This window comes from Giraffa tippelskirchi, chromosome X (genome assembly GCF_054371585.1).
Source record: "Giraffa tippelskirchi isolate mGirTip1 chromosome X, T2T-mGirTip1v1.2.pri, whole genome shotgun sequence".
Lineage (NCBI taxonomy): Eukaryota > Metazoa > Chordata > Mammalia > Artiodactyla > Giraffidae > Giraffa > Giraffa tippelskirchi.
The window spans coordinates 114173408-114225721 of record NC_137289.1 but is presented as its reverse complement, the minus strand read 5'-3'; the positions used below and the strand labels follow the sequence as shown (position 1 = coordinate 114225721).

The following is a 52314-nucleotide window of genomic DNA, read 5'->3' as shown; positions in this document are numbered from 1 at the left end:
GATACCTGTTTTAAAACTTGAAAGGTTAAGGGTTTGCACGCATGCATCAACACGAGACCTTTATTTCCTTAGGAAACAATTACTTTATTGGAAGAACTGGCAACGCTGAAAGCAGGAAAACTTAAGTGAACTTTTTCTGCAAGGGCAATCCTGCGGTCTGCATGGCGGGCAGGGTGACCTTGGGCAGTCACCCAGGACTCGGGGGAAAAGGCCAGTCCAGGCTCAGTCCTTCTGGTCGCCGTCACCCAGGGTGAGCTTGTCAAAGAAGTACTCTGCCAGGGCACCTTCCGGGGACCCCATGTTGCTCAGGATGCTGACATAGTCCACCAGCTCCTTGATGAACCTGACCTGCTGGTCCAGGTAGCCGGTCCCCAGGAAGTGGCACAGGTGGGCGTCGCTGCTGTCGGTGGCCAGCTGGTGCAGGTCGAGCAGGCTCTGGTTGACGCACTTCTCCAGGTGCAGGACGTCCTGTATGGCCTGGAGGCCGCTCTCCCACTGTCGGGTCTTGGGCTTTGTGCAGTCGAGGAAGCAGATGCGGCCCCCACGCTGGTTCTGCAGGAACATCAGGCTCTCGGTTGTCTTGCCGTGCTCGTGGCAACGGAGCAGAAAGAAGTGGGAGAAATACTTCAAGACCCCCTCATCACGGTCGAGGTAGGAGGCCACGGCCAGGCACTGAAAGGAGGCGTGGAACTCCAGGGCGGCGTGGCTGTTGACCGCGGCCTCACACTCCGGGCGCACCCGCGAGGGCGGTGTGGGCAGCATGGCGGGCGACTGCATGGCCGAGATAATGGCGGCTTGGATGATACGTGTGTGGGGCTGGCATCGGCGGGGGCGCGGGCGCCGGCGCCGACACCCGCAGCCTCCTCGGAACCTCCCCATGGTGGACGATACGGGCGACCGGAGGTCCGGGGCAGACGGCAGCTGGCTGGGTGCGGGCTCTGGAATGACCGGGTAGTGGCGTCTGGTGGGCGGGGTCAGTGCCTGGGCTTGAGATTGGTTAAGGAAGAGGTCAGGTGGGTGGGCAGGGCGAGACCACTGTCTATGAAAGCCAGGGTGAGGCACAGCCGCTTTGAGCTGAGGACTTCGCACCTACTAAGTTTTTAGTTTTGCCCTAATGCTTTTATTCCAAGGACTTTGTCTTATTCTCTAATTTGTTCCCTTTTATAGCACCCTGTTGCCATTTTATAAACCCACTGTCGTCTTCACAATTCTGATAATATGAATTTGGGTATTTTGGTAATGTTCTCTTCTGCTTCCTGCAGCATATTTGTTTTTTTCTCCAGAAACAGTTACGTTCATTCATCATGATCTCCTTCACCTCCGTCAAATATCTGGTAAACAATTGTCCATTCATATTTGGGAGTTAAGCACCCAGGTTCGATCCCTGCGTCTGGAAGTTCCTCTGAAGAAGGGAGTGGCTATCTACTCCAGTCTTCTGGCCTGGAGAATCCCACGGACAGAGGACCCCGGAGGGCTACAGTCAGTGTTGTCGCACAGAGTCCGACACGACCGAACGACTAACACTTCCACGTTTTTCATTGTGATTTCACCGCCCCCCTCCCCTGCCTTGTGGTTCTTACTGTGATTGTAAGCGGTGCCTCAGTAACAACTCTTAGGGAACTTTGAAAAGAAAACACGGCTTATTACTTACTCACAGGTCCTGGAGGATGCCCGGCATGCATCGGGCTGCACAGCCAGGTCTTGGGTAGAGCATGAGTATAGGTGCAGCCTGGGTCGCTTTTATTGGGGTCTAGGATGGGATGCCTGGCGTGTCACAGATTTAGTCTTTCTTGGTGAACTTAAAACATGAGCGTGCCTTAAAGCGTCAGAAGGGGAAAACAAGTGGTCAGATGGTCAGTTATCCTAGTCAACCGGTGGTCTCTAAAACAAAGGAAACTTCTGGGATGGAGAAGCCTGGCTTTGGTCTAGTGTGTTAGCTGGCACGATGTTTATTTAAGACAGCTGTCTGTGACGTGGATGCCTAAGCCGTCCACAGCTTAAGATCAGGCACTTACGTTACGATAAAAAAAAAAAAAAATTAAAAAACCAACTCAGGGGACTTCCTGGTAGTCCAGTGGCTACACCTCCAAGCTCCCAGTGCAGGGGGCCTGGGTTCAATCCCTGGTTGGGGAACTAGATCCCACACACTGCAGCTAAGACCCAGTGCAGGCAAACAAAACAAAACAACTATGGTGCTTAGAGTACAGTCCAGCCTGTGATGCTGAGACAGCAGAGTTAGGAGATGAGGATATGAACGGCCTTCAGGATTTGCAGGCAGGAGAGCTGTCTGTTTTTGGGTGCACCTTCTGGCCTGAGAACTGAGTGACAGTCGGACGGGCCTCTTGGTCCAGGGTTGGCTCAGCCAGCAAGCACCCAGCAAGTTCCGCCAGATAACATCGTAGCGGCTCGTCCTCTGGTGCCATCAGGCGGTGCACTTGGTCCATTGTTTCTGGAACGTCTCAGTCCCCATTGCAGTGTTCCACCGTGTGAACTGGGGAGCAAGCCATCTGGGTGAGCAGCTACATCTCCAACACGGTACCATGGCCCTGGGGTGTCATGTCCCGGGTATGAGGCATAGGCGTCTCCGGTGGTGCACTCCTGGCCTAGGACGGTGTCGCCTGGGATGGTATCGTCTCCAGCGATGAGTCTGTCTCAGTCACGAGTGACGTCCTCTGGAGTGGAGGCCACCCAGGTGTGGGAACCCATGTGGATATACGGTATGGGTCATTGGCTGGGCATAGGCTAGCCTGACATAGAGGGCTGCAGGGCATCGCTGATGCCTGCTGCTTGTGGAACAAATTGTTGAGAGCTCTCTGGGGTCGTCAAGGGCATCTTTAGCAGTACAGTGAGTGGCTTTCCTTTGCTTCCCAGGTGAGCTCATCCAAAGCACGTGAATATTCTGGGCACATGTATATCCCAGGCTACAGGCGATCTATGGATGCTACTTAGGCACAACCATGAGGGCAGTCCCTGCATAGATCCTGGGAGCACATTGCCCATATCCAGATGGTTTTATGTAGGAGCAATCACTGGGCCAGTTGGCTGGTAGCACTATTTGATGTTGATACTGGAGGGCAAGTATCGTTGGGATGTTGCTTCCAGAGAGCCCATTGCCTTTAAAGGGCTTCCCTGGTGATTCAGAGGGTAAAGAACCCGCCTGCAATGTGGGCGACATACGTTTGATCCCTGGGTCGGGAGGATTCGCTGGAGAAGGGAATGGCCGCCCAATCCGGTATTCTTGTCTGGAGAATCCCGTGGACAGAGGAGCCTGGTGGGCTACGGTCCTTAATGTCGCAAAAGAGTCAGACACGACTGAGTGACTAACAGTACACTACTAAGTTTGGATTACTTGGCATTTAATACATTTGGTTGTCAGAGGCTTTATACTTCACGTGCCTCTTTAAAGGCTATTGCTTTTTCATTTTCGATACCTGGCACCGGGTTGGAGTTCTCCTGCTACTGCGTCAGGGGCCTTGGCTGTTCATGGCCTCCCCTTCAACTCAAGCATCCACTCTGACCTTCTGTAGTATTTCTTCAGGGACTTCTGGTTGAAGTTTGACTCTCCATTGTCATAGCACAGCTTGGAGGGTGCGGGCGTGACCTAGGAGTACTTGAGCATCTACTTTTTCTGGTGAGAAAGTCACCTGGGCATTTAACTTTGTTAGATCTTCCCCCGGTAAGGGAATAGGGCATTCAGGCCGATTCAGAAAGCTGTGCCCTACATATGCTCCTTGCCCCCATCTGAGATAGAAAATGGAGAGTGTACATGTATGAATGCGCTGGGTTGACCTTGGTCATCTAGCGCTTTGGGAACTTGTTTCATTTGATACTGCCCTGCCTGAGGGCAATTTAAAAGATGCTAATTTTAAATATGTTTAAATTTAAATTAAACATTTACCGTATAATAAACCATCTACTCTTTTAAGCAATAGTTTTTTGATCCCTGTTTTACATATGAGAAACCAGAGGCACAGAGGTCATTAACATTCCCCAACGCCCTCAACTTAGTAAGTGGCTAGAATGGGATTTGAACCCAGGCCATCTGTGTGGAAGAATCCACGACACCAAACTTTTTCTCCAAAACAGGAGAGTAAGAGGGATCTTCGGGCTTCCCCGGTGGCTCAGGGGTAAAGAATCCGCCTGCCGAAGCAGGAAACCTGGGTTTGATCCCTGATCCTGGAAGATTCCACATTTCACAGAGCACCTCAGCCTGCATTTTACAACTACTGAACCCGTGCTCTAGAGCCGGGGAACCGCAGCTGCTGAGCCCACGTGCCCCATCTCCTGAAGTCCAAGCGCCTCGAGTCCATGGTGTGCAATAGGCGAAGCCACCACAATAAGAAACCCACATCCCGCAACGAGAGCAAAGCCTGTGCAGTAACGAAGCCCTCCAGGGACAGTGGAGCCTGGCGGGCCACCGTCTATGGGGTCGCACAGAGTCGGACACGACTGAGGTGACTTAGCAGCAGCAGCAGCACAACCCAAAAGTCAATTTCTAGTTATGAAGATGAACAGCTACTCACCTGGTGCTTGCTTCTTCTATCTAGAGGAGAACAGTTAATTGACATATGTAGGATCTGAGACATTGGCAGAGAGAGGAAAATGAAAGTGTTAGTCGCTCAGTCGTGTCCGACCCTTTGCGACCCCATGGACCGTAGCCCACTAGGCTACTCTGTTCATGGAATTTTCCAGGCAAGAACACTGGAGTGGGTGGACATTCCCTTCTGCCAGGGATCTCCCCGACCCAGGGATTAAACCCGGGTCTCCTGCATTGCAGGCAGATTCTTTACCGTCTGAGCCACCAGGGAATGCCCGTCAGAGAGGAGAGATCCTCAATGTGAGCAGAGAAAGAAACAGAGCGAAAAGACCCCGGTTGTCAAAGAGCAATGGAACGAGCACATCTTCTGGAAGTTTAACTGAAGAGACTTAATCCTCATTTAAAAAAAAATATTCCAGTGCAGTCATGGCGAAATGGGAAAGTTAATTCCTTTGTAGCCAAGCTTGTTTCTTTATTTGTTAATATTCAACGTAGGTAGTCTGCGAAACCCTAGACTGTAGCCCGCCGGAGTCCTCTGTCCATGGAACTCTCCAGACAAGAACACTGGAGTGGGTTGCCATTCCCGTCTCCAGGGAATCTTCCCAACCCAGGGATCGAACCCAGCTCTTCCACACTGCGGGCAGATTCTATACCGTCTGAGCTACAGGGAGGAGCCCTGTACAAATATTCAAATATTACAAATATTTGAATATTATTTGTAAATATTCAGAGCAGTTTGCAAACCTTAGGGAGACTCAGATTGACCGTGTGTCCATCTGAGGACCATGTCTTAGACAAGCAAGATCGGTAAAATTTTACCTTTTGCCTTGTTCACAACACCTAGGCACAGAAGAAACATATTTTGAGTGTTTTTCTTAGGCAAAGGCCATATTAGGGTTTACGGGTGTCGCGATTTCATTTGGTCAACTACAGTTGACCGAGAGGCCGAAGTTTTAAAGGGGAAGAGGAAAAAAAGTAAGATTTTCTTTTTTTGGCCGTGCTGGGTCTTTGTTGCTGCACGTGGCCTTAGTTCTCCTGAGACATAAGGGATCATAATTCCCGGATCAGAGATCAAACCCATATCCCCTGTGTTGGAAGGCAGCTTCCTAACCAGTGGACCACCCTATCATTTTCTTGAAACGTCTTTTTTTAAACTGGAAAATTTCTTTCTACATAGTCACAAAAAATAAAAGAGTTCAGTCTTCTCCCCATTTTGAACGCAGAAACCAGGAGGCCACACTGAGGTCACGAACAGGCTGATTTGAGGCCAGGGGGTGTGGGCACAGGTGGGCGCAGTCTGTAGTGAGCTTAATGGTCAAGGTGAGGTCAGCACCCCTCTGGCTGTTTCTACATGTTAGTTACCCTGGGCTTGGGCTCTACCATACTCCTAGTCCACTCTCCAGTGAGGTTTTCCACTCCCATGACCACAGCACAATCTATATAGGCTGATGTCTCCCATAGGTCTGTTTCTCAAGCTGATATCCACTCTGAACTCAAGATTCATTTTTCTGGCTACCTGCATGACAGTTCCACTTGGATATCTAGTATGCATCTCAGATTTGACATGACATGCCTTCTCCAACCTTCCATCAAAGCTGTGCCCCTGGCAAAAGGCCCCATATTGATCAAATGGAACCACCATCAACCCAGGATAATTTATTTTCTCCATATCTCACTCATCCTCTCTGATCCATGAAGATACCTTGCTGATGTATCTAAATCCATCTGCAGTGTGTCTACATCTCTTCATTTCTTCATCCTCCACTCCACTCCAACAACCATTGTCTTTCCCCTGTACCAGCTGTGACACCTACTAACTGGCCTCCCGGCTTCAAACCCCCCCCCCCACCTACATTCCTCAGTGCAGCCAGTACCATTGATTTCATATTCAGGGGGATTCATTTTACTTTATATTCAATATCACAAATTGACCTTCATTCATGAGCTTATATTTTTCAACCTAGTAGGGTTATATACAATCGCCCTCAATACGATTGAGGTAAATTTTGAGTGGTACCAATGTTACATTATTGCAGGGTGGCACAGTTCAAGTAAAAAAATCACAGGTGGATGTTTTGAAAGGGCAGCATCCATGCTCAACAGTGGTGACCACAGGAAGTGTGTCTCTAGGAAAGCCAGCCCTGCTACACTAGATTGTCACTGCAATCCAGGGGGAGATTCTCAGAAAGGAACTCTGCTGTCAGCATCCAGGGCCCGCATCTTGCTACCCAGAAGTCCGCTTCAAAAAAATAGACCTCCTTTTTCAGTCCCTTCCCAATCCCATTCCCTTCACTATTTCTGGAGATCAACCCCAATCATGATTTTCAGGCCATATTTTTATAGCTCCTCTATTCACAGGCACCCACATTCACCAGGGCTTGGGCTCACCCACGGCCACCCCATATCCACATTGTTTATTAGGGGAAGGTACCTTTTGTCTTGTTCAGGGTCCCGTGGATCCCCTTCTTCCTTCCCTCTGTGGAGATCTGAGCTGCCTGTGGACAGGGCATTGGTAGCTGGAGAGCCTCCTGGATACCTGTTTTAAAACTTGAAAGGTTAAGGGTTTGCACGCATGCATCAACACGAGACCTTTATTTCCTTAGGAAACAATTACTTTATTGGAAGAACTGGCAACGCTGAAAGCAGGAAAACTTAAGTGAACTTTTTCTGCAAGGGCAATCCTGCGGTCTGCATGGCGGGCAGGGTGACCTTGGGCAGTCACCCAGGACTCGGGGGAAAAGGCCAGTCCAGGCTCAGTCCTTCTGGTCGCCGTCACCCAGGGTGAGCTTGTCAAAGAAGTACTCTGCCAGGGCACCTTCCGGGGACCCCATGTTGCTCAGGATGCTGACATAGTCCACCAGCTCCTTGATGAACCTGACCTGCTGGTCCAGGTAGCCGGTCCCCAGGAAGTGGCACAGGTGGGCGTCGCTGCTGTCGGTGGCCAGCTGGTGCAGGTCGAGCAGGCTCTGGTTGACGCACTTCTCCAGGTGCAGGACGTCCTGTATGGCCTGGAGGCCGCTCTCCCACTGTCGGGTCTTGGGCTTTGTGCAGTCGAGGAAGCAGATGCGGCCCCCACGCTGGTTCTGCAGGAACATCAGGCTCTCGGTTGTCTTGCCGTGCTCGTGGCAACGGAGCAGAAAGAAGTGGGAGAAATACTTCAAGACCCCCTCATCACGGTCGAGGTAGGAGGCCACGGCCAGGCACTGAAAGGAGGCGTGGAACTCCAGGGCGGCGTGGCTGTTGACCGCGGCCTCACACTCCGGGCGCACCCGCGAGGGCGGTGTGGGCAGCATGGCGGGCGACTGCATGGCCGAGATAATGGCGGCTTGGATGATACGTGTGTGGGGCTGGCATCGGCGGGGGCGCGGGCGCCGGCGCCGACACCCGCAGCCTCCTCGGAACCTCCCCATGGTGGACGATACGGGCGACCGGAGGTCCGGGGCAGACGGCAGCTGGCTGGGTGCGGGCTCTGGAATGACCGGGTAGTGGCGTCTGGTGGGCGGGGTCAGTGCCTGGGCTTGAGATTGGTTAAGGAAGAGGTCAGGTGGGTGGGCAGGGCGAGACCACTGTCTATGAAAGCCAGGGTGAGGCACAGCCGCTTTGAGCTGAGGACTTCGCACCTACTAAGTTTTTAGTTTTGCCCTAATGCTTTTATTCCAAGGACTTTGTCTTATTCTCTAATTTGTTCCCTTTTATAGCACCCTGTTGCCATTTTATAAACCCACTGTCGTCTTCACAATTCTGATAATATGAATTTGGGTATTTTGGTAATGTTCTCTTCTGCTTCCTGCAGCATATTTGTTTTTTTCTCCAGAAACAGTTACGTTCATTCATCATGATCTCCTTCACCTCCGTCAAATATCTGGTAAACAATTGTCCATTCATATTTGGGAGTTAAGCACCCAGGTTCGATCCCTGCGTCTGGAAGTTCCTCTGAAGAAGGGAGTGGCTATCTACTCCAGTCTTCTGGCCTGGAGAATCCCACGGACAGAGGACCCCGGAGGGCTACAGTCAGTGTTGTCGCACAGAGTCCGACACGACCGAACGACTAACACTTCCACGTTTTTCATTGTGATTTCACCGCCCCCCTCCCCTGCCTTGTGGTTCTTACTGTGATTGTAAGCGGTGCCTCAGTAACAACTCTTAGGGAACTTTGAAAAGAAAACACGGCTTATTACTTACTCACAGGTCCTGGAGGATGCCCGGCATGCATCGGGCTGCACAGCCAGGTCTTGGGTAGAGCGTGAGTATAGGTGCAGCCTGGGTCGCTTTTATTGGGGTCTAGGATGGGATGCCTGGCGTGTCACAGATTTAGTCTTTCTTGGTGAACTTAAAACATGAGCGTGCCTTAAAGCGTCAGAAGGGGAAAACAAGTGGTCAGATGGTCAGTTATCCTAGTCAACCGGTGGTCTCTAAAACAAAGGAAACTTCTGGGATGGAGAAGCCTGGCTTTGGTCTAGTGTGTTAGCTGGCACGATGTTTATTTAAGACAGCTGTCTGTGACGTGGATGCCTAAGCCGTCCACAGCTTAAGATCAGGCACTTACGTTACGATAAAAAAAAAAAAAAATTAAAAAACCAACTCAGGGGACTTCCTGGTAGTCCAGTGGCTACACCTCCAAGCTCCCAGTGCAGGGGGCCTGGGTTCAATCCCTGGTTGGGGAACTAGATCCCACACACTGCAGCTAAGACCCAGTGCAGGCAAACAAAACAAAACAACTATGGTGCTTAGAGTACAGTCCAGCCTGTGATGCTGAGACAGCAGAGTTAGGAGATGAGGATATGAACGGCCTTCAGGATTTGCAGGCAGGAGAGCTGTCTGTTTTTGGGTGCACCTTCTGGCCTGAGAACTGAGTGACAGTCGGACGGGCCTCTTGGTCCAGGGTTGGCTCAGCCAGCAAGCACCCAGCAAGTTCCGCCAGATAACATCGTAGCGGCTCGTCCTCTGGTGCCATCAGGCGGTGCACTTGGTCCATTGTTTCTGGAACGTCTCAGTCCCCATTGCAGTGTTCCACCGTGTGAACTGGGGAGCAAGCCATCTGGGTGAGCAGCTACATCTCCAACACGGTACCATGGCCCTGGGGTGTCATGTCCCGGGGATGAGGCATAGGCGTCTCCGGTGGTGAACTCCTGGCCTAGGACGGTGTCGCCTGGGATGGTATCGTCTCCAGCGATGAGTCTGTCTCAGTCACGAGTGACGTCCTCTGGAGTGGAGGCCACCCAGGTGTGGGAACCCATGTGGATATACGGTATGGGTCATTGGCTGGGCATAGGCTAGCCTGACATAGAGGGCTGCAGGGCATCGCTGATGCCTGCTGCTTGTGGAACAAATTGTTGAGAGCTCTCTGGGGTCGTCAAGGGCATCTTTAGCAGTACAGTGAGTGGCTTTCCTTTGCTTCCCAGGTGAGCTCATCCAAAGCACGTGAATATTCTGGGCACATTTATATCCCAGGCTACAGGCGATCTATGGATGCTACTTAGGCACAACCATGAGGGCAGTCCCTGCATAGATCCTGGGAGCACATTGCCCATATCCAGATGGTTTTATGTAGGAGCAATCACAGGGCCAGTTGGCTGGTAGCACTATTTGATGTTGATACTGGAGGGCAAGTATCGTTGGGATGTTGCTTCCAGAGAGCCTGTTGCCTTTAAAGGACTTCCCTGGTGATTCAGAGGGTAAAGAACCTGCCTGCAACGTGGGAGACACGGGTTTGATCCCTGGGTCTGGAGGATTCCCTGGAGAAGGGAATGGCTGCCCAATCCATTATTCTTGTCTGGAGAGTCCCATGGACAGAGGAGCCTGGGGGGCTACGGTCCTTAAGGTTGCAAAAGAGTCAGACATGACTGAGTGACTAACAGTACACTACTAAGTTTGGATTACTTGGCATTTAATAGCGGTGGTTGTCAGAGGCTTTATACTTCACGTGCCTCTTTAAAGGCTATTGCTTTTTCATTTTCGATACCTGGCACTGCCTTGGAGTTTTCCTACTACTGCTTCAGTGGTCTTGGCTCTTCCTGGCCTCCCCTTCACCTCAAGCATCCACTCTGACCTTTTGTAGAATTTTTTCAGGGACTTCTGGTTCAAGTTTGACTCTCCATTGTCTTAGCACAGCTTGGAGGCTGCAGGCTTGACCTAGGAGTACTTGAGCGTCGTTTTCTGGTGAGAACGTCATTTGGGCATTTAACTTTGTTAGATTTCCTACCGCACTCCCAAGCCCACCCCTCAAGGGTATAGGGGATTCAGCCAGATACAGAAAGCTGTGCCCCATGTATGCTTTTTTTCCTCTAATTATGTAAGATCTGAGGTAGAAAATGGAGAGTGTACATGCACGAATGCCCTGGGTTGACCTTGATCATCTAGCGCTTTGGGAACTTGTTTCATTTGGTATTGCCTTGCCTGAGGCTGAGGACTCCCTGTGCCAAATTTAGTACCCTGGTGGGTTCAAGGATGGGGAGGCCCTTGGCCTCGCTGGTGAGGAAGGGTACAGGGGTATGTGTGTATCTGTGGCCTTCGGAGGAGTGTTGATGGAAGCTCTGAACTTTGTGGAGGGATTCTCACTTTTTATGGCAGGGGAAGTGTGGGAGGCACTGAAGGAGGAGCCACATGAATTCAGTCAGGATCGTCATTAGGCTCTGACCCAGGCATTACAGGCTTTTTCTGAGGTTCGATCTTCCCCTTGAACCATATGTTCCTTCTCTTCTGCAAATTCGTATTCTGCAGAATAACTTAGAAAAACCGGTTGAGGTCAGACATTGGGAACCCACTTGTTGTACCTGCCTACTCTTGATCTGAGGGGAGTTGATAACGCCAGTGCCAGGCAGAGCTAATGGGAGGACCACCAAGAGTTCTCCATCTGGAAGTACGTCCTCAGAAGAAAGGCCCTTCGTGCAGCCAGACCTCTGAGGTTGGCGGACCAGTTTCCACCACTGTATGGCTCAAGCTAATTGACTTTTACGCCAGCAAAACCACGAAGAGCCCAGCACAGGTGCCAGTAGGAAATGCCTGCCACCTCTTCCCAGCCTTCACGGATGGGGCTGAACCCTCAGTCTTCTGAGAAATGCGAGGTCTGGGTGATGTGGGAAATTTGGCGGCACCTGGAAAAACATTGCTTTGATGGGTGTTGAAGGGGAAGCAGCAGGGTTTGCCAGTCTGGGCTCACAGTACACTTTGTCTCTTGGTAGGAAAAATCGAGGCACACGAGAGCCTTGCCCCTCAACCACTCTCCACTTTCGTGCTGGTTCTGAAGGGTTAGCCAGCCCCTCTGAGAATGGATGTTTTTAGGAGAGAGAGACCAGACAACCCTTAAGTGAAAGGCTTAGTCATTATGACAGGTTTCAAACCCAAGAGCTGAGAACAGTCTATGGATTGTCCTGTCTTAAAAATGGGCCTACTCTCATTCCCACCCCCACCCGAAACCTTACACCTTATACCTTATACCATAAGAGGTATAAGAGAGGAAGCCCGAGCCTAGTTTAATTTCTAGAGCAAAGGCGGCAGTGACTATCCACAGTTTGGCTATAAGAATTTGCTGGAGAAGCCACGGAGGAGAATGGACCATCTCCAGGATTACCAGCTTGGGTTTGAAGGTTCACTTAAGGAATACTGAAAAAGAAGCCATCCCTTAGAGATAGTTTTCACAAATGGTAGCTTGAAAGCCACACGTGGCACCCAGCTACCAAGGAAGCTGTCCCAGCAATTCCAAGACTGGAGCCCATTTGGTCAGAGGCTCCTAAGTGTTTTTCCCCTGGTGCTGAGCAGCAGGCTTGCCTATCACTGAAGCGCCTATGAGAGTCCAGGCTCCATCTCGCTTGCCACCTTTAAGAACTTTCCCATAGAGGAGGCGGGTGAAAGAGGTGATTGTATCACCTGGGAAAAAGTGAAGTGCAGAAGCTGTGATAAAACACAATGGTTAAAGTGTGCGGATGTCTGTTGGTGTCTCTGTGTCACCGTGTGTGAAACATCAAATGCAAGAAGAGGTTTCCAAGGTCCTTTGCATAACTGCTGTTGACGATACATTACGTTTTTATTGTGTTTGCTTCAGTCGTAACACGAGGGTATGCTGAGTTCATCTCGAGGCATCAGCATTATTTACCGGTGCCGCGCGTGATTCCACGGTGGAGCCATCCATGTTTGACAACTAGGATGCTAAAGAATGCTTCTCAAAATTCAGTGTGCATATTCATCACCTGGGACCCTGTTAAACTGTCGATTTTGCTTCAGGAAGCCTGGGGTAGCGCTTAAAACTTAGGACTGCTGAGTATCTACCAGGCTGTCAGGCGAGGTGGCCACTGCTGGTTCCCACAGCACAGTTTGAGGAGCAAGGTGCTCATGCTGGCTTTAATTGCCTGGGATGTTTGGGGCCTGCCCCAGGGACTCATGTAATTGGTCTGGGATGTGTCTGGGGCAGCCAACATTTTAAAAGCTCTATAGGCAATTCCAGTGTACAGCAAAGCTTGTCACCCTCGGTGGCAAAGTGCATGGTGATTTATCAAGTTTAATTATTATTTTATCTGTAGCCCTAAGGTGTTCTTCTCTTCCCATTCCACACACCCCGACTTACTCCTCTCCCACCGTCATAGATGAGATCAAGACTACCTCTACATCCTTCCTATGTTTCCCAGCTGTGAGGAGTGAACTATAGCTCATGATGGAAAGAGGAGGCTCAGACAACCTGAGTTGCAGAAGAAGAGGCAAAAAGGGTTCTAGGGCCCGATTTAAAGGAAAAGCTAGTTGAAACACAATGTGGCAGAAGCTTTGCCAGGAAAACTTGTCACCCAGAAACTTACGTTCAGTCTTGGGCCTGAGTCTACAGGAGTGAAAAGAGCAGTCTGTTCTCCTGATTCCTAGGGTAGTACTTGACAATCGTGCAGTTACAAAGGATTTTTCCCTTTCAGTTAGTACAGTGACAAGATTGGTGAAAATGCAAGAGACCCCCAGTGGCAAAGAAAAGATAAATAAAAAATACTTTCTCCAAAGTATAAAGACCACAAAGGAACACTGGAGTGGGTAAATATTCCCTTCTCCCAGGGATCTCCCTGACCCAGGGATTAAACCCGGGTCTCCTGCATTGCAGGCAGATTCTTTACAATCTGATCCACCAGGGAACGCCCGTCAGAGAGAGGAGAGGTCCTCAATGTGAGCAGAGAAAGGAACAGAGTGAAAGGACAGGGGTTGTCTAAGAACAAAAGAACAAGCACATTCTCTGGAAACTTATCTGAAGAGACTTAATCCTCATTTGAAGAAAATATTCAAATGCAGTCATGTTGAAATGGGAAAGTTGATTCCTTTCTAGCTAAGCTTGTTCATATATTAGTAAATTTTGAAAGCAGTATGCAAACTTTAGAGAAACTCAGATTGATCATGTGTCCTTGATAAGGCATGCAAAATCTGTAAAATTTGAACTTTTATTAACTACGCCTAGGCACAGAAGAAACATATTTTGAGTGTTTTTCTTAGGCAAAGACAATATTAGGGTTTATATGTGTACAGATTTCATCTGATCAAATAGAAAATAAAAAAGATGATTTTCTTGGCTGTGCTAGGTCTTTGTTACCGCGCGTGGCCTTAGTTCTCCTGAGGCATGTGGAATTATAGTTCCCAGACCAGAGATAGAACCAATATCCCCTGTGTTGGCAGGCAGCTTCTTAACTATTAGACCACCATGGAAGTCCCTATCATTTTCTTAAGAATTCTGGTTTTGTTTTGTTTTTTACCTGGGAAATTTCTTGCTACATACTCACAAAAAGTTCATTCTTGTCCCCGTTCTGAAAGGAGAAACCAGGAGCCACACTGAGGTCCCAAACAGGCTGATCTCGGGCACAGGTGGGCACAGTCTGCAGTGAGCTAATAGTGAAGGTAAGGTCAGCACCCCTCTGGCTGTTTCATCACCTCAGCCCTGCTTCTACGTGTTAGTTACCCTGAGCTTGGGCTCTGCCATGCTCCTTGTCCACTCTCCAGTGAGGTTTTTCATTCCCGTGACTGCAACACAATCTATATAGGCTGATATCTCCCATAGGTCTTTTTCTGAAGCTGCTGCACACCCTGAACTCCAAATTCATTTTTCTGACTTCCTGCCTAACAGCTCCACTTAGATGTCTGATATGCATCTCAGATTTTACATGACATATCTTCTCCACCCTTCCATCCCAGCTGTGACCCTGGCAAAAGACTCCCAATTAATAATTAGCACCACCATCAACCCAGGCTAAATTAAAAGTTAGATTATCTTATTCATATCTCATTCTTCCTCTCTGCTCCATGAAGAAATCTTGCTGATGTATCCAGATCCACCTGCAAAGTGTCTATATCTCTTCATTTTTTAAGCCTCCACGCCAATTCAATCACCACTGTCTTTCACCTGGACCAGCTATGATATGTACTAACTGGTCTCCAAGTTTCAACCCCTCCCTCTCTACATTCCTCAGTGCACCTGGTACCACTGACTTCACATTCACGGGGATTCATTTTATTCAATATCACAAGTTGACCTTCATCCATGAGCTTATATTTTTCAGCCCTTCTATTGAGGTAAATTTTGAGTGGAACAAATAACTTTACTGCAACATAGTGCAGTTTAAGTAAAAAAATCACAGGTAGATCTTGTGTAAGAGCAGCATCCATGCTCATCAGTAGTGACCACAGGAAGTGTCTGTAAGAAAGCCAGCCCTCCTACAGTTAAGATTGTCACTGTAGCCAAGGGTGAGCTTGTCAGAGCGAGAGTCTGCTATGCCAACATCCGGGGCCCCCATCTTGCTACCCAGAACTCTGATTCAAACAAAATGAAGACCCCATTATTTCAGTCCCTTCTCAATCTCATCCCCTTCACGATTTCAGGAGATCAACCCCAATCATGATTTTCAGGCCATATTTTTAAAGCTATTCTATTCACAAGCACCTACATTCACCAGGGCCACACCTCACCCACCCCCACCCCATGTACCACATTGTTTATTAGCATGGGTGTGTGCTTAAGTCGCTCAGCCTTGTCCCACTGTTTCAGAGCCCATGGACTGGATCCCACCAGGCTCCTCTGTCCATGGGAGTCTCCAGAAACGAATATCGGAGTAGGTTGCCATTTCATCCTCCAAGGGAACTTGCCAACCCAGAGATTGAACCCAGATTTCCCGTTGCAGGTGAACTCTTTACCGTCTTAGCCACCAAGGAAATCCATGGAAGGTACATTTTTATTTTTCAGGGTCCCATGGAAGCCCTTCTCCCTTTGTCTGTGGAGATCCTGAACTGCCTGTGGACAAGACACTGGTAGCTGGATAGACTCCTGGATACCTGTTTTAAAACTTGAAAAGCTAGGAGTTTGGACACATGAAATCAACAAGAGACCTTTTTTTCCTTAGAAGCAATAACTTTACTGGAATAACTGGTAACACTGAAAGAAGGAAAACTTAAGTGAAGTTTTTCTGCAGGGCAATACTGCAGACTGCATAGCAGGCAGGGTGACCTTGGGCACTCACCCAGGACTCGGGGGAAAAGTCCAGTCCAGGCTCAGTCCTCCTTGTCGCCATCTCCCAGGGTGAGCTTCTCAAAGAAGTACTCTGCCAGGGCACCTTCCTGGGACCCCACGTTGCTCAGGTTGCTGACATGGTCCCCCAGCTCCTTGATGAATTTGATCTGGTCCAGGTAGCCGGTCTCCAGTAAGTGGCACAGGTGGGCGTCGCTGTTGTCGCTGGCCAGCCGGTGCAGGTCGAGCAGGCTCTGGTTGATGCGCTTCTCCAGGTGCAGGGTGTTCTGCATGGCCTGGAGTCCACTCTCCCACTCTTTGGTCTCGGGCTTTCTGGTGCTGAGGAAGCAGATGCGGCCCCCTCGCTGGTTCTGCAGGAACATCAGGCTCTCGGCTGTCTTGCTGTGTTCGTGGGAGCGCAGCAGGAAGAAGCGGTAGAAATGCTTCAAGGCCCCGTCATCACGGTCGAGGTAGGAGGCCACGGCCAGGCACTGGAAGGAGGCGTGGAACTCCAGGGCGGCGTGGCTGTTGACTGCGGCCTCACACTCGGGGCGGTAGTTCTGAGGTACCTGCGAGGGCGGTGTGGGCAGCATGGCGGGCGACTCCAAGACCCAGGGAATGGCGGCTCGGGTGAGGCGTGAGCGGGGCTGGCATCGGCGGGGGCGCGAACGCCTGCGGCCTCCTCGTAGCCTTCCCATGGTGGACGATGTGGGTGGATGGAGGCGGGCTCCGGGCCAGATGGCAGGTGGTTGGGTGTGGACTCTGGGATGGACGGGTAATGGCGTCTGGTGGGCGGGGTCTATGCCAGGGCTTGAGATTGGTTAAGGAAGAGGTCACGTGGGTGGGCGGGATCCGTGGTTGGGATCTGTGGGCAGGGCGAGACCACTGTCTATCAAATCCAGGGTGAGGCACAGCCGCTGTGAGCTGAGGACTTCGGGTCTACTAATTGTTTAATGTTGCCCTAATACTCTTTTTCCAAGGACTTTCTGTTATTCTCTAATTGTTCCCTTTTATAGCACCCTGTTGTCATTTTATAAACCCAGTGTTGTCTTTACAGTTCGGAGTATATACATTTGGATATTTGGTAATGTTGTGTTCTGTTTCCTGTAGTATATTTATTTTTTCTCCAGAAATAATTCTGTTTATTCATTCTGATCTTCTCTTCCATTTTCCTCACATATCTGGTCAGCATTTGTGCATCCATATTTGGGAGTCAAGGACTCATTTGATTAGCCTCGGAAATTAGCCTGGATCTGAGCTACACTCAAGACATCCATTCCACTGTTAGTCTTCTCTGAATGGGAGGGTGGAGCGTGTCAATTAGGGAGCCATCTTCTCTGGGATGCATGGTTTGGAGCTTGCAGGTAAGATAAGAACCATCCGAGATGCCAAAAGCGTGGTATTTTCTGACATTGGACAACTTTTCTGTATCTCTTCTAGACCGATTGTGTCTTTTTGTTTTGTTCCTTGCTCTTCTGCAGAGCCGGTCCACAGTTATCTCAGAGTTTCTCTCATATGGTTACCCTTCCTGAGCCATTGAATGATGTAAGAAGACTCCATCCCCATTGTCTTTCCCACCAGTGTGTGCTGGATCTTGGTAAGAACAGAAAGTAAAAAATGTACTATGTTAAGCTAATCAGTCTCAGAATATTTGTTGCAGCAGTTAGCATACCCTGACTAGTTAGCCAGGAAGCAAATTCTGGATTACTACAGGTTATAAGCTACTGTAGTCCCACAGCATTTCCTCTTGGTGAAAATGCAGACCTAGAGGTTAAAAAAGTCTAGATAAAGCTGAATCATCATTCTCCAATTCTTTTGCTACATTCATCAATAGTGTATATCAATCCTCCTCCCCTTTTCCCTCTTGGCGAGTGGAATGAAAAATCCCTCAAGGACACATGATGAAGCACAAGGTATGTTTTTCCATTTCCTTCAGTGCTGGGGGAACAAACCCACTCTAGTCCTCAGGTGCTCAGCCTTCAGCCAACAACTGGAGGCATAAGGAGTGGGAGTGAGACTGACTGACCCCTGTGGTGAGGGAGATGTGGGTCATGTAGGAACAGGGGCACCCCCTGGAACCCCATCAGTGGAGGATGTGTTTGTGTGAGGCAGCTGCCCAGAAGAGGAGGATGCTGGTCCAGAGTTAAAGAGATGGTCCAAGCATCGTCCCATTTTGTCTTCCCAACTGGACTGTGAGGTCTCTATGCTGGAGGGAGTCCGAGGCCTCTGTGTCTAGTACACCACACATCACGCCGGGCGCTTAACACCTCCTTCTCCAAGTAATTCTTCACCTTTGGAAAACAGTATATAAAGAAAGGAGCAACAACAGTGGGCTCAGAAAGGCCTGGAACACCCTGTTTGAGACATCTGTGGGGGTGGAAAATGGCTTCACCTCCCAAATACAGACTCAAAAGGCCCCGGGGCAGGGTTTCCTGGCAGCACTCTCCATGAAGCCCAGTGTTCGGGAGCCTAGCCACCATGAGCACTGGGCAGTCAAGGTGACCAGGGAGCCAGTCTCAGTGAAAGATCTGATGCGTCCTCACCAGACCAGCTGACCTCCTGCATTTTTGCTCATGCTCACAATTTTGTGAGATAGGTAGGTTTGTTTTTATCTTTGCCCACACAAGGAAACTGAAAAGTCCTCAGTACAAACTTCTTGTCCAAGATGATGTGAAAAGTGGAGTAAAGTCAGATCTGACTCTCAGCTACACTCCTGTGACCTCAGTCACCTGTACAATACATAAAAGTGAAAAGTGTTCATTACTCAGTCATGTCCGGCTCTTTACAGACCCCATGGACTGTAGCCTGCCAGGCTCCTCTGTCCATGGGATTTTCCAGGCAAGAATACTGGAGTGGGTTGCCATTTCCTTCTCCAGGGGATCTTCCGACCCAGGAATTGAATCCAGGTCTCCTGCATTGCAGGCAGTCTTTACCATCTGAGCCACCAGGGAGCTCAGGGAAACCCTCTGTTCAATAAAATGGGGTGTGAATCAGACATAGAGCCATGCTGTTGCTCGATGCCTCTCCTAGTTTTAAGAACAAAGAGGTGCAGACAAATAGCTGTTCTTGATTCTGTAGCAGCTCAGTAACCCCTCCCCCCTTGGTCTTGGCACCGTTCCAACCTTCAGCCAGGCCAGGTGTCCCTACCCAACCACACACAACAGTCTCTCCTTGCTCAGTTTCTACTAGGAAAGGAATTTAAGTAAATTTTCAAAATCATAGAGGATTATTGTTTGAACAAAACCTTTCCTCAGCAGGCTGCCAAGTCTCTGACCATAGCGGAGATGAGGGGGTTAAGTATCACTCCTGTCATGTGCTGCCACCCCTCCCCCAGCTGAGTTGTTCTTGATTTATACTCTGTTGGTCTAATTTGTAGATGATGTTTTCTCAAGAGTTCGTGATCTGTCATCCTCTATCAATGGGGATAATCAATATTTCACCCTGGGGATAAAAGAGAAGCTTGGGTTTCCTTTCCACCTAGGACTAAAGTAAGTTTTCCTAGGGAGTTATTTAGCCCCTCTCTCCCAAACTGCTGTCCCTTGGTCAACTCTCCAAATAACCATTGATAGCTGTGTATGCTTTTTTCCAACAAGAGTGTACTTTGTGATGTCTTATGACGATCACCACCCTTCTCCATCTCTCAGCAGTTTGATGCACAAAAATCCCAAATAATTGCTTCGTGGTTATGTGTGCCTCTTTGGCGTAACTAAACCAACACTTATAAAATATCGGCCATAATTCTATTTTTTCTTTAGGCTGCACCAGGTGTCATGGGGAATCTTAGTTCCCTGCCCAGGGACTGAACTCACCCCCCCCTGGATTGGGAGGGCAGAGTCTTAACCAAGAAAGTCCCTGGACCATAATTCTTCACACCCCATTTTTGAATCTGGAGAGGGGCTGATATGTCAAAAACCACCCATGTGCTGCATTTAATGGCCATCAGTGGACTCAGACAGATGTCTTGTAGAAACTTAACACAGAGCTGTGGGGATCATCACTGGACCTTCATCCTTTCCTGTCACTTATTTTATCATTGAGCACACGTTGTTAAAAAATCTAATACCTCAGTTGTACTTTTGAATCTAGAAGGAGTTCAAATCAGTCTTTTGTCACAAGTGGCTAGAGCCTGTAACTCTCTTGTGGAGACTTCTAGTCTGGCTGTGGTCCTGTGACCACTGACTGCTTATCACATGACCCGTTTGACCCAAGGAGGAGTGAGAAAGAAGCACTCAGCATGAAAGGAAACAACGAAAGTCTTGGTTTAGCCTCAGTAGTGATGCTATTGGCTGGAAATGCCTGGGACCCTTACCTTACCCCCCACAGACATTTCCCCTGTGGGAACCAGTATTGGTGGCTCACACAGTAAAGAATCTGCCTGTAGTACAGGAGACCTGGGTTTGATTCCTGAGTGGGGAAGATCCCCTGGAAACGGGCAGGGCTCCCCACTCCAGTATTCTGGCCTGGAGAATCCCATGGACAGAGGAGCCTGGCAGGCTACAGTCCATGGGGTCGCATAGCGTTGGACACGACTGAGGGACTAGCATTTACACTTTTCACTTTGTTGTTTGCAGCAAGTGCCCCGACTGAAACAAGTGTTGTGTGGAGAAGTCCATGATGGTATTGCCTCTGGATATTGCACCCATCAAGTGGATGTTGGTGCCTCATTTATGTAGTCAGGCTTCCACTAAAAAATTGACTATTTCGAAAAGAATGTAGCTGACTTTCACTTTCAAACATGCTTTTTCTATAATACTCATGCTTTCTGTTTAAAGAACTAATATAACAATAAGTATATGGTGAAAAATTAGGATATATAATTTAGAAAAAGAGATATAGTTGCTAACACTGAGAGAAATGGTGTAGATATTTTTCACATTAATTTTTAATTTTCAAGCACAGCATAACCTAAGATTCTCCCACCCACTTCCCTTGCTTAAGCAGAGAGAAATGAACTTACTGCTTCTTGGCTGCTCCTTCTCTGGGTGATAATCTTTGGCTCCTGAACTCTTAAGCAACTTTGCATCAAAAGCAGCAGCATTGTTCTTTCATGTACTAAGAGGGAGATACAGTAATTAGTACACCCTATTACTTTAGTGTGTATTTTCTGCAAAAACATGGAAATTCTCCTAGTAGCTACAATACAACAGTCAAAATTGGGGAATGAACATTGAGCATTACTACCATCAAGTATTCACATGCCATTCAAGTTGTCTTCCCAGTAATCCCCAAAATGTCTTATGCAGCTGCTGCTGCTGCTAAGTCACTTCAGTTGTGTTCGACTCTGTGCGACCCCATAGATAGCAGCCTACCGGGCTCCTCCGTCCATGGGATTTTCCAGGCAAGAATACTTGAGTGGGTTGCCAGTTCCTTCTCCAATGCATGAAAGTGGAAAGTGAAAGTGAAGTCGTTCAGTCGTGTCCGACTCTTAGCGACCCCACGGACTGCAGCCCACCAGGCTCCTCCATCCATGGGATTTTCCAGGCAAGAGTACTGGAGTGGGTTGCCATTGTCTTCTCCGCTTGTCTTATGCAGCAAAAGGACCCAATCTGGAATCTCATGCTATAGTTAGTTATCTTGACTGTTAGCCTCCTTCATTCTGGCATAATTCCTGAGTATCTCTTTGTCTTGCATGCCTTGACACTTTTGAGGATCATAAGCCAGTCATTTTGTAGAATGTCTCTGAATTTAGGTTTACGTAGTGTTTTGAGTATAAGGGATTTTTTTTTCCTTCATTTGTTCAGTTTGATATTTCTTTCTTATAATTTATAATTTTTTCTTGAAACATTTGATGATGATTCTTAATTCATGCTTGATTTTTAGATGCCTTACTAAAAATTCAGCTGTGTGAATTTAGAAAGCCGGGGAGATCAGAGGTGGGACAGCTTGTACTCTGGCCAGTCATTAATGAACGTGGAGAGAATCAACTCATATTTTTAGTGAAATGCTGCATTTGGATTCTCCTTGTTCTTCCTTGGTATTGCCATCCACCTATGCGTCCTGTCCCAACCCTGTGACCTAAGCTTCCGTGCATCCTGCTCTGATCTAAAAGCATTTACCCCTGCTCTTGCTACTGCTCAGTGTGAGGAGTAGGAAGCAGTTGTGGGCAACAGTATGTGTTCTTCCTGTGGTATCCAACTAATCACCTTCTTAGATGTGTCCAGACTCAAGGCTGAAGGACCCTATGCATAATTGGAAAGAGTAGAGCCAAGCATGTTCTACTATCTGATTAATCAGCTCAGAACCTGCCCAGTAAAGTTTGGAAGTGGGTTATGTTCCCAGTGAGTTTGTATTGCTGAGGAGGGCCCAGCCACATATACAGCACTCACATGGCTTCTTCCTTTCTTTGAACAAGCATGACAGGAAAGGGAATGAAAGATAATCAGAGATGAGGGGCAGAAACCACAATTCAAACTCCAAGAGCTGCCTTGTGTTGAGAACATAAGCAGAAATATCTGCAAGTTGGGGCATTCACAGAGAGGTAGTTGGCGATCCAGAAGTTGTTCACAAATTTAAGAGCCATCTTATCAACTTAAGTGTTCTAGGGAAAATGGCTGGACCAACACACAAGTCACTTAACATCTTTAATTTCTTCATCTATACAATAAGACTAAGAAACTCAAACTTCTGGAGAAAATAGAAAGATAGAACACATGCAAATTGGGAAGTTCTGTGTAAAAAGTAAGGTATTCTATTGAAATTGTCACAAGAGAAGGTGGTGATCACATGGCTGAAATGCATTATCTATGCTGTGCATCACCAGTGCCAATTTATTTTACTATTAAAGATGAATAACTCGGGAAAGAACAAGTCAGAGGTTGGTTGCATCTTGCTTAAAATAACCATAGAAACTTTTATGCAAGGTGGCACACAGTTGATTAAACAAGTAAAACCTGTTTAATTTCGTTGCAATTTTTGGGAAAGTGTTACAATTCGTATTCAGGGACACTTGAATGAAGCCAATCAAGTACAGAGAGATTGGTAGCTGTCTTGATGCAAGAGGCAGCAGGAAAAATCTCAAGTGCCAAAGTATCTCTAGTGATCAGTATGTAAAATGGGCTGTTAAAAAGTAATCATGTCATATTGCAAAGGGAGAAAAAAGCGAAGTACAGGATCCTTTGTGTTATACTCCTGTTTAGATAAGGGTGCTATACATCTGTATATGCTTATATATACATTCTATAAGGGTTTGTGAGGACATGCAGAAAACTCTCAAGGAGGTTACATTTTAGAAAGTAGAGAACATTGGGAAACTGAGGAGCTATGTTTAGAAAAAGGCTTCACCATAGATTGTTCTATACATTTTGGTTTCTGAGCCTATGGATGTAATTTCAAAACTTAAATCAACAGAATACATTCTTTCAGAGAGGTGAACAGGTACAGGTAACCCTTTCTGGAAGCCTGGCTCTGAATTAAAGGTAGAGAGTAGCCAGTTTAAGATGGAGATGAGCTTTAGGGACCTGTGTGCTCTGTGACTATCAGAGGTGAAATAGGTCATTGAGGGCTGGGTGCAGTAGGGAGGGCCTGGACTCTGGGTAGGAACACCTGGAAGGGACATTCAAACTCTGCCCACAAGCCTACCTGCCAATTATTTATGAAATTATAATAAGACCCATCTCACACGCCTGTTGCTTAAATGAAATCACCTATGTAATGTGACATAGTCCATCACCTATGTAAAATCACATAGTCCCCCATCATGAGATGACAGAAGAGCAGAAAGCATGCAAAGACATTATTATGTTCTTAGGAGTCAGACTCCCTCACTTACTGGCTGTGTAGTTTCAGAGCAGTAACGTTACTCTGAAACTGTTTTCTCACTTGTAAAATAAAGAAGATCCATACCTCACAGGACTATTGCAAGAGTGATACAGACATTGTCAGAATAGAACTAAAAACAGGCAGTACATTACATGTTCCATGCACTTGGCAAATACTGGGTACAAGTCCCCACCCCACCTCCGCCCTGGTTTTCTAAAAGTTTGTGTTATGTCACTGCATTAGTACTGATTTTTATTAATGACAATTAGAGATACCAAGGGAACATTTCACGCAAAGATAGGCTCGATAAAGGACAGAAATGGTATGGACCTAACAGAAGCAGAAGATATTAAGAAGAGGTGGCAAGAATACACAGAAGAACTGTACAAAAAAGATCTTCACGACACAGATAATCACGATGGTGTGATCACTCACCTAGAGCCAGACATCCTGGAATGTGAAGTCAAGTGGGCCTTAGAAAGCATCACTACGAACAAAGCTAGTGGAGGTGATGGAATTCCAGTTGAGCTATTTCAAATCCTCAAAGGTGATGCTGTGAAAGTGCTGCACTCGATATGCCAGCAAATTTGGAAAACTCAGCAGTGGCCACAGGACTGGAAGAGGTCAGTCTTCGTTCCAATCCCAAAGAAAGGCAATGCCAAAGAATGCTCAAACTACCACACAATTGCACTCATCTCACATGCTAGTAAAGTAATGCTCAAAATTCTCCAAGCCAGGCTTCAGCAATATGTGAACCGTGAACTTCCAGATGTTCAAGCTGGTTTTAGAAAAGGCAGAGGAACCAGAGATCAAATTGCCAATATCCGCTGGATCATCGAAAAAGCAAGAGAGTTCAAGAAAAACATCTATTTCTGCTTTATTGACTATGCCAAAGCCTTCGACTGTGTGGATCACAATAAACTGTGGAAAATTCTGAAAGAGATGGGAATACCAGATCATTTGACCTGTCTCTTGAGAAACCTGTATGCAGGTCAGGAAGCAACAGTTAGAACTGGACATGGAACAACAGACTGGTTCCAAATAGGAAAAGGAGTACATCAAGGCTGTATATTGTCACCCTGCTTATTTAACTTATATGCAGAGTACATCATGAGAAATGCTAGGCTGGAAGAAACACAAGCTGGAATCAAGATTGCCGGGAGAAATATCAATAACCTCAGATATGCGGATGACACCACCCTTATGGCAGAAAGTGAAGAAGAACTGAAGAGCCTCTTGATGAAGGTGAAGGAGGAGAGTGAAAAAGTTGGCTTAAAGCTCAACGTTCAGAAAACTAAGATCATGGCATCTGGTCCCATCACTCCATGGGAAATAGATGGGGAAACAGTGGAAACAGTGTCAGACTTTACTTTTTTGGGCTCCAGAATCACTGCTGATGGTGACTGCAGCCATGAAATTAAAAGACGCTTACTACTTGGAAGGAAGGTTATGGCCAACCTAGATAGCATGTTTAAAAGCAGAGACATTACTTTGCCAACAAAAGTCCGTCTAGTCAAGACTATGGTTTTTCCAGTGGTCATGTATGGATGTGAGAGTTGGACGGTGAAGAAAGCTGAGCGCCGCAGAATTGATGCTTTTGAACTGTGGTGTTGGAGAAGACTCCTGAGAGTTTCTTGGACTGCAAGGAGATCCAATCAATCCATCCTAAAAGAGATCAATCCTGGGTGTTCATTGGAAGGTCTGATGTTGAAGCTGAAGCTCCAATACTTTGGCCACCTCATGCGAAGGGTTGACTCATTGGAAAAGACCCTAATGCTGGGTAGGATTGGGGGCGGGAGGAGAAGGGGACGACAGAGGATGAGATGGTTGGATGGCATCACCGACTCGATGAACATGGGTTTGGGTAGACTCCGGGAGTTGGTGATGGACAGAGAGGCCTGGCGTGCTGCAATTCATGGGGTCGCAGAGAGTCGGACACGACTGAGCGACTGAACTGAACTGAACTTTTTAATGACAGCAACAATAACAAAAAAATCCAAAGAGGATTTTTGATTTTACAAAAAAAAAAAGCCATTGACATATTAATATAGAAGGTAGAGCAAGTGTTAGTTGCTCAGTCACGTCCGACTCTTTGCAACCCCATGGACTGTAGCCCACCAGGCTCCTCTGTCAATGGGATTTCCCAGGTAAGAATACTGGAGTGGGTTACCATTCTCTTCTCCATGATACCTTCCTAACCTAGGTATGGAACCCAGGTCTCCCACATTGCAGGCAGATTTTTTTACTGTCTGAGCCACCAGGGAAGCCATATTAATATAGGTCTTTTGTAAAAGCAAAGTGGCATAATACAAACTTGGAAATCAGGGGATAATCTTAGCTTTACACTATTTTGGCTTATGAAAGGTTTCATAGGAATGCTCTACTTTTGGGTAGTGGGGAAACCTGTATTTAAACACAGCAGGGGTGGGAGTAAGATGGATTGAATTTTTAGTGAGGTTGAAAAATGCCTTCTTGTAGTCTTCTTGTATCAGTGAGATAAATCATAACTAAAAGAATGTACACAAAGGAGCTTAAGCAGTAAGGTTAACTTTATTTTCCAAGAATCTGGGGGATGATATGGGGAGGAAATGTCATACTTTGTCTCTGGCTTAATTATAACAGAGCTCCACACAGAGTTCTGCAGTGCTCTTGACATTATCCTCATAGTTACACAGTGGCTGCCCTTGCACCAGGCATCACATCCTCATACAAGCATCATAGTCAGAATGATAAGAAAGGGGCAAAATGATTTCTTTTCATAAAGCTCATCACTTTTGTCAGGCAACTAAAATTTAATGAGAAATCTAGGCTATTTCTATTTATATCTTGGGTCAAAACTCAGTCACGTAGTCAACCAACCATGGCAACAGGAAAGACTACAAACTCAAACATCTTGAAATAGGAAGAAAATTTTTATGCTTTTATGCTAAGGAATTGGGCACACTGTCATTTCCAAAAGTTCAGTGTTGTCTTCATAAGTAAGAAGTAGGTGAAATGGCTGTTGGATTAGTAATCAACAGTGTCTGCCATGCTGCCTTTGCTGAGATGATGGATTCAATCATTAGCATCTTAATTTAATATAATTCAAACAATGAATTTCTTTTCTGCTAAAGGGTGGTGATGGTAGAGATGTTGATGGTAGAAACGCAGTGAACATATTGGATATATAAAGACAACTGACAACTTAAAAATATTTGACACTTTTATATGAACTTAGGGGCTATTATTACAGACAAGGACTGGCAAACATTTCAGGAAAAAACAAGATAGTCAATATTATAGGCCTCATGGGATATATGGACACTGTCTCGCCTACTTATTGACTTTATAGCATAAACCCAGCAACAGGCTACATGTAAATAAATGGTCATGGCTCAGTTCCAATAAAAGTTTATTACAAAAGCAGATGGCGAAAATCACAGCAAGTTATTTTGTGGATATCACTAAAATTATTCTAAAATTGGTATGGAGAGGCAATAAGGAAAAAAAAAAAAAACCAGAAGAGTGAACATGCTATTAAAGGAGAATAGTAAAATTGGAAAATTGACATTACTCGACCTCAAGACTTATTATAAAGCATTGGTAGTTGAGACAGTATGATATTTGGTGAAAGAATAGTCAAATAGTTCAGTGAACAAACTAGGGAGTCAGTAGAGAATCTGCCTGCATTGCAGGAGACGCGGGTTGGATCCCTGTGTTGGGAAGATCCCCTGGAGAAGGGAATGGCAGCCCATTCCAGTATTCTTGTCTGGAGAATTCCATGAACAGAAGAGCCTGGAGGACTATAGTCCATGGGGTTGCGAAGAGTCAGACACAACTGAGGATGCACACTTTATCTCCAAGCAGTGTTAGGACCCCCAAATGGATATACTGAACCACTACCAGGGAGTCCAGAAATACAACCAGATAAATATAATCAAGTAATCTTTAACAAAGAAAAAATGCAATATAATGGAGCAAAGATAGTATTTTCAAGAAATTGTACTGGAACAACTGGACATCCACATGTGAAGAAATGACACACAGATTACATCATTTACAAAATTTAACTTGAAAGGGATCATAGACCTAAATGTAAAATGTCAAGTTATAAAACTCCTAGAAAATAACATTGGAGAAACCCTAGATGACGTTGGGTGTGTCTATGACTTTGTAGATATAACACCAAAGACATTATCCATGGAAGAAATAATTGATAAACTGTATTTTGTTCAAATTAAAAGCTTCTGCCTTGTGAAAGACAATATGAAAAGAAGGAGAAGACAAGGCACAGACTGCAGAAAACACATATGATCAAGGACTGTTATCCAAAGTAGACAAATAACTCTTAAAACCTAACCACAAGAAAACAAACAATATACTTTTAAAATAGGGCAAAGACCTTAACAGATAGCTCATCAAAGAAAGTATAAAGATAACAAGCATATGAAAAGATGCTCCATATCGTATCATCAGGGAAGTGCCAACTTAAAGAACAGTAAGATATGACTACACACCTATTAGAATGGCCAAAATCCAGAGCACGGACAACACTAGGACCAGTGCTGACTAGGATGCGAAGCGACAGGAATGCTCATTTGTTGCTAGTGGGAATGCAAAATGGCACAGCACTTTGGAAGACATTATGGTGGTTTCTTACAAAAGTAAAGATACTCTTACCATATGATCCAGAAATCACACTCCTTGGTATTTACTGAGAGGAGCTGAAAACTTACAATAACACAAAAACCTGTGTGCAGATGTTTGTAGCAGCTTTATTAACAGTGCCCAGGATGTCCTTCCATACGTGAATGGATAAATGAATTATGATACAACCAAACAGTGTAATACTAATCAGCACTAAAAAGAAATGAGCTATCAAGCCATGGAAAGACATGAAGAAGACACAAATGCATCTTACTAAGTGAAAGAAGCCAATGTAAAAAGGCTATACACTGTATGATTTCAACTGTATGATTTCAACTGTATGACATTCTGGAAAAGACACAAGTATGGAAAGAGTAACCAAAACAGTATGGTATTGGCATAAAAACAGACACACAGATCAATGAAGCAAAACAGCCTGGAAATAAACCCAAATTATTTAATTTATGACAATTTATGACGGAGGAGCCAAGATTATACAGTGGAGAAAAGACAGTTTCTGCAGTAAATGGTGCTGGGAAAACAGGATAGCCACATGTAAAAGAAGGAAACTGGACCACTATTTTATACAAATCAGCTCAAAATGTATTAAAGACTTGAACATAAGACCGAAACCATAAAATGTGTAGGAGAAAACAGAGGCATTAGTAAACTCTTTGATGTTAGTCTTGGAGATGAGGTTTTGTATTTGACACCAAAGTGAAGGCAAGAAAAGCAAAAATAAACAGGTGGGACTACATCAAACTAAAAGACGTGTGCACAGCAAAGGAAACTATCAACAGAATAAAAAGGCAACATATTGGATGGAAGAAAGTGAATGTCACTCAGTCGTGTCCGACTCTTTGTGACCCCATGGACTATACAGTCCGTGGAATTCTCTAGGCCAGAATACTGGAGTGGGTAGCCTTTCCCTTCTCCAGGGGATCTTCCCAACCCAGGGATCGAACCCAGGTCTCCCGCGTTGCAGGTGGATTCTTTACCAGCTGAACCACAAGGGAAGCAAAATATTTGCAAATGATAAATCTGATAAGGTAGTGGTCCCCAACCTTTTTGGCACCAGGAACCGATTTTGTGGAAGACAATTTTTCATCGAATGGGGGTGAGGAGATGGTTTCAGGATGATTCAAGCGCATTACATACTTTGTGCACTTTATTTCTAATCTAATGCTGCCACTGATCTGACAGGAGGTACCAGTCCATGGCCTAGAGGATGGGAACCCCTGTCATAAGTGGTTAATATCCAAAATACATAAACAACTCATAGAACTCAATAGCAAAAAGAAATTGACTACTCAAATGGACATAAGATCTAAATAGATGGTTTTGCGAAGAAGACATACAGATGGCTAAGAAGTACATGAAAAGATATTCAACATCACTTATCATCAGAGAAATGCAAATCAGAACCACCCCAGATATCACTCCATGCCTGTGAGAATGGCTGGTATCCAAAACACAAGAAATAACACGTGTTGGTGAGGCTGTGGAGTAAAGGAAACTCTTGTGCACTGTTGACAGAATTGTAAATTGCTGCAGACACTATGGAAAACAGTATGGAAGTTCCTCAAAAAGTTAAAAATAGAACTATCATAAGATCCAGCAATTTCACTTCTGGTTATTTATGGAAAGGAAATGAAAACAATAACTCAGAAAGATGTATGCATTCCCATGTTACTTCAGCATTATTTACAATAGCCTAGACATGGAAGCAACCTGAGTGTTCATTGATGGATGGATGAAGGAAGATGCGGTTTATATGTACAATGGAACATTATTCAGGCATACAAAGAAGGAAATTGTGCATTTGCAACAATATGGATGGACTTGAAGGGCATTAGACTAAGTGAAATAAGTCAGACCAAGAAAGACAAATACCACATGATCTCCCTTATATGTGAGATCTAAAACAGCAACAATAACCGAAAACCAGACTCGTAGATGACAGATTGGTAGTTGCCAGAGCAGAGGTGGAGGGGGTCAAGGTGAGCAAAATGGTTTAAGGGAGTCAAAAGATATAATCTTCCAGCTATAGGTCATGGGTTATAATGTATGGCATGGTGCCTGTAGTTAATAACACTATCGCATATTTGGAAGTTGCTAGTAGAGTAAATCTAAGAAGTTCTTATCACAGGTAAAAAATTTGTAATTGTGGTATGGTAATGGATGTCAACTACTTGGGATCATTTCACAACATATACAAATATCTAAGCATTATGTTATATACCTGAAATCAGTGGTGTGTGTCAATTATATCTCAGTGTAAGAAATCTGGAGCCAGTAAAAAGATTAGTGGGTTGAGAGGGGAGGAGGAAAGAGTAGGTGAAGAGGATATTTTTTAGGGCACTGAAAACTCTGTACGTGACTATAATCAGGAGTGCATGTCCCTATACATTTGTCCAAACCCATAGAATGTACACCACCAATAAAGAATCCTAATATAAACTATGGCCTTTGGGTGATAATGATGTATCAATGTAGGCTCATCAGTTGTAACAAATTAACCACTCTGCTGCTGGATGTTGATGGTGGCATACATTATGCATATGTGGGGCCAGGGAATGTGTGGCCTGGGAATATCTCGGTTCCTTTCTCTCAATTTTGCTATCAGCCTAAAACTGCTCTTAAAAGTGTTGTTGTTTAGTCAGTAAGTCATGTCCAACTCTTTGCGATCCCGTGGATTGTGGTATGTCAGGCTCCTCTTTTCTCCACTATCTCCCAGAGTTTGCTCAAATTCACGACCGTTGAGTCAGTGATGCTATCTAACCATCTCATCCTCTGTCGTCCCCTTCTCCTTTTGCCTTTCATCTTTCCCAGCATCAGGGTGTTTTCCAGTGAGTCAGTTCTTTGCATCAGGTGGCCAGAATATTGGAGCTTCAGAAATAGTCCTTACAATGAATATCCAGGGTTGATTTCCTTTAGAATTGACTGGTCTGATCTCCTTGCAGTGGAAGGGACTCTCAAAAAATATAGCCTTTAACAAATTAAAAAAATAACACAATAGATGGTGGGCTGGATTTGGCTTGCAGGCCGTAGTGTGACAACCCATGGTATAAAACAAAGCAGTTTGTGATGAAACAAATAGGTAAATGTGTATGTGTCTATGTCACTTTGATGTGTCTGGTTAACCATGTGTCTGTTACCAACAAAGGCTCACTGCCTGATGTGCATAGAAGCCCGTCCTATAGCATTGGATTTTAAGAAAAGGAAGAGCTTTATTGTGAGGTCAACTGGCAAGGAGACAGGAGGTAAAGCCCTCAAATCTGGTTCTTCACCCCAAGGTTGAAGGAGAAATTTAAGGGGTTCAAGGAATCAGCTGATTCAGTTCAGTTTAGTCGCTCAGTTGTGTCCGACTCTTTGCGACCCCATGAATTGCAGCACACCAGGCCTCCCTGTCCATCACCAACTCCTAGAGTTTACCCAAACCCATGTCCGTCGAGTTGGTGATGCCATCCAACCATCTCATCCTCTGTCGTCCCCTTCTCCTCCTGCCTCCAATCCTTCCCAGCATTAGGATCTTTTCCAGTGAGTCAACTCTTCACATCAGGTGGCCAAGGTATTGGAGTTTCAGCTTCAACATCAGTCCTTCTAATGAACACCCCGGACTGATCTCCTTTAGGATGGACTGGTTGGATCTCCTTGAAGTCCAAGGGACTCTCAAGAGTCTTCTCCAACACCACAGTTCAAAAGCATCAATTCTTCGGCGCTCAGCGTTATTCACCATCCAACTCTCACATCCATACATGACCAGTGGAAAAACCATAGCCTTCACTAGATTGACCTTTGTTGGCAAAGTAATGTCTCTGCTTTTTAATATGCTGTCTAGGTTGTTCATAGCTCTTCTTCCAAGGAGCAAGCGTCTTTTAATTTCATGGCTGCAGTCACCATCTTCAGTGATTTTGGAGCCCCAAGAAATAAAGTTTGTCACTGTTTCCACTGTTTGCCCATCTATTTGCCATGAAGTGATGGGACCAGATGCCATGATCTTAGTTTTCTGAATGTTGAGTTTTAAGCCAACTTTTTCACTCTCCTCTTTCACTTTCACCAAGAGGCTCTTTCGTTCTTATTTGCTTTCTGCTATAAGTGTGGTATCATCTGCATATCTGAGGTTATTGATATTTCTCCCAGAAATCTTGATTCTAGCTTGTGCTTCATCCAGTCCAGCATGTCTCATGATGTACTCTGCATATAGTGCTTCCCTTGTGGCTCATCTGGTAAAGAATCTGCCTGCAATGCAGGAGACCTGAGTTCAATCCCTGGGTTGGGAAGGTCCCCTGGAGAAGGGAAAGTCTACCCACTCCAGTGTTCTGACCTGGAGAATTCCATGGACTGTATATAGTCCATGGGGTTGCAAAGAGTCAGATATGACTGAGTGACTAAAAAAAAAGTTTAGGGCTTCCCTGGTGGCCTAGACGGTAAAGTGTCTGCCAACAATGCAGGAGACCCGGGTTCAGTCCCTGGGTTGGGAAGATCTCCTGGAGAAGGTAATGGCAACCCACTTCAGTATTCTTGCCCGGAAAATCCAATAGATGGAGGAGCCTGGTAGGCTATAGTCCATGGAGTCGCAGAGATTCGGACACGACTGAGCGACTTTACTTTCACTTTGAATCTTCATGTTAGTTAAATAAGCAGGGTGACAATATACAGCCTCGATGTATTCCTTTCCCTATTTAGAACCAGTCTGTTGTTCCATGTCCACTTCTAACTGTTGCTTTGACCTCCATACAGACTTCTCAGGAGGCAGGTCAGGTGGTCTGGTATTCCCATTGCCTGAAGAATTTTCCAATTTGTTGTGATCCACACAGTCAAAGGCTTTGGCATAGTCAGTAACGCAAAAGTAGATGTTTTTCTGGAACTCTCTTGCTTTTTTGATGATCCAGCGGATGTTGGCAATTTGATCTCTGGCTCCCCTGCCTTTTCTAAATCCAGCTTGAACATCTGGAAGTTCACTGTTCACGTACTGTTGAAGCCTGGCTTTGAAAATTTTGAGCATTACTTTACTAGTGTGTGAGATGAGTGCAATTGTGCAGTAGTTTGAACATTCTTTGACTAGACCATATTTGTTTTTCTCTTTCAGATTGACTTCACTCTGTGTGACAGACTCTAGGTCTATCCACATCACTACAGATGTCCCAGTTTCATTCCTTTTTATGGCCAAGTAATATTCCATTATATATATGTACATGTTCTTTATCCATTTATCTGTCAGTGGACATTTAGGCTGCTTCCAGGTCCTGGCTGTTGTGTGTAGTGCTGCTGTGAACATTGGGGTACACGTTTCCTTGAATCATGGTTTTCTCAGGGTATATGCCCGGTAGTGGGGTTTCTGAGTCATATGATAGTTCTATTTTTAGTTTTATAAGGAACCTCCATACTCTTCTCCCTTGTGGCTGTACCAGTTTACATTCCCACCAACAGTGCAAGAGGGTTCTCTTTTCTCCACACCCTCTCCACCCTTTCTTGTTTATAGATTTTTTTGATGATGGCCATTCTGACCGGTGTGAGGTGATACATCATTGTAGTTTTGATTTGCATTTCTCTAATTATTACTGACGTTGAGCATGCTTTCATGAGCTTTTTGCCCATCCACATGTCTTCTTTGGAGAAATGTCAGTTCATTTGTTTATTTTGGCTGTGCTGGGTCTTTCTTGCTGTGTGAGGGCTTTCTCTATGTGTGATGCATGGGAGCTCCTCTCTAGCTGGGGTGTGTGGGGTTCTCGTTTCGGTGGCTTCTCTTGCTGCAGAGCATGGGCTCTAGGCACGTGGGTTTCAGTAGTTGTGGCTCGCGGGCCTAGCTGCTCTGCGGCATGTGAGATCTTCCCGAACCAGGGATTGAACCAGTGTCCCCTGCATTGCAAGGCACATTCTTAACTACTGGGTCCCTAGGGAAGCCCTCATGGAAAGTTTCAATTTGTATTGCTCTACTAATTAGTGATGTGGAGCATAACATCCCCATTCATCTGCTCTCTAGGTCCATTACTGAATACTGAGTCTTAAACAGCAATAGGTCCACACGTGGGATGAGTGCTAGGGCTTTAGGACCTGGGGTTTTGGTTCTGGCTGATTTTCTGTGGCCTGACAGGCCAAATTATTTCCCAGGTGACGCTAGTGGTAAAGAACCTGCCTGGCAGTGCAGGAGACACAAGAGATGTGGGTTTGATCCCTGGATCAGGAGGATTACTGGAGGACGAAGTGGCAACCCGCTCCAGTATTATTGCCTGGGAAATCCCATGGACAGAGGAGCCTGGCAGGCTACAGTCCTTGGGGTTGAAGAGAGTTGGATAGGACTGAGTGACTTAGCATGCATGCATGATGGGCAAAATTATTTCCATTAGTTATGTAATTATCCATCTTTTGGTGGCATGGGCAGTGAGCTATGGCTGGTTCTTCCAGCATTCTAACAGAGTCTAATAAGGCCTGGATCTCCTCTGTGTATTTCTTTCCCTCCTGATGTTCATAGACCTCTCTTTTCATATGGCCCCACTTACCTGTACCACAGAGATGATGTACTTAGAATGAGTATAAGGGGTTACCTTTTTCTTAGCTGCAAGGTACAGGGCTCTCATGAAGGTTATTAGCTCTGCCTTCTGGGCAGACATACCTGGAGGAGGATTTCTGCTTCTAGGACTTCCTGATGAGTTACTGTTGCATACCAAAGAGTGCCCTGTCCATGAAGCTGCTCCCACTTGTAAGCATTTCCATATCTGGATTGTCAGGTCAGGTCTGCTAGAATGGACTTGAGTGAATTGTACAGAAAGGCCTTATGGCATTCTGCAGTCTATCTTAGTGGCACACTGTCATTTCCTTTAAGAGCGTCATATAGGGGTTTACCATGATCCCAAAGTCAGGGATCCAAATACAACAAAGTCCAGCCATTCCTAGGAATCCTCATGGTGGTTGATGCAGTAGTGATACCTACTAACTGGTCTGCCAGTTTCAAGCCCTCCCCCTCTATATTCCTCAATGCAGCCAGTACCACTGATTTCATATTCAGGGGGATTCATTTTACTTTATATTCAATATCACAAATTGACCTTCATTCATGAGCTTATATTTCTCAACCTAGTAGGGTTATATAGAATCGCCCAGAATAGAATTGAGGTAAATTTTGAGTGGTATCATGTTACATTATTGCAGGGTGGTACAGTTCAAGTAAAAAACCACAGGTGGATGATTTGAAAGGGCAGCATCCATGCTCAACAGTGGTGACCACAGGAAGTGTGTCTCGAGGAAAGCCAGCCCTGCTACACTTAGATTGTCACTGTAATCCAGGGGGAGATTCTCAGAAAGGAACTCTGCTGTCAGCATCCAGGGCCCGCATCTTGCTACCCAGAAGTCCACTTCAAAAAAAATAGACCTCCTTTTTCAGTCCCTTCCCAATCCCATTCCCTTCACTATTTCTGGAGATCAACCCCAATCATGATTTTCAGGCCATATTTTTATACCTCATCTATTCACACACACCCACATTCACCAGGGCTTGGGCTCACCCACGGCCACCCCATATCCACATTGTTTATTAGGGGAAGGTACCTTTTGTATTGTTCAGGGTCCCATGGATCCCCTTCTTCCTTCCCACTGTGGAGATCCTGAGCTGCCTGTGGACAGGGCATTCGTAGCTAGAGAGCCTCCTGGATACCTGTTCTAAAACTTGAAAGGTTAAGGGTTTGCATGCATGCATTAACAAGAGACCTTTATTTCTTTAGGAGACAATTACTTTATTGGAAGAACTGGCAACACTGAAAGCAGGAAGACTTAAGTGAACTTTTTATGCAAGGGCAATCCTGCGGTCTGCATGGCAGGCAGGGTGACCTTGGGCACTCACCCAGGACTCGGGGGAAAAGTCCCGTCGAGGCTCAGTCCTTCTTGTCGCCGTCACCCAGGGTGAGCTTGTCAAAGACGTACTCTGCCAGGGCACCTTCCGGGGACCCCACGTTGCTCAGGATGCTGACATAGTCCCCCAGCTCCTTGATGAACCTGACCTGCTGGTCCAGGTAGCCGGTCCCCAGGAAGTGGCACAGGTGGGCATCGCTGCTGTCGGTGGCCAGCTGGTGCAGGTCGAGCAGGCTCTGGTTGACGCACTTCTCCAGGTGCAGGACGTCCTGTATGGCCTGGAGGCCGCTCTCCCACTGTCGGGTCTTGGGCTTTGTGCAGTCGAGGAAGCAGATGCGGCCCCCACGCTGGTTCTGCAGGAACATCAGGCTCTCGGTTGTCTTGCCGTGCTCGTGGCAACGGAGCAGAAAGAAGTGGGAGAAATACTTCAAGACCCCCTCATCACGGTCGAGGTAGGAGGCCACGGCCAGGCACTGAAAGGAGGCGTGGAACTCCAGGGCGGCGTGGCTGTTGACCGCGGCCTCACACTCGGGGCGCACCTGCGAGGGCGGTGTGGGCAGCATGGCGGGCGACTGCATGGCCGAGATAATGGCGGCTTGGACGATACGTGTGTGGGGCTTGCATCGGCGGGGGCGTGGGCGCGGGCGCCCGCAGCCTCCTCGGAACCTTCCCATGGTGGACGATACGGGCGACCGGAGTTCCGGAGCAGATGGTAGCTGGCTGGGTGCAGGCTCTGGAATGACCGGGTAGTGGCGTCTGGTGGGCGGGGTCAGTGCCTGGGCTTGAGATTGGTTAAGGAAGAGGTCACGTGGGTGGGCGGAATCCATTCATATTTGGGAATTAAGGACGGAGGTTCAATCCCTGCATCTTGAAGTTCTTCTGGAGAACGGAATGGCTCTCTATTCCAGTCTTCTGGCCTCGAGAATCCCATGGACAGAGGACCCCGGCAGACTATAGTCAGTGGGGTAGCACAGAGTCCAACAAGCCCGAACGACTAACACTACCACTTTTTTCATTGTGATTTCACTGCCCCCTCTCCCCCGCCTTGTGGTTCTTATTATGATTATAAGCGGTGCCTCAGTAACAACTCTTAGGGAACTTTGAAAAGAAAACATGGCTTATTACTTTCAGGTCTTGGAGGATGCCCGGCATACATCGGGCTGCACAGCCAGGACTTGGGTAGAAAGTGAGTACACGTGCAGCCTGGGTCACTTTTATTGGGGTCTAGGATGGGATGCCTTGCGTGTCACAGATTTAGTTTTTCTTGGTGAACTTAAAACATGAGTGTGAATTAAAGTGTCGGAAGGGAAAAACAAGTGGTCAGATGGTCAGTTATCCTAGTTAAGCAGTGATCTCTAAAACAAATGAAACTTCTGTGATGGGGAAGCCTGGCTTTGGTCTAGTCTGGTAGCTGGCACTGTGTTTATTTAGGACAGCTGCTTAAGATCAGGCACTTGGCGTTACGATACAAAAAAAATTAAACAATAAACCAACTCAGGGGACTTGCTGGTAATCCAGTGGCTACACCTCCAAGCTCCCAATGCAGGGGGCCTCGGTTCAATCCCTGGTTGGGGAACTAGATCCCACACCCTGCAGCTACGACCCAGTGCAGGCAAATAGAGCAAAACAACTATGGTGCTTAGAGTACAGTCCAGCCTGTGATGATGAGACAGCAGAGTTAGGAGTTGAGAGTATGAACAGCCTTCAGGATTTGCAGGCAGGGGAGCTGTCTGTTTTTGGGTGCACCTTCTGGCCTGAGAACTGAGTGACAGTCTGACGGGCCTCTTGGTCCAGGGTTGGCTCAGCCAGCAAGCACCCAGCAAGTTCCGCCAGGTAACATCGTAGCGGCTCGTCCTCTGGTGCCATCAGGCGGTGCACTTGGTCCATTGTTTCTGGAACGTCTCAGTCCCCATTGCAGTGTTCCACCGTGTGAACTGGGGAGCAAGCCATCTGGGTGAGCAGCTACATCTCCAACACGGTACCATGGCCCTGGGGTGTCATGTCCCGGGGATGAGGCATAGGCGTCTCCGGTGATGAACTCCTGGCCTAGGACGATGTTGCCTGGGATGGTATCGTCTCCAGCGATGAGTCTGTCTGTGTCACGAGTGATGTCCTCTGGAATGGAGGCCACCCAGGTGTGGGAACCCATGTGGATATACATTATTGGTCATTGGCTGGGCATAGACTAGCCTTATATAACGTAGAGGCTTCCTGGAGGACTGCAGGGCAAAGCTGATGCCTGCTGCTTGTGGAACAAATTGTTGAGAGCTCTCTGGGGTCGTCAAGGGGATCTTTAGCAGTGGAATGAGTGGCTTTCCTTTGTTTCCCAGGTGAGCTCATCCAAAGCACATGAATATTCTGTGCACATTTATATCCCAGGCTACAGGCGATGTTATAGATGCTACTTAGGCACAACCATGAGAGTAGTCCCTGCACAGATCCTGGGAGCAAATTCCCCATATCCAGATGGTGTTATGTAGGAATGATCATAGGGCCAGTTGGCTGGTAGCACTATTTGATGTTGATACTGGAGGGCAAGTATCGTTGGGATGTTGCTTCCAGAGAGCCTGTTGCCTTTAAAGGACTTCCCTGGTGATTCAGAGGGTAAAGAACCTGCCTGCAACGTGGGAGACACGGGTTTGATCCCTGGGTCTGGAGGATTCCCTGGAGAAGGGAATGGCTGCCCAATCCATTATTCTTGTCTGGAGAGTCCCATGGACAGAGGAGCCTGGGGGGCTACGGTCCTTAAGGTTGCAAAAGAGTCAGACACGACTGAGTGACTAACAGTACACTACTAAGTTTGGATTACTTGGCATTTAATAGCGGTGGTTGTCAGAGGCTTTATACTTCACGTGCCTCTTTAAAGGCTATTGCTTTTTCATTTTCGATACCTGGCACTGCCTTGGAGTTTTCCTACTACTGCTTCAGTGGTCTTGGCTCTTCCTGGCCTCCCCTTCACCTCAAGCATCCACTCTGACCTTTTGTAGAATTTTTTCAGGGACTTCTGGTTCAAGTTTGACTCTCCATTGTCTTAGCACAGCTTGGAGGCTGCAGGCTTGACCTAGGAGTACTTGAGCGTCTTTTTCTGGTGAGAACGTCATTTGGGCATTTAACTTTGTTAGATTTCCTACCGCACTCCCAAGCCCACCCCTCAAGGGTATAGGGGATTCAGCCAGATACAGAAAGCTGTGCCCCATGTATGCTTTTTTTCCTCTAATTATGTAAGATCTGAGGTAGAAAATGGAGAGTGTACATGCACGAATGCCCTGGGTTGACCTTGATCATCTAGCGCTTTGGGAACTTGTTTCATTTGGTATTGCCTTGCCTGAGGCTGAGGACTCCCTGTGCCAAATTTAGTACCCTGGTGGGTTCAAGGATGGGGAGCCCCTTGGCCTCGCTGGTGAGGAAGGGTACAGGGGTATGTGTGTATCTGTGGCCTTCGGAGGAGTGTTGATGGAAGCTCTGAACTTTGTGGAGGGATTCTCACTTTTTATGGCAGGGGAAGCGTGGGAGGCACTGAAGGAGGAGCCACATGAATTCAGTCAGGATCGTCATTAGGCTCTGACCCAGGCATTACAGGCTTTTTCTGAGGTTCGATCTTCCCCTTGAACCATATGTTCCTTCTCTTCTGCAAATTCGTATTCTGCAGAATAACTTAGAAAAACCGGTTGAGGTCAGACATTGGGAACCCACTTGTTGTACCTGCCTACTCTTGATCTGAGGGGAGTTGATAACGCCAGTGCCAGGCAGAGCTAATGGGAGGACCACCAAGAGTTCTCCATCTGGAAGTACGTCCTCAGAAGAAAGGCCCTTCGTGCAGCCAGACCTCTGAGGTTGGCGGACCAGTTTCCACCACTGTATGGCTCAAGCTAATTGACTTTTACGCCAGCAAAACCACGAAGAGCCCAGCACAGGTGCCAGTAGGAAATGCCTGCCACCTCTTCCCAGCCTTCACGGATGGGGCTGAACCCTCAGTCTTCTGAGAAATGCGAGGTCTGGGTGATGTGGGAAATTTGGCGGCACCTGGAAAAACATTGCTTTGATGGGTGTTGAAGGGGAAGCAGCAGGGTTTGCCAGTCTGGGCTCACAGTACACTTTGTCTCTTGGTAGGAAAAATCGAGGCACACGAGAGCCTTGCCCCTCAACCACTCTCCACTTTCGTGCTGGTTCTGAAGGGTTAGCCAGCCCCTCTGAGAATGGATGTTTTTAGGAGAGAGAGACCAGACAACCCTTAAGTGAAAGGCTTAGTCATTATGACAGGTTTCAAACCCAAGAGCTGAGAACAGTCTATGGATTGTCCTGTCTTAAAAATTGGCCTCCTCTCATTCCCCTCCCCCTGCCGAAACAGTCTAAGAGGTATAAGAGAGGACGCCCGAGCCTTGTTGATTTTCTGGAGCAAAGGCAGCAGTGACTATCCACAGTTTGGCTGTAAGAATTTCCTGGAGAAGCCACGGAGAATGGACCGTCTCCAGGATGACCAGCGTGGGTTTGAGGGTTCACTTAAGGAATACTGAAAAAGAAGCCATCTCTTAGAGATAGTTTTCACAAATGGTAGCTTGAAAGCCACACGTGGCACCCAGCTACCAAGGAAGCTGTCCCAGCCGTTCCAAGACTGGAGCCCATTTGGTCAGAGGCTCCTAAGAGTTTTTCCCCTGGTGCTGAGCAGCAGGCTTGCCTATCACCGAGGCACCTGTGAGAGTCCAGGCTCCATCTCACTTGCCACCTTTAAGAACTTACCCAATGAGGAGGCGGGTGAAAGAGGTGATTGTATCACCTGGGAAAAAGTGAAGTGCAGAAGCTGTGATAAAACACAATGGTTAAAGTGTGCGGGTGTCTGTTGGTGTCTCTGTGTCACCGTGTGTGAAACATCAAATGCAAGAAGAGGTTTCCAAGGTCCTTTGCATAACTGCTGTTGACGATACATTACATTTTTATTGTGTTTGCCTCAGTCGTAACACGAGCGTATGCTGAGTTCATCTCGAGGCATCAGCATTATTTTCCGGTGCCGCACGTGATTCCACGGTGGAGCCATATTTGACAACTAGGATGCTAAAGAATGCCTCTCAATATTCAGTGTGCACATTCATCACCTGGGACCCTGTTAAAATGTCAATTCTGCTTCAGGAGGCCTGGGGTAGCACTTAAAACTTAGGACTACTGAGTATCTACCAGGCTGTCAGGCGAGGTGGCCACTGCTGGTTCCCACAGCACAGTTTGAGGAGCAAGGTGCTCATGCTGGCTTTAATTGCCTGGGATGTTTGGGGCCTGCCCCAGGGACTCATGTAATTGGTCTGGGATGTGTCTGGGGCAGCCAGCATTTTAAAAGCTCTATAGGCAATTCCAGTGTACAGCAAAGCTTGTCACCCTTGGTGGCAAAGTGCATGGTGATTTATCAAGTTTAATTATTATTTTATCTGTAGCCCTAAGGTGTTCTTCTCTTCCCATTCCACACACCCCGACTTACTCCTCTCCCACCGTCATAGATGAGATCAAGATTACCTCTACATCCTTCCTATGTTTCCCAGCTGTGAGGAGTGAACTATAGCTCATGATGGAAAGAGGAGGCTCAGACAACCTGAGTTGCAGAAGAAGAGGCAAAAAGGGTTCTAGGGCCCGATTTAAAGGAAAAGCTAGTTGAAACACAATGTGGCAGAAGCTTTGCCAGGAAAACTTGTCACCCAGAAACTTACGTTCAGTCTTGGGCCTGAGTCTACAGGAGTGAAAAGAGCAATCTGTTCTCCTGATTCCTAGGGTAGCACCTGACAATCAAGCAGTTACAAAGGATTTTTCCCTTTCAGTTAGTACAGTGACAAGATTGGTGAAAATGCAAGAGACCCCCAGTGGCAAAGAAAAGATAAATAAAAAATACTTTCTCCAAAGTATAAAGACCACAAAGGAACACTGGAGTGGGTAAATATTCCCTTCTCCCAGGGACCTTCCTGACCCAAGGATTAAACCCGGGTCTCCTGCATTGCAGGCAGATTCTTTACCATCTGATCCACCAGGGAATGCCCGTCAGAGAGAGGAGAGGTCCTCAATGTGAGCAGAGAAAGGAACAGAGTGAAAGGACAGGGGTTGTCTAAGAACAAAGGAAGAAGCACATTTTCTGGAAACTTAACTGAAGAGACATAATCCACATTTGAAAAAAATATTCAAATACCATCATGTTGAAATGGGAAAGTTAATTCCTTTCCAGCTAAGCTTGTTCATATATTAGTAAATTTTGAAAGCAGTATGCAAACTTTAGAGAAACTCAGATTGATCATGTGTCCTTGATAAGGCACACAAAATCTTTAAAATTTTAACTTTTATTAACCACGCCTAGGCACAGAAGAAACATATTTTGAGTGTTTTTCTTAGGCAAAGACAATATTAGGGTTTATATGTGTACAGATTTCATCTGATCAAATAGACTTGACCAAGTGGCTAAATTTTTAAAGGTGAACAAGAGAAACCAAAAAAAAAAAAAAGATGATTTTCTTGGCTGTGCTAGGTCTTTGTTGCTTGCGTGGCCTTAGTTCTCCTGAGGCATGTGGCATTAGAGTTCCCAGACTAGAGATGGAACCAATATCCCCTGTGTTGGAAGGCAGTTTCTTAACTATTGGACCACCATGGAAGTCCCTATCATTTTCTTAAGAATTCTGTTTTTTTTTTCTTTCTTTTTACCTGGGAAATTTCTTGCTACATACTCACGAAAAGTTGATTCTTGTCCCCGTTCTGAAAGGAGAAACCAGGAGCCACACTGAGGTCCCAAACAGGCTGATCTCGGGCACAGGTGGGCACAGTCTGCAGTGAGCTAATAGTGAAGGTAAGGTCAGCACCCCTCTGGCTGTTTCATCACCTCAGCCCTGCTTCTACGTGTTAGTTACCCTGAGCTTGGGCTCTGCCATGCTCCTTGTCCACTCTCCAGTGAGGTTTTTCATTCCCGTGACTGCAACACAATCTATATAGGCTGATATCTCCCATAGGTCTTTTTCTGAAGCTGCTGCACACCCTGAACTCCAAATTCATTTTTCTGACTTCCTGCCTAACAGCTCCACTTAGATGTCTGATATGCATCTCAGATTTTACATGACATATCTTCTCCACCCTTCCATCCCAGCTGTGACCCTGGCAAAAGACTCCCAATTAATAATTAGCACCACCATCAACCCAGGCTAAATTAAAAGTTAGATTATCTTATTCATATCTCATTCTTCCTCTCTGCTCCATGAAGAAATCTTGCTGATGTATCCAGATCCACCTGCAAAGTGTCTATATCTCTTCATTTTTTAAGCCTCCACGCCAATTCAATCACCACTGTCTTTCACCTGGACCAGCTATGATATGTACTAACTGGTCTCCAAGTTTCAACCCCTCCCTCTCTACATTCCTCAGTGCACCTGGTACCACTGACTTCACATTCACGGGGATTCATTTTACTTTATATTGAATATCACAAGTTGACCTTCATCCATGAGCTTATATTTTTCAGCCCTTCTATTGAGGTAAATTTTGAGTGGAACAATTACTTTACTGCAACGTGGTGCAGTTTAAGTAAAAAAAATCACAGGTGGATGTTTTTTAAGAGCAGCATCCGTGCTCAACAGTAGTGACCACAGGAACAGTCTGTAGGAAATCCACTCCTGCTCCACTTAAGATTGTCACTGTAGCCAAGGGTGAGCTTGTCAGAGAGGGACTCTGCTATACCAGCATCCGGGGCCCCCATCTTGCTACCCAGAACTCTGATTCAAACAAAATGAAGACCCCGTTATTTCAGTCCCTTCTCAATCTCATCCCCTTCACGATTTCAGGAGATAAACCCCAATCATCATTTTCAGGCCATATTTTTATAGTTATTCTATTCAAAGCACCTACATTCACCAGGGCCACACCTCACCCACCCCCACCCCATGTACCACATTGTTTATTAGCATGGGTGTGTGCTTAGTCGCTCAGTCATGTCCCACTCTTTGTGAGCCCGTGGACTGGATCCTACTAGGCTCCTCTGTCCATGGGATTCTCCAGAAATTAATATAGGAGTGGGTTGCCATTTTTTCCTCCAAGCGATCTTACCAACCCAGAGATTGAACCCAGATTTCCCGTTGCAGGTGAACTCTTTACCGTCTTAGCCACCAAGGAAATCCATGGAAGGTACTTTTTTATTTTTCAGGGTCCCATGGAAGCCCTTCTCCCTCCCTCTGTGGAGATCCTGAGATGCATGTGGACAAGACATTGGTAGCTGGATAGACTCCTGGATACCTGTTTTAAAACTTGAAAAGTTAGGAGTTCGGACACATGAATCAACAAGAGACCTTGATTTCTTTAGAAGCAATAATTTTACTGGAATAACTGCCAACACTGAAAGAAGGAAAACTTAAGTGAACTTTTTCTGCTAGGGCAATACTGCGGTCGGCCTGGCAAGAAGGGTGACCTTGGGCAGTCACCAGGACTCGGGGAAAAGTCCAGTCCAGGCTCAGTCCTCCTTGTCGCCATCTCCCAGGGTGAGCTTGTCAAAGACGTACTCTGCCAGGGCACCTTCCGGGGACCCCACGTTGCTCAGGTTGCTGACATGGTCCCCCAGCTCCTTGATGAACTTGACCTGCTGGTCCAGGTAGCCGGTCTCCAGGAAGTGGCACAGATGGGCGTCGCTGCTGTCGCTGGCCAGCTGGTGCAGGTAGAGCAGGCTGTGGTTGACGCGCTTCTCCAGGTGCAGGGTGTCCTGCATGGCCTGGAGTCCGCTCTGCCACTCTTGGCTCTCGGGCTTTCTGATGTCGAGGAAGCAGACGCGGCCCCCACGCCGGTTCTGCAGGAACATCAGGCTCTCGGCTGTCTTGCTGTGCTCGTGGGAACGGAACAGGAAGAAGCGGTAGAAATGCTTCAAGGCCACATCATCATAGTCGAGGTAGAAGGCCACAGCCAGGCACTGGAAGGAGGCGTGGAGCTCCAGGGCGGCGTGGCTGTTGACCGCGGCCTCACACTCGAGGCGGTAGTTCTGACGCACCTCTGAGGATGGTGTAGGCAGCATGGCGGGCGACTCCAAGACCCAGGGAATGGCGCCTCGGGTGAGGCATGAGCGGGGCGGGCATCGGCGGGGGCGCAAGCGCCAGCGGCCTCCTCGGAGCCTTCCCATGGTGGACGATGTGGGCGGACGGAGGCGGGCTCTGGGCCAGAAGGCAGGTGGCTGGGTCCGGGCTCTGGGATGGACGGGTAATGGCGTCTGGTGGGCGGAGTCAGTGCCTGGGCTTGAGATTGAGTAAGGTAGAGGTCACGTGGGTAGGCGGGATCCGTGGTTGGGATCTGTGGGCAGGGCGAGACCACTGTCTATCAAACCTAGGGTGAGGCACAGCCGCTGTGAGCTGAGGACTTCAGGTCTACTAATTGTTTAATGTTGCCCTAATACTTTTTTTCCAAGGACTTTCTGTTATTCTCTAGTTGTTCCCTTTTATAGCACCCTGTTGTCATTTTATAAACCCAGTGTTGTCTTTACAGTTCGGAGTATATACATTTGGATATTTGGTAATGTTGTGTTCTGTTTCCTGTAGTATATTTATTTTTTCTCCAGAAATAATTCTGTTTATTCATCCTGATCTTCTCTTCCATTTCACTCACATATCTGGTCAGCATTTGTGCATCCATATTTGGGAGTCAAGGACTCATTTGATTAGCCTCGGAAATTAGCCTGGATCTGAGCTACACTTGCGACATCCATTCCACTCTTAGTCTTCTCTGGAAGGGAGGGTGGAATGTGTCAAATTGGGAGCCATCTTCTCCGGGATGCATGGTTTGGAGCTTGCAGATAAGATAAGAACCATCCGAAATGCCAAAAGCTTGGTATTTTCTGACATTGCACAACTTTCCTGTATCTCTTCTAGACCGATTGTGTCTTTTTGTTTTGTCCCTTGCTCTTCTGCAGAGCCGGTCCACAGTTATCTCAGAGTTTCCCTCATATGGTTACCCTTCCTGAACCTTTGAATGACTTAAGGAGACTCCATCCCCATTGTCTGCCCCATCAGTGTGTGCTGGATCTTGGTAAGAACAGAAAGTTAAAAATGTACTATGTTAAGCTAATCAGTCTCAATATTTGTTGCAGCAGTTAGCATACCCTGACTAGTTAGCCAGGAAGCAAATTCTGGATGACTACAGGTTATAAGCTACTGTAGTCCCACAGCATTTCCTCTTGGTGAAAATGCAGACCTAGAGGTTAAAAAAGTCTAGATAAAGCTGAATCATCATTCTCCAATTCTTTTGCTACATTCATCAATAGTGTATATCAATCCTCCTCCCCTTTTCCCTCTTGGCGAGTGGAATGAAAAATCCCTCTAGGACACATGATGAAGCACAAGGTATGTTTTTCCATTTCCTTCGGTGCTGGGGGAACAAACCCACTCTAGTCCTCAGGTGCTCAGCCTTCAGCCAACAACAGGAGGCATAAGGAGTGGGAGTGAGACTGACTGACCCCTGTGGTGAGGGAGATGTGGGTCATGTAGGAACAGGGGCACCCCCTGGAACCCCATCAGTGGAGGATGTGTTTGTGTGAGGCAGCTGCCCAGAAGAGGAGGATGCTGGTCCAGAGTTAAGGAGATGGTCCAAGCATCGTCCCATTTTGTCTTCCCAACTGGACTGTGAGGTCTCTATGCTGGAGGGAGTCCGAGGCCTTTGTGCCTCCTACACCACACATCACGCCGGGCGCTTAACACCTCCTTCTCCAAGTAATTCTTCACCTTTGGAAAACTGTATATAGAGAAAGGAGCAACAACAGTGGGCTCAGAAAAGCCTGGAACACCCTGTTTGAGACATCTGTGGGGGTGGAAAATGGCTTCACCTCCCAAATACAGACTCAAAAGGCCCCGGGGCAGGGTTTCCTGGCAGCACTCTCCATGAAGCCCAGTGTTCGGGAGCCTAGCCACCATGAGCACTGGGCAGTCAAGGTGACCAGGGAGCCAGTCTCAGTGAAAGATCTGATGCGTCCTCACCAGACCAGCTGACCTCCTGCATTTTTGCTCATGCTCACAATTTTGTGAGATAGGTAGGTTTGTTTTTATCTTTGCCCACACAAGGAAACTGAAAAGTCCTCAGTACAAACTTCTTGTCCAAGATGATGTGAAAAGTGGAGTAAAGTCAGATCTGACTCTCAGCTACACTCCTGTGACCTCAGTCACCTGTACAATACATAAAAGTGAAAAGTGTTCATTACTCAGTCATGTCCGGCTCTTTACAGACCCCATGGACTGTAGCCTGCCAGGCTCCTCTGTCCATGGGATTTTCCAGGCAAGAATACTGGAGTGGGTTGCCATTTCCTTCTCCAGGGGATCTTCCGACCCAGGAATTGAATCCAGGTCTCCTGCATTGCAGGCAGTCTTTACCATCTGAGCCACCAGGGAGCTCAGGGAAACCCTCTGTTCAATAAAATGGGGTGTGAATCAGACATAGAGCCATGCTGTTGCTCGATGCCTCTCCTAGTTTTAAGAACAAAGAGGTGCAGACAAATAGCTGTTCTTGATTCTGTAGCAGCTCAGTAACCCCTCCCCCCTTGGTCTTGGCACTGTTCCAACCTTCAGCCAAGCCAGGTGTCCCTACCCACCCACACACAACAGTCTCTTCTTGCTCAGTTTCTTGTAGGAAAGGAATTTAAGTAAATTTTCAAAATCACAGAGGGTTATCGTTTGAGGGATCCCGTTGCTTGAGCCCAGGTTGCTAAGGCACAAATTCCACAATGACCTGAGTTTGCATGGGCCCATCGTACAAGCTGTGGCGAAGGGTCAGTACCCTAGGCATCTATTGGGCAGAGAGTGGAGGATGGTTGATTTCCTTTAGGATTGACTGGTTTCACCTCCTTGCTGTCCAAGGCACTCTCAAGAGTCTTCTCCAACACCACAGTTTGAAAGCATCAATTCTTCAGCATTCAGCCTTCTTTATGGTCCAACTCTCACATCCATACATGACTACTGGGAAAACCATAGCTTTGACTAGATGAACCTTTGTTGTCAAAGTGCTCTCTTTGATTTTGAATACGCTGTCTAGATTGGTCATAACTTTTCCAAGGAGCAAGTGTCATTTAATTTCATGGCTGCAGTCACCGTCCACAGTGATTTTGGAGCCCAAGATAATAAAATCTGTTGCTGTGGGTCCCAGGGGGCTCCCCAAGTGGCCACAAGAGGTGGAAGCGGCAGAAGGAGCACTACTCTCCGACCAGGGGCTGAGCGTGGGGGAAGCCACATCCTCTTGTCCTTTGCAAAGGCCTTTGACATCAAGTTTAGCCCTGAAGGTACCATTTCCATGTTATCAAGGTGTCATCATGAGTGCGTGCTGAGCTTTTCTCTTGAGAGGCATCTCTAACCCTGGGCATTGCAGGAACTTATGTTTGGAGTAGTAACAGATGGGGGCTGCTTATGAGCTCAGTTCCTCAAAGAGCCCAAGAGGATGCCAAAAGCTGGTGCTCAAATGGAGTATACAGGCCTGCTGCTAGGGGTAGGTGCTTAGTCCAAAACGCCAAAGGAAACCAGGTAGACTCCTTCCTGTTTGACGCCAAAGGAAACCAGGTAGACTCCTTCCTGTTTGGTCCAGAGACTCTAGGAGGCATAGTCTCGTGTGACCAACGACTTGATAGGGCATTTGGAGCCAGTGGGGAATAAAAGGAAGACTTGCTGGAATGCCTCCAGGGCACCTTCGAAAGCATATTTGTTGGCCTTAGCCCCAATGGAAGGCAGCCAACTTGTATTTGATTGCATGTATAACAGCAAAGAAACAGTGAGATGTGAGGGATGTGTTGCCTCCAGAACAGGAAAAGGCCTAATATGTGTTGTGCTTGTCTGAGTGTACTGGATGGTTTCATGGTGAGTAATTGATGTTTGGGGCTTCCCAGGTGGCTCAGTGGTCAAGTACCTGTCTGCAATGCAGGAGACCTGGGTTTGATCCCTGGGTTGAGAAGATCCCCTGGGGAAGGAAATGCCAAGCCACTCCAGTATTCTTGCCTGAAAAATCCCATGGACAGAGGAGCCTGGCAGGCTACAGTCCTACATTCCATGGGATCACAAAGAGTTGGAAACAACTGAGCAACTAAACAACGCATTTGATGATTGACTGTTGGGGAAATTTCTCAGCCCTTAGAGCAGCTATCCCCAACCTTTCTGGCACCAAGGACCAGTTTTAGGGAAGAAAATTTTTCCATAGACCAGGGGTGCAGGGTTAGTTTGGGGATGATTCAATGTCATTACATTTATTGTGCTCTTTATTTCTATTATTACTACATCAGCTCCACCTCAGATCATCAGGCATTAGATCCCAAGCTTGGGGACCTCTACCCTATAGGACTAGTTGATGACCAGAAATATGACAGACAAGGCTAAGCCTTGGATCTTGAGGTCTAGGTGATGTGTGAGGATGTGCAAGTCTACTTGTACTGCTTTCAGAGGGACCCCTGAGCATAATGTCATCAATATAATGCCCAAAATGACACTTTTCCAACTATAAGGTATTTAAATCCTGGTGGCAGAGGCGACATGTGATTGCAGGGCTATTTAAATATTCCATTGAGAACTGCATAAATGTATAATCAGCCCTTTAAAAAGCAAAAGTAAAGAGAGCCTGGGACTCATCAAAGATGAGATCGAGTGGAACATGTTAGTAGGTCAGTGAACACAAAGGACACTTGTTGGGCCAACTATGCATCCTCAGTCAGTTCTATAATAGGAATTGAAGCCTTATTAGGGAGCCTGAGCACTTAGGTTTTGATCATCTATGGTGACATGCCTTCCTTTGGTGGCTGGCTGAAGTACCTGCCAAATGGGGCTATTAACAAGGGAGACAGTGACTTCATGACTCAGTTCTTAAGCATATCTTTAATGACAGGGCACCCTGTTTAAGTTGATAGTGTGAGATGTTTAGTATATTGACCAGGAGAGGAAGTGTCCCTCGTTTCTATTGGAGAGTTCCACCAGGAAGGCCAAGAACTTGGGCTTCTTCCATGTGGCATGGTGTCATTGGGGCCACCACCAGAGGAATCTGTTTGAGGTGAAGGATCCTAATAGTGACAACCAAATGGGTTTGTGCAGCTTTGATTGTTTTCCTGGCAATGCCCTGTAGGTATGATCTCAGCGAGGCAGCACTGAGTGGCAGCATGAAGCAAGATCTTAATTCCCTGCCCAGGAATTAAACCTAGGTAACCTGGATGAGAACCAGAAATCCTAGCCACCAGACCAGCAAGGTCTAGAGGCGAGAAGCTATTTTTCCCTGGATCTTTACCCCTGGTGAAAAATGCATTTATCATGGAAGCAGAAACTGTAAATGCAGGTATAAAGTTTATTATTAGAGACATAGCACAACAACAAGTAGGAGAGCACACAGAGATAGGTTTGTTTACTTAAGATAGAAGTAAGACAGAGATGCATATCTGGAGAGAAAGGGTGTTGTTGACCTAAAAAAATAATCACAACCTTAAAGTTGAGAGTTGTGTTTTACTTGGTGTGAATTTTTAGGACTGCAAGCCTGGGAGACAGCATCTCACATAATCATGAGACTGCTCTGAGGAGGCTGAGGGTGGGGGTGGGGAAGAGTCAGGTTTTATAGAAGTTTGCAACAAAGGGCAGGTAGTCTGAACATCAGAAGTATTTTTGTGAATTAAAGAAACCAGATATCTTAAGTTAAGGAATTCAATGCTTTTCTGTGTATGGAAAGATGCAAAAGTGTGGGCTCACTGAAATCATTCCTTTCATATACATCTCAGCTATTTGAGGCCAGTAACCTCTACATCCTGAGTTCCTCTGTGCTCACTGTAGGGAGTGGCTGCAGCCAGATGGCTGCAGGATTGCAGGTATTGTTCTCCTTTCTGACTGTCCCTAGGATCCACATTTGGAAGGCTGAAATCACTAATGACTGTGACATCTTTGTTTACTTATAATGGCAGGAATACTCCATTTCTCAGTGTGGGCGTTCTGCCAAGTGAGGAGGAGTGCAGTAAAGAGGCAGTTAAGCCATTTATATAGGCCAGTTCTTCTGGGTCTTTGTTTACCTTTAGTCAATTATCTGGTTTGTTTTTCCTCACCAGACCTATCCTAGGACCCTCCCTTGGGTGTGCACGTACCCCTCAGCCAAGATGGATCTTGAAGTTAAGGCTTCTGGAAGGAGCAAGAGTCATTATGGCCTGGCATCCCCTGATCTTTGACCCACAAGGAGCCTTTTTGTGCGTATGTAGTGTCTCTGCTGTCCCAAAAGATAACAGGAGTGGAGATCCCTTAATCCTTTACTCAAACAGGGTTTTGCCCCTCTGTGTCCTTGCCATGACTGTTACCTTAAGGTGTTTACAAGAGACAAACACTGGCTGTTTACCCTGTTTCTGTTGTTACTTCCATTTCAGAGGGCAGACAGGAGGCTGATTGCAAATGCCTTAACTGGAGCCCACCTGTATCTCCTGTCTCAGGAAATGCTAACAGTTGTTAAGTATCCAGCCTGAGTCCCACTTCTTTGTGCCCCATGAAATGCAAACAGGAGGCCAGTTGTAAATGTCTAACATGGAGCCCATCTGTCTCCTGGGTCAGGTAGAAGGGCTTCCCGTTTGGGGTTTCAGAGGGATTGTCTAGCATGATAGTGACTTGGATCTGTGCTGTGCTGTGGTAAGTCACTTCAGTCATGTCTGACTCTGTGCGACCCTATGGACTGTAGCCCACCAGGCTCCTCTGTCCATGGGATTCTCCAGTCAAGAATACTGGAGTGGATTGCCATGACATCCTCCAGGGGATCTTCCCAACCCAGGGATCGAACCTGTGTCTCTTATGTCTCCTGCATTGGCAGGTGGGTTCTTTACCACTAGCATCACCATCTAGTAGGGCCAAAAAGGACTGTGCATTTTCATTGTTCTAATGAACCACCAGAGTGCTGGAGGGGTATTTGTCCCCGGGAGGTGGGACAAGCCCAGGAGAGCTGCTGATTTCACAGGGTGGGCGCTTAAGTGGTAGCCTGTCCTGGAGGTTAGGGAAGAGGGCAGCGGGGAAGCAGGGACTAACTTGGGGCTAGAGAGCTGGGACCAGAGGAGGGACGGCAGAAGGGGGCTGTGGTTGGGAGAACATTAGTTTCAGGATCTGGAGTTTAGAGAGTGGCTGTCCAGAGGTTAAGC

General features: G+C 46.8%; 5 pseudogenes across 4 annotated transcripts; all 5 read right to left on the bottom strand.

Moving 5' to 3' along the window:
• Nucleotides 1-59: 59 nt before the first annotated feature.
• On the bottom strand, nt 60-945 carry LOC145535315 (ferritin heavy chain pseudogene; annotated as a pseudogene). The gene has a single exon (XR_014075362.1). The product of XR_014075362.1 is annotated as a ferritin heavy chain pseudogene (transcript).
• A 6182-nt stretch (nt 946-7127) lies between these two features.
• On the bottom strand, nt 7128-8013 carry LOC145535316 (ferritin heavy chain pseudogene; annotated as a pseudogene). Its single transcript, XR_014075363.1, has one exon. The product of XR_014075363.1 is annotated as a ferritin heavy chain pseudogene (transcript).
• Nucleotides 8014-15875: 7862 nt separating this feature from the next.
• On the bottom strand, nt 15876-16740 carry LOC145535359 (ferritin heavy chain pseudogene; annotated as a pseudogene). The gene has a single exon (XR_014075385.1). The product of XR_014075385.1 is annotated as a ferritin heavy chain pseudogene (transcript).
• A 19507-nt stretch (nt 16741-36247) lies between these two features.
• On the bottom strand, nt 36248-36787 carry LOC145535732 (ferritin heavy chain pseudogene; annotated as a pseudogene).
• A 7736-nt stretch (nt 36788-44523) lies between these two features.
• On the bottom strand, nt 44524-45466 carry LOC145536554 (ferritin heavy chain pseudogene; annotated as a pseudogene). The gene has a single exon (XR_014075890.1). The product of XR_014075890.1 is annotated as a ferritin heavy chain pseudogene (transcript).
• Nucleotides 45467-52314: the final 6848 nt, after the last annotated feature.